The sequence below is a fragment of the Panicum virgatum genome, chromosome 2K (genome assembly GCF_016808335.1).
Source record: "Panicum virgatum strain AP13 chromosome 2K, P.virgatum_v5, whole genome shotgun sequence".
In the NCBI taxonomy this organism is placed as follows: domain Eukaryota; kingdom Viridiplantae; phylum Streptophyta; class Magnoliopsida; order Poales; family Poaceae; genus Panicum; species Panicum virgatum.
The window spans coordinates 59,840,196-59,910,823 of NC_053137.1; the positions used below are offsets into that span (position 1 = coordinate 59,840,196).

Consider the following 70,628-nt stretch of genomic DNA (forward strand, 5'->3'; position numbering starts at 1 on the left):
AGCCCCTGAGCTTCACACCCACCACCTCCAGCCGCGCCGCCACCCCACGCCCCCTCTCCCCAGCCCTGCAGCGCCGCTGCCGCTCACTCACCCCGCCGCCGCCGTCGATCTAGTGGAGCGGCCCCCTCGCTCCTTTCTAGCCCGAGCCAAGGTGGGTAATCCAACCCCCACACCACCCTCTCCCTTTTCCCCCGCCGACACCCGCCTCTGGCCGCCCCTACCGCGCCGCCCACGGCCGCCGCCGACCCACCACGGCCATGGCCACCGCACTCCTCCCCGCAGGCCCTCTCCTCTGAAATTGAGGAGGGGAATCGAACCCCAGCGTCGCACTCACCCTTTTCCCCTATTTCCCGGCCGTCCCCGAGGCCCAGGGCCGCCGGCCGAGCACCGCCGACGCCCTGGGCGGCCTCCCCTGCTTCCCAGCGTGGGGGGAGGAGGAAGAAGGGGCACATTTGCCCCTAGGCCCTCCCCTTCCCTCCTAATTGTTTAAGAACCCTTCCACCTTTAGGGCCTTTTGCACATAAAGCTCTATCCTTTATTATATTTCCAAAACAAACCCCCACCATATGAACTTAATTACAAATAAAACCCTGACCCTTTTAGATTAACCCAAGAAACTTTTAAAATATAAACCAAGCCCTTGCTTACTTAATTTTAATTACAATTAGGTCCCTGAACCCCTGTTTAGGGCCTAAACGCTCCCCTGACCTATCATTTTATGCGCCTAACGACCCCGGCTTAACCTAAAATTTTACCCCGCCTCTCCTAACTCAGTTTTGGCCATACCATTCAGAAACCTTTCAGAAATAACAATCTATGCTCTATATTTCATGTGTTCCCGTTTCGAGCTCGACGACAAATCTTTGTTTTGATTGAATGTTTGTTTGTGTGCGCTGTAGACCACGGAGTGAACGAAGGAGAACCCGTTGACGAGCAGTGCTGTGAGCAGGTGGACGAGGACCCGTTCCGCAACCCCGAGCCCGAAGGACAGGACTTCCCCGAAGGCTTTGAAGACGGCAAGTTCAATCCCATCCTTTGACGCATATTTCTGTCCTAGTTTTATAAACACAACCCAATGGCCTGTTTTATAAATTGCATATGTCTTACTTGCATGAAAACACGGTTGGATAGCCACCCCTTGATTTGTGATGACCATTCCTTGACCACCTAGATTAATGTCTGATTTTGTTTGGACGTTAATCGATATTAGAATGCTTAGGACTTTACTCATAATACTATTGGATTTATAAAGAAAATGTGTGCGTGTGGGAAGGGATAAGATGTGGATTTTCGAAAGATGAGTATGGGCGAGATGGACGGCATTTCTGTGCGATTTGCCGATTGGTGTGCTTATGCCTGTGTGGCAGGGCAAAGAAGGGAGATATCCATCTTGTCGCGTCTAAGGACCGAGTTGGTGTGTCATCTCACCTAACTCCACTATCGTGCAAACCACTCGACCGTTGTATGGGCAACGGCGTAGCATAAACCCCACTAGTTGGTGTGATAGCCGTCAGGAGAGCTGAGAGCAGCGGGTGACTAAGGAGAAGGGATAAGCCCAGATGGACTTATGCCCGGTTATACCTAAGTGAATGGTCGATGACCCCTTGGTGCATCCCGTGATGGCTAGTCAGGCTTAGCTATGGTGGGTAATGGCTATGTTGGGATCTACACCGACACGACGGTGTTCGAGTTGTGGTATCCTACTTGTGGGTAAAGTTGCACACCTCTGCAGAGTTAAGAATCTATTCGAATAGTCCGAGCCCACGGTATTGGGCGAGTTACGGTGTGGTCACATAACTAGTGTTTCTTTGGGATGGGCTGGTGTGAGTTGTTTTGGAATTGTGTCCGGCAGTTGTGCCGTGTGCTACGACGGACGGGGAGTCCGGTAGCAGTTTAAAATTGGAAACTCCGTGTTACTCCTGAAACTGATTTTCATAAAGGTTTTCTTTAAAATAAACCCCTGCATAAAATGTCATTTTTCTGCAAATTAAACCGTAACCTTACCCTTGATTTATCCATGCATGTTAATCTGATTTAGCCCCCCCCCCGTGGGTGTGGTTGGACTTGCTGAGTACGTTTGTACTCACCCCCCTATTACTTTTTACAGAAGAAGACCCAGACTTCGTTCCAGACGACGCCGAGTAGGGTTATCGTTCTACACCCAACCTTGCCTGTGGAACCGGCCCTGTTGAGATGCCTCCGCTGTCGCAGTACTCTGAGCCCGTAGTAGACCCTATGTGGTTCGCGGTCTGGTGTTATGTCGTAGCCTGGTTAATTATTATTATCATCTGTATCGAGTGTCCGCCAAGGTTTGTAAGGTTTTGAACCATCTGATGTAATAAATGTGACATCAGCCTCCTGGGACTGATGTTTTGTACCACATTTAAGTCTTCTCTTATGAGGGGACGCTTCACGGAGACACACACGTTCCACCTCCCGTGTGGGGAGATGACTCCTACGCTACAGGACGTGGCCTACCTCCTCGGCCTCCCTATCGTCGGGGAGGCTGTAGATCTGCGTGTGGTGGCGGTCTCGTGGAAGGATGACCTGGAGGCCTGTTTTGCCTTGGTTGACCGCGTGGAAGAAGCAGGTCCGATCAACCCGCACCCGCGAGCAGCATGTCCTTCGAAGACCTGGTTCCTACAGTTTACAGTACGTATTCATTGCATATTTAAGTTTAATTGGTACAATTCACATGTTGCATTGTCAGTTGAAACCATTAATCTTAATTGTTTATGCAGCCTACCCTGTTGCCTGCGGATGCCGACGAGTACAGTGTGACCAGATCGCTGGAGGCGTACTTGCTTTGGTTGTTTTGTTACATCATGTTCAACAACACTCATGGCAACTCGGTCGATAGGATTCTCCTTTCGTATGCACGGGAGATTGCGGATGGGGACGATGACGTACCGCCCTACAGCTAGGGTGAGGCGGTACTTGCAGCCACTTACCATGGACTCTGCGACGGCTACAGGAAGACACATGGGAACGCTATCCTGGCGGGGTGCCCACTACTGCTGCAACTTTGGTCGTACGAGAGGCTAGCCGTTGGTTGGCCCATCGTCAGCCACGTGCCTTACCATGAGGCCATGTACGGCGACGAGGAGGACGACAGGCCCACTATGGGAACTCTCTGGATCTGGCGTCAGGTACGTTCGCAACAAATCTAATTTTGTTATTCATTGTTACACGATGCATTAGCGCACTTTTAATTTTACTTATTCGGACTGCAGAGGTCCTGGGCGCATGTGCAGGTCAGACGCGCATATCCTGAGTTTGTTTCGGAGCTCGACATGCTGACGCCCGAGGATGTTATCTGGGAGCCTTAGAGACCAGAGGCTGTGGCTACCCGTCCACCAGCAGGTCTGTCTTCGCACTGCTCCGCGAATGCGAGCCTGTGGCTTACTACGGCCGTCCTGGTTTACGATATCGCGGTTGAGGCATATTGCCCCTGGAGAGTCAGGAGACATTTGGGCAGTGTCAAGAGTTTCCGGTGCCTACCGCGTTGGAGCGTGTCAGTCGCGAGGACCACAAGTAATTATGAATGAACTTGGCTCATACATTCGTGTCGAATCTAACGATTCTTCGTGGTCCACTTTTGTAAGTTGTCAAGGAGTGGCTTGCCGTGCTCAGCTGATTGGCTCACCAAGATGCAGCCGTGGGTGGACCAATGGGAACAGGCAGACGAGCACTTGGTCCATCCAACAGGACCACACACAGACAGCTCCTTTAGGGCTTACCTCACCTGGTACTTACCCCGGACTCGGGCTCGTCTGGTATATGTTGACACTCACCCGCAGGCACACCAGGCGAGGCCTCAGGATGGCTATGCCCGGCACCACGTGGAGGCACTAGCTGGCGTGGTGAGTCTCTTGATCATATTTGCATATATATTAATATTCATAAGATAATTCATGTGTTACTAACTGTTCCTTTACTCAATGGATGCAGTTTCGCCTTTGCAACATGATGGAGACGGACTGCTCGACTTACCTGACGAGGGTACATGCCGGATCCCCAATGACCCAGTTTGAGCAGACAGAGGCATGATCGAGGCAGCGTGACCAGTTGCGTTCAGTACTGCACAACTTGGGAAGCCGTGTGCAGTATGAAGACAGCCACGGGTCGTCCCAGGCCTCGTCGTCGTTCCCGTGTCCGGCGACCGTGCACCGGCCGATGTCTCAATACTACACAACTGCAGGTAACGTAGATATCTCTTTAAAATTAGATCAAGTGTTGCTACATATTTACTAATATTACAAACAGGATACGATCCAGCTACTGCGTTCGGCCATACTGGAATGTTTAGAGGGGCACCAGCAGTTGGCGGACCGTATCCAGGGATGGTACCGGGGCCACAGATACCAGCCTACACAGGTTAGTTTATGTTTCTAATTTCGGTTTCTATATGTCATTACGAAAGACACGAGCGTACGCTAACATCTGCTTTTTATGCGTAGGATTCTTCCCCGATGCGGGCGCCGGACCTTCTTCCTCCTTTCGACCTGGTACAAAACACTCTCTCAATACACTCACTAATTTACCACGCAACATATGTTGGTTTACGTTTATATGTTACGCAGGGTTTGTTTCGAGTACGTTCGTTTCAGATAACGAGGGCGTCACCTTCGACGAACTCAACAGCTTGACTCCAGACTCACCTGGCGCGCACGGTGACCCCGATGTCTTGGGGTATTCACAGCTAGGAGGAGCACCACTTGGGATCTCTCAGCAGCATATACCGCAGCCCCTTTTGCGTCCTGAGCGACAGGTGAGGTCTCCGGATCGTCACACCTACTCCGAGGGCCATGTCCGTGCCCAGCAGAGGGCTAAGATGGTCCGACACCCTAGGGGTGGTTAGATATATCCGATGTTTGTATCTCTGATGTTTATTTGTAATGAGATAGCTGTGGACCGCTTATTTGTACACTTCAACGTTCGCCTCTGATCACTCTCGTATTTTCCATTACATACGATAGATGATATGTTTATGCTTCGATGCTTTATTAGGACTAACTACGATTCAAACTTGACATTATGTACATGTATAGTGAATGCAAGTTAGGTACGAGACATACATACAAGCATAATACAACATTAACAATACTAAATGCGAATACATCTTAAACCGATGAACATCATATGTTATAGATCATGGCATGAAATCATCTAGATCGTCATCCCAGTTGACAGATGGTGGTGCTGCAGTTGGTGTAGTATGGCTCGACGAACCTCTTGCATTTCCCTTTCTCTCTTTTCTGGATCTAGGTTCATGTACAGGGGCAGGAACATCACGTGTTGGAGGCCATGGTTTGGGGGGCATAAAGTCATCCATGTCGTCATCCCAGTTAACAGATGGTGGTGCTTGAGGTGCTGCAGCATGACTTAACGAACCTCTTTCCTTTCCCTTTCTCTCTTTTCTGGATCTAGGTTCATGTACAGGGGGAGGAACATCATGTGTTGGAGGCCATGGTTTGGGGGCCATGAAGTCATCCATGTCGACATCCCAGTTAACACAACTTGGTGCTTCAGGTGCTGCAGCATGACTTGACGAACCTCCGGTCATCTGTTCTTGTGGAGGCCAAGTACTATCACCCGAAGATCTTCTCCACCTCCTTCGCCTAGTTTGCGGCATAAGTCCACCGAAAATACATACCAATTTACGGAAATTTTGTATCGATTTGTTAATCAACTCCGTATCCTCGGGGTAATCCTAGTATATAATTCAACAACAATTTTACTATTTTATAAATATAGATTTCAAATGACGGACGAAATTAGAACTGAATGAGAGTTACCTTAATGTGCATCTCATACACCTCTGGCTGCATCCATATCTTACAAGAACTTTGTAAGAATCCAATGACATTAGGATGATTCGCTAGTTCACATACTCTCATGTATATATTCCGACGTTCTAGCAGGTGTCCCTTTACATCTTCCGTTGTAATACCTCGAAATATTGTGAAAATTTTAAATTCTACTATTTTGGACAACACCATCTCTATCGTACCATCCGCTAATGGATCCAACTTCTTACTGATTAAAAGATGTGTCATGATATCAAGTATTATGCTAGATTTTTTTTCGGTCCATGAAAATCCTCTAGAATTAGAGGCAGCCATTGCCTTATGCTGTAATATCAATAAAGTACTGTCATTATAAATTTACAATTCTATATTTCACTATCCAAAAATTAATTCTATCCTCGAACTTGTACTTAAATTGTTCTACTATAGCACTAATTATATTAAATTGCTATACAATATCAATGGATTCAAATATATTTACCTGCTGATCACAAGTGCGTAATCCGGCAGGGCTTCGCTGCTTCCCTTTTCCTCACCCCTCTCTTTTTTTTCAGGATTTTTGGTGGAATTTTTGGGCTCAAATGAGGAGGGAATGAGGGTGGGGGAATTATATAGAGGAGGGGACCCTGTCGCCCAAGGGGGGGCGACCCCCCGCCGCCGAGCCCCGCGCCGCGGCCGTTGGGGGGACCTGTTTGTAAAAAAAATTTACAAAACAGGCCTGTCGCCCGACAGAGGGGTATTTTTAAAATTTCTTGGAACAGTTATATATTTTTGAAATTTTATTTTTTTTTAAATATAAAAATGAAAAAAAGGGCCCCAGCTCGCAGGTCGCAGCCCAGGTGGGGCGACGCAAGCCCATGGTGGAGCAGGCCGGCACGCAAGCCACGGGAGTCCCAGCGTTTTTTTTTATTTTACATAAATATATTTTTGGTTTCAGGTTTTACAGTTCTATACCCCTACCGCCCGGCAGGGAGGCGGTAGGAACCTATATGTAAATAAAAATAAATTTATTTTGCGCAGAGGTCCTTGGAGGGAGCCTGCCGCCCCACCAGTTGGCGGCAGGGGGCCTGCCGCCCGGCAGGGGGGCGGCAGACTCCCTCCTCAAATATAAAACTCCGCCCTTCCCTCTGCGCCCTCATTTTCTGCCCACGAGATCCAGAGAGGGGAGAGGGAGAGAGGAGGGGTGAGGGAGGTAAAAAAACCGGTATTGCAGGATTTTGGATCCGAACCGCAGGTAACCAATATTTCTCAACTATTATAGACTTGTTTCTAAAATAATTATGAATTAGAATAGATTTAGTTTTTGGATAGTGAAATATAGAATAGTAAACTTAGAATGACAGTACCTTATTATTATTGCAGCATAAGGTAATGGCTGCCTCCAATTCTGTTGGATTTTTATGGACCGAATAAAAATCTAGTTGGATTTTTTAGAAACAAGTCTATAATAGTTGAAAAATATTGGTTACCTGCGGTTCGGATCCAAAATCCTGCAGGGCTTCGCCGGTTTTTTTACCTCCCTCACCCCTCCTCTCTCCCTCTCCCATCTCTGGATCTCGTGGGCAGAAAATAAGGGCGCAGAGGGAAGGGGCGGAGTTTTATATTTGAGGAGGGGGCCTGCCGCCCCCCTGCCGGGCGGCAGGCCCCTTGCCGCCAACTGGTGGGGCGGCAGGCTCCCTCCAAGGACCTCTGCGCAAAATAAATTTATTTTTATTTACATATAGGTCCCTACCGCCCCCCTGCCGGGCGGTAGACCCCTGCCGCCCCCCCGCCGGGCGGTAGGGGTACAAAACTGTAAAACCTAAAACCAAAAATATATTTCTGTAATTTGTTTTTTGAAAAATACAAAAATAAAAAAAGACGCGGAGCAGGCCGGCACGCAAGCCACGGGAGCCCGTCAATCCTATACATACTGTACTTGTACTTGAGATTCGTGTAAACAATCACAGACTTTAGATCCACCTCTAACCCTACCTTACCCTCTCCTCTCTCTCCCCAACACTCCCTCCGCCGCCGCCGGCCGCCTGCGCTGCCCCGCCGCTGCGCCGCCTGCTCCGCCGCGCGCCGCCCCTTCCAATTCAGCAGTCCGTAACAAAATCATGCAGGGAGCTGCCAACCTGGTAGCAACAGAGTCAAACAAAAACTGCGGGCAGATTGCATCGGAGCAACAAACAAACCGCCGTGAGACAGATCGAAGCCGCCGCGACCAGCACATCACCATGGCCACAACAGACGGCGGGACGCCGGACCGCATCAGCGGCCTCTCCGACGACCTCCTCCGCAGCATCCTGCTCCGCCTCGGCTCCACCCCCGAAGCCGCGCGCACCAGCGTCCTCGCCCGCCGCTGGCGCCGCGTCTGGGCCACCCTCCCGGAGCTCACCTTCTGCTACGGCAACGAGTCGCCGTGGTCGTCGGAGCCGGTGTGCCGCCGCATCGACAAGGCTCTGGTCGCCTGCTCCGCGCCGGCCATCGACCGCGCGCCTGGACCCACTTCCCCATGGACCGCGTCGCTCGGTGGCTGCGCTTCGCGTCGCGGCGCCTCACGGGCGAGCTCCGCCTCTCGATGCCCCCCCACGACTACCAGGACGGGAGAGCAATGGTGCTTCCGCCGTGCGCGAGGGCCACCTGCATCCGCCTCGACCTCTGCCGCAACACCCTGCGCTTCGGGCCGGCCTCCGGCGGGGCGTTCACGGCGCTGTCCACCCTGAGGATAGAGCGCGGCCACATGGACTGCCGTGAGCTGGAAGACGTGGTGTCCTCTCGCTGCCCAGGCTTGAAGGAGCTCACCCTGGGCTACGTCTCCCTACAAGGAGATCCGGGCGTCTGCATACGGTCCGACTCGCTGGAGTACTTGGAGATCTTCGGTGAGCTGAAAGTCCGTGACCATGGTCGGCTCGAGGTCGCCGCCCCAAAGCTCCGAGCGTTGACCATAAGGGGCAGCTTGCCCGAGGATACTCGCATCTCTGCGCCAATGCTCTCCGAGGTGTGCTGGACCTACGACGACTACGACCCGAGCTGCCACCAATTTGTGGACGTTGGACGCCATCTCCGGCGGCTGGAGATCGAGACAAACTCGGCAGCGGAGCTGATGAACATGTTCGACACCATCGAGGAGCTGAACCTGACTGTCGACATTGCAGAGGTACTACGCACGTCCTTTTATTTTGTTTGGAACTGCTAAACTAGTTGTTGATACCCAAAACCAAAAGTAACTTAATATGGAGAACCTCTGATGACTGGTTATGTTTTGTTTTGCAGGGCGTAAACGAATATCGTAGGTTTCTGAAGGATATAAATAATGTTGCCAAGTGTGAGGTTTTGTCAGTAACATTCACTGGGGAAGAGCATGCCTTTAGGCCAACAATGCTGCATCTTCTCAAGAAATGCACACGCATAAGAAAGCTTGAGGTGTTTTTGGGTTCCAGTGAGGACGAGGTACGAACGTTCACTAATTCTAATTAATGAATTTCTCATTTTGGTTTAGTGTAATTATCATCTAGAATCATTAAAAATGATGCAAACCTATATTGTTCATAAATTAGAGGATTTTCACTGTGCTCGGAGAAAATGACAGCCATGTCCATAAGTACAGATCTAATCTAATGCTTAAAAGTTAAAAGGAAGCTATTACGAGGAACCTAAATTGTAGGCCGGAACTAAAATTTTGTGGACCAGGAACTGGTTGCGAAATTAATTGAATCTAAAGTTTATTTTCATGTATATACTTTCGACTAAAAGTGCATTTTTCTATTTTTCTATTGCAGAGTCCTTGTCCATCGCTTTGCCCTTGTCGCTTGCAAGAGAATTTCATAGTTAATAGCATCAATTTAGGTTCACTTGAAGAGGTAGAGATCCACTTCGACGAAACATATGAGCTACTATACTTAATCGAGCTGCTATCCAAAAAAGCATTGATCCTTAAAAAGATTATCATCAGTTACGAGTCATCCTATGACCCTCTACTTATTAAGGAAGTGCGCGAGATGGTCCGGAGCATCTGTCATCCAGATATCAAACTTGAATTCACTTGAAGGCTTGAAGTACTAGATATATCCACTTCTTCCTAGATCATATATATGAACTACTAGGTACTAGGCTTAATAATGGAGCTGCTACCAAAATGCAGTAATCCTTAAAAAGATTATCATCAGTTAAGATCATCCAGCATATCTCTAATAAGCAAGAGAGTGCAAGAAGGTCCGCTGCATGCGCCAGCCAAAATATCAAAGTCACAATTTCATTGTGCTTTCATGCTGGAGGCGGTTGAGTACTCAAGTAGTTATAAGAGGTTTGTGAATTGGAGTGTGATGGTTTTTTTTAATTACTAGTTTAGTACCCAACTTTTTACTGTATGTATTTTATTTTACTACTTCAGTTGAATAATTCTTTGGAGAGCAATAGCAAGGAGAGCATATTGTGAAATTTTAGGAACACTGAGTGTTTGTTGGTTTGATGAATTATTAATGAAAAGATGGTGGACTAGGGGACTTCACCAAATGATCTTAGGAACTCATTTGTTTCGGTTTGGTAAACAAATAGCAGTTTTGTTTATCCGCAAGCTACACACCTCTATAGATGAGCTAGCTAGGGGACTTCACCAAGTGAGGATGCCTCTGGGGCTCTGTTTAACCCCCTATAGACAAAATGTGGTTGTGGAACAAAGATTGGATGTTTTAGACGTTCCAAGGTTTTATTTAGTTGTTCCAAAACCTGTTTTTAGAGCAACGTGTGTGGTGGTTGTGGAACAAAGATTGGGTGTTTTAGATGTTCCAAGGTTTTATTTAGGTGTTCCACAACCTGTTTTTAGAGGGCGACCGCTAATTCGCAGGCGCTCGCCAGGAGCAAAAGCAACGAGCGATTTCCGACATCCGTACTTTCCCTTTACAGTTACCAATGACATTCCCTTTTCTAGCTTGTTGATTTTTTCTCCACACATGTACGCCTGCGGCTCTGCTAATCGGGGCGCTGACCGGAGGATTACGAGCATATGCTATTTCCTTTTCTAGAAAGTTTAATTTCTTTCTCCATGATTTTATATTTTAGAAAGTTATGACTTATGTACATGTATAATTTGTCAGATTATATTTTTTCAGCATAACTCTTAGATGATAATTTCTCGGTACGCCTTTTACGATATGCATAACTTTTACTCATAACTTTTTCTAATTAAAATTTTATAGGATAATTTTTGAACACAACTTTCACAACGTGTACAACTTTTACTCATAACTTTTTCTCAGCCTCCTTACTAAAGGATACTTTTGAACATAACTTTCATGTAAATGTTATTAGGAAAAATTCTCGTATAACTTTGATGTATAAGTTCGGCATACGTGCGTAAGAATACAACTTCTCGATATAAATGTTTGGCATCCTTTGTACTAAATATTTGTCTGAAGAACATCTCGGAAACACAATATAAAGGAAGGTAAACAAAAAGACTAGAAAAAAAAAACAAAAGAGAATACTGGGTACCACAAAAATGTAAAGGAAAAGGTTTAGAAAAGGAAAAGAAAAAAAGTCGTTTATACACAAGCACATCACATTGGTATGTACTGGTAGAGTTTGCATACATAGAAGTTTGTGGCTGAGGTCCTCACGTAGCATATGTATTCTAATTACACAAACGTATATCCTATATATGCATGACAAGCATACGTACGTACACAGCTGCAGGCTCTTACGAAGCCAATCAACACCCCCACGGTAATTGGATATTAGGGAAGATAATGCTTCACGCGGAAAAGAAAAAAACAGTTGCGGGGCCCACGCATGTGGAAGGGGCAGCAGTGCCGCACGCAGCCGGATCGATCGCCGCGGAGCTCGCTAACGCTCGCTTGCGGGATTGGATTTGCGTTTCTAGAGCAACATGTTCAAACTATAGAAGAGCATCCTTCTATTCATTCTCAAAAAAAAAAGAGCATCCTTCTATCAGATGTCCATGAACTCGGTTCTCTAGAAGACGATAAAGTTGTGTACAATGTACTTCATGTACACAGTACACTACGTAGAGTTTGTTTGGGAGGGCTTATTGTGTGTTTTTTTTGAAGAACCTTATTGTGGCTTCGACTTTACCTGTTTTGCACAAATTAAGGCACTATATCATAGCCGTTTTGTAAGCTCGTGCTAAAATAAACTAGAAACTAGGTGAAGCTATTTTTTTTGTTTTAATTCAGAAAGCACAAGTTTTTTTCTTCACAGCCGTTTTGAAAGAAGTCTTTCCGATACATGGCCTCGTATATACTCATGAACTAACTTGTGCGATTAAAAAACAAATGCAGCACCAATTTGATATGTCGGGGGCGAGCACGTAAGCAAAAGCCATCATCGATCATCCGCCGACCTAGAGAATCATTTTTTTCCTTCATAAAGGTAGAAGTTCAAAATCGAGCGCTCCAAAGCCACATTGAATAGGAAGAAACAAGTACTCCCTCCGTTTCAAATTACAATTTGTTTAATTTTTCTGATCCAAATTTGACCACTCCTTTTATATTTTTTAAAAATTGTGCAAACATAGTCAAATTTAAGTCATTCTTGAGGAACTTTTAATAATAATAAAGCAAGCCATTATGAATCAGTACCATTAAAAGATCCCAAAGTTAGATATATACTATAGTATATATCTAACTTTGGGATCTTTTAATGTGGTACCGATCCAATTTTTCTAATTTTTTTTAATAAGGTGGGTGGTCAAATTTAAGGTAAAAAATATCAAATTAATTATAATTTGGAAAGGGGGAGTATATGGTACCAAAATCAGAGATGAAACGATTAGATCATAGCAATGTTAACCTTACCGGCAAGTTTGGAGGCTGTTAAGGGAGCCTGAATCCTTGTGTGCAAGGGTGCTAAGAGCCCGATACTATCCTGATGGGAAGCTTCTTAATGCGAAGATGAAGAGCAGAAGTTCATGCACATGGCAGAGTATTTTAGCGGGACTTGAATGTTTCAAACTGGGCTACATTTGGCGAGTGGGAGATGGAACACAGATTAACATATGGGATGACAATTGGATCCCAGGAAGTCATGATCTGAAAATACAAACATGGCGTGGGAATAATATTGTCACAACAGTAGATGAATTGATAAATCCGATTGATTTCACTTGGGATGTTGATCTGGTAAATTCTTTATTTTGGAGAGTTGATGTTAACTGAATTTTACAGATCCCGATTACCCCAGGAAGGGAGGATTGTGTGGCCTGGAATTACAATAGGAGTGGCTTGTTCTCTGTTAAGTCAGCATATCACTGTCAATGGAAGAAGAATGGAAGAAGTTCAGACTAAGATTATTACAGCCACGCAATGGTGATTCTAGTAGTTCGTAGTTGTGGAAAAAATTATGGAAGCTCAAAGTTCCGAGTAAGATTAAAATTTTTGGGTGGCGAGCTCTGAGGGGGTTACTGCCTTGCAATGCAATTCTATCAAATAGGCATATTATTCGAGAGGGAGGTTGCCCGATTTGCCGGGGGGGCAGAAGATATAAAGCACATGATCTTTACATGTGCGCGATTTGAGGCAGTGTGGAGATCAATATGCGTTTGGGAAAGGATCAGGAACCTGCTGGGGATCAACCGATCGGGCTCTGTGCTACTGGAGGAAATCATCCGACAGCAGGAACAGTTACATGGTCTTGATATTGGTTTAGCGGAACTGATTTTGACAGGAGGATGGTACCTATGGTGGGAGAGGCGACAGATAACACATGGGGAGAGTGTTCAGCCTCCCCCACGATCGGGCCTTGCTATTGCTGCTTTGGCAAAAAACTATAAGCTGGCGGGAGTCCGGGGTGCAAAGGTGAGAGAGGGCTGGAGAAAACCTCCTGATGGTTGTCTTATGGTGAATGTTGATGCTTCTTTTGATGATGAAAAGGGATGTGCAAACACAGGTGCAATAATTAGAGATGGCTCGGGATCTATGATAGCAGCTTCAATGACTTATATTCCATATGTGGTCGATGCTCCTATGGCAGAAGCTCATGCTTTGAAGGAGGGAGTAATGCTCGCTCAACATATTGGGGGGAATCGATTAATATTTCAATCTGATTGTCAAGAAGTGGTGGACATCATGAGTAATGAAGGTTTTACTGCCAACTCGGGAGCTGCTATATACGATGAGATTATGATTGTGTGGAAGGGATTTGATCAAATATCCATGGAGCATCTACATAGAGAGGCAAATCAAGTGGCACATGAATTAGCTAGGCGAGCTATGAGTTTAGAACAAAATTGTTATTGGGACGATGATCCTCCAGATTTTATTGTCCCTTTTATGTCCAATGATGTAACTATCTTTGATCAATAAAGTTCGCCTACGGGTTTACTCAAAAAAAAAACCGGCAAGAGGGAAAAAACGGAGATCGCCGATAAACGTGATCCAAGCCGCGATCCCCGCGAGTCCAGTTCGAACGTGATTACAATTACCTACACGCACGCGCGAAGCAAATAGATCAAAATCGAATGCTCCGTAGCAAGATTGAATCCGAGGAGGAAACGAGCTGAGTCGGCCGTCAACGCCGCCGCGCCGTCCGCCGCCGAGATCGAAGCCGCCGCTATCCACCGCGCGCAGGCCATCATGGCCGCGGATCAGGCCGGCGACGGGGCGGACCACATCAGCGGCCTCCCTGACGAGCTCCTCAACGGCATCCTTGTCCACCTCCGCTGCACCGCCGAGGCCGCGCGCACCAGCGTTCTCTCCCGCCGCTGGCGCCGCGTCTGGACCACCCTCCCCGAGCTCTACTTCTGCGACGAGCACGAGGCGGCGGAGCCCGTGGTCCGGGCGCAGGACCGCGTCGACGCCGCCCTGGACGCGCTCGCCGCGGCGACTACGGTCAGCCGCCTTGAGCTCAAGATGCCCTACTCGTCCAGCCACGTCGCCCCGGAGCGTGTCTCTTCCTGGCTTCGGTTCGCCTCGCGGCGCCTGGCCGGCGAGCTCCACCTCTTGCTGCCGTGCGGGCACGGGGGCGACGGCGTGAAGGTTGAGCCCGAGCAGCGGCGCGTCGCGGTCCCCGTGTGCGCCGGGGCTACGGCCATCTCGTTCCACCACGTGATGAGCCACACCCTGAGGTTCCCGCCGCCGACGCCTGCCGGCGGCGCGTTCACGGCGCTGGCCACCCTGTGCATACTGCAGGCTCGGGTGGACGGCCCCGAGCTGGAAGGCGTCCTGTCCTCCGCCTGCCCGCGCTTGAAGAAGCTCGCCCTGTTGGGCATCTAGCTCCGGGATGAAGCTCGAGGCCTCTCCGTACGCTCCGAATCGCTGGAGAAGCTCAGCGTCATGAGCGGCAGGATCCGAGGCCGGCTCGAGGTGGCCGCCCAGAGCTGCAGACGCTGTCGCTGGACGTGTACTGGGACGTTCGCATCGCTGCCCCAAAGCTCGCAGAGCTCGATTGGTTCAAGTTTTGCTACGACCCTGCCCGCCGACGGTTTGAGGAGGCGGGACGCCATCTTCGGCGGCTTCGGGTCACGACAGCGTCTTCTGGTGCAGGTGCAGTCAGGAAGCGGTTCAACAAAGTCGACGAGCTGAAACTTTCTGTCCAAATTCCAAACGTGTGTGCCGACACATTAAGCTTGCAATAGTCTTTTTTTAAAGAAAAAACTAGCAATAGCATGTTCTAGCTGCACACGTGCGAAAATCAAATGCCCTTTTTTCTATAAAAAAAAAGAGAGAAAAAGGCTATGCTCTTCACGGTCTGGTTCTCTTGCGCAGACAGTAAAAGACTACGAGAGACATGTATGGGGCATAAGTACATTTTCCATGTGTGAGATTTTGACAGTATATTTCAGAGCCGAAAGCCGTGCCTTTAAGCCAACAATGCTTCATATTCTCAAGAAGTGTCGTGGTATAAGGAAGCTTGTGGTATATTTCAGTATTCCTACGGTATGCACATAATTTATTTATTTATTTATTGAGATAATATGATGTTCTTCAAGTTTATTTTTTATGACAATAATGTTTCTGCAAATAAGTAGCACCACAACAAAAATGGGTACGTACCCATGTCAATTATTAAACACAACCATCACAGCAGAAGTGGCATTGCCTGCTCCATCCCGTCTATATATGCCATACTTCCTAGCCCACCAACATGTACACAAATTGGTGCACATATTATGTCTAGACTCTAAAATATGTGTATCTTATCAACAGTAGATTTGTGTATAATAGCTAGCATAAAAACTATATATATAGGATATACATCAATTTAGCATATTATATCTATTCAATAATATATTATGATTTGTGTATAGCTACCTCGTTTTTCACTTGTTTTTACTTCATAGTTGGGCCTTTGTTCCCAACAAATATAATTAACTACAGGGATGACAACATAGGTTGGAACCTATAGCATTTGAGGGGTGTAAACAAGGTAAAACTATATAATTAATGGCAGGATAATTAATATACTCGCTGGTATGATATACATGTGATTATTCTAGTACCGATGAGAGAACAAACAAAAACAAAAACACTTTTTTATGAGGAAGTAATAAATCAATAATAATATATCTTACGGGAATTGTCTGTCTAGAAAACAATATCAGTAACTAACAATAATGATATAGACTATTATAATTTATCAATTCTATTTTCAGATTCTTGAATAGAAAGGAATTGTGGAATCTGAACTTTTATAATTTATCAATATCAGTAACTAACTTTTATAATGTAATATAAAAGTTGTAGATTCTAAACTTAAACTCACACCGATTGCAAACACGCAGCCCCCATGAACCAACACACACATTGTGGACAATGCAAGCTAGACCTACACGTCTACACCCTATACCTAAGTGGTACCCAAAGCCACCCACACCCACTTCGAATGCGATGAGCATGTCTAACTATTGTGGCGCATCCATGTGTGAGGTTGTAGAAATTATTGCCATTAGATGGCAATAAATCCTTATTTCTCGCCAGAATAAACCTCCGGTTGGGTGTGCTTAACACATGTTGTGTTGGAAGTGGATGCCATAGTAGGATGCAATTAGGGTGGGAATATTGAAAGTGGCAAATAAGATTATATACAGGCTTTGCATCTCCAATACATTGGATAGTTGACTAAGTAACTAATTTCACAAGGAAAATCTTAACGACGTGATAAGTATACTATGTAGAAGCTTCTTTACTTATGTATGTATGCTAATATTTCATTTTTTTCTTATTTTTCCAGAAATATTCATTGCGTGATAACCACTTGCCGGAGCGTTGTGAAGTTCAGGCCATTGCTATTAATGCACTTAAAGAGCTACATAACATATGTAGTCCGAATCTCATAGTCGAATTCAACATGTTTTCTGATAGGAATGAGTGGGAGTGTATAAATGTCTAAAGCTAGCAAAACTGGAATATTATTGCTCACATGATCTTTTGTGTCGTGGGCAGTTAGCTAGGCCGAACTTAGGCTTATTGGCCTCCATTAGGGTTAGAGTTAGAGATATAATTAGATACATTGCTTAATAAGGGTCAAGTAAGCCTCTCTATATAAATAAAGGAGATATGTCAATTAGAGAAATCAAATAAAAATTATCTGGAGAGATTCTCATCTAACTCCAGACCTTGAGATTGGGTGCAGTCGCCGCGGGCTTGCCCGGTCTCAGTGTCTGGTTCAGCATCTGTTTATCCCTCGCAATCCATCAATTCATCATATGAAAGTAGTTTGTCTCCTTGATGTAATCTTTTATCTTGGTCACTTGTGGATACGAAGGTTACCCTATGAAATAGTGTATGAGAACGGACATAGAGTAGCGTTTGACGTCATTATATAAATAGCAAAAAGAATTGTATGCACACTCAGTGCTAGATCCTAGATAATCCTGCCATACACCAGATGCGATACATGAATAAAATTGCCAAGTCCAAGGTTTTGGTGGTGAGGCATGGCTTTAATTAAGCGAATAATAGTATTGTATATTCTCATGAATTATGCTGGCATGAGAAAGCATGTGGTTGTGGTGCAACATAGTTTGCCCTATAGTATGGCAAGTGTGGTCTAATAAATTCGCTTCCTCTGTTCAGGTTACATCTACAGTGATTTAGACCCTGTTTGGATCTCTCATATTTGGATATCAAATAGAAGGATTAAATATAAATGAATTACTGAACTAATTGCACATGTAAGGGCGAATTGATGGTTAGAACCAATTAGTCGTAATTAGCTCTTGATTATCCAATGTTTAGCCCATTTCTATACAGGCTAAACTTTAACTCTCATGTTTATTTTATTTAGCCCATCCAAATGGGGCACAGTCTTTTTATCTAACTAAGGCCTTGTTTAGTTCCCTTCAAAATTTCAAAACTTTACAAGATTCCCCGTCACATCGAATCTTTTAACGCATGCATGAAGTATTAAATGTAGCTAAACAAAATAACTAATTACATAGTTTGTCTTTAATTTGCGAGACGAATCTTTTAAACCTAGTTAACCCATAGCGGGACAATAATTATCAAATACAAATAAACGTGCTACAGTGCTTTACGCCCAAAACTTTATGCATCTAAACAAGGCCTAAGCTACCTTCCATAATCCATAGATTGTTCAAACATGACAAACTTCTAGGGACAATTTAATATCGTGAGCGCTGGGGCTTAGGCTTCATAACATGAAGTATTTTTCTTATATAATATTAAAATTATAGATACCGATCCAGTCAATGTTAAACTTTTTTATTCAGGATAAATCATGGTCTTATATTTGTGGTGGGAGGAAGTTTTTTTTCTGTATATCGATTGTTATAGAATTGAGCAACAAAGAGGCTAGAATGGTTTATTTCTATTTTGTAATGTATATTTGAGAATTTCCATTGATTTACGTGTTGAGCATTGACCTCTCTTCTGAAAAAAAAAGCCTAGATGTATTTACTTTGTGTCACGAAGTCATCGTATTACTGTCTGTACAAGTGCTCAACAAGCTTTGTAATTGTAACCGATGCAACAGTTTTCCTCAAACGGCGGCGCCCGGCCGGGCTTCGAGCTCTCGGGGGGCGAATAGGAGTCGGAGTCACTGTCAACCCGAGTCCGGTTTAGGTGCCGCGTCATCGGCGCCCGCAGATTCCTCCCCCACGACGCGTTCAGAGCAGCAAGGCGCAAAACCTAGTACGTAATACTCGCCGCGGCCGTCAAATCGAAACTGCCCACCACTCCTCACGCCGCTCGCCAGCAGCGCGGCGGGCATGGCCGCCGAAGCGGGAGATGCCGACCTCCGGCGCCCCCCTACCGGGCCCGACCGCATCAGCGCCCTCCCGGACGACCTGATGCAGGCCATCCTCGCCCTGCTCCCGTCCACCGCCGCCGCCGCGCGCACCAGCGCCGTCTCCCGGCGCTGGCGCCACGTCTGGACCGGCGTCCCGGCGCTCTCCTTCCACGTGGAGCGCAAATCGACCGCCGACGCCGTCGACACCGCCCTCGACGCCTACTCCCGCTCCGCCGCGCTGAGCCGCCTCACCATCGACGTGGATAGCCCGTCCCTCGGGTCCCGCGTCGTCCCCTGGCTGCGCTTCGCGTCGCTGCGCCTCGCCGGCGAGCTCCGCCTCACTCTGAAAGGCGGCGCCCCCAAACAGTCGGTCGCGATGGGCCCGCTCGTGCACCGCCTAATCATGCACCAGCTCGAGCTGCCGGTCTGCGAGAGGGCGACGCGCATCGATCTCGCCGGGATCAACGCACTCTGCCTGCCCCCTGCTGGAGCTTTCGCGGCCCTGCGCATCCTACGGATCAGCGCCACCGATCGGGTGCGGGGCGACGTCGGCCACCTCGTGTCCACGCAGTGCCCGCGCCTGCGGGAGCTCGAGCTGTGCGACGTGGCTCTCGAGGCCCCCAACCTCTCCATCAGCTCCGCCTCGCTCGAGAGACTCGTGCTCCGGCGTGTGAGCATCAAGAGCGAAGGGCGGATCGATGTCGCCGCCCCGATGATATACTACCTGGCTTTGGACAGCTGCGGCGGCAGGTCTGTCCCGGTCACCATCGCCACCGCCATGCTCGCCGAGCTGATTTGGAACCATGCCTACGACCCTAGACTCCATAAACTCGAGGGGGCTGATCGCCAAATCTACAGGCTGGAAGCTACCTACTGGTCCAACGCGGCCCTGTTCAGACGGTTTGATGCCGTCGATGAGCTGTGCCTCCGTCTGTCCATGCTATCGGTAAGTTTGCAATTTCCCCCCCTGTGCTCTCTTAATGTTTAGTAAATCTCAGCAGCTAGAGCGTGTTTGTAAAGTTGAATTATAAATTGTGATTCCGATCCTTAGAACTTAGTTATATGTATAGTTTTTTGGAAAAGAGCTTTGCTATTTATGTCTAACGTACGATTTCTAGCTCTTCAATTTGCTTTGATATTTGTGTGTTCAGTGTTCTATTGATCTTTGATGGACTGTGTTCACTACTGGGTTTTAATGTGTCTAGGACCTGGTAGCTGTAAACGAACCTATATATAGGATAGAATGGCATATGTGCTTTTTTGTTGATTTGTCTGTACTTGGCTAGCATTGATGCGTTTTTGTATGAGTGCTCCATCTTGGTGTCCGCTGCTAAGATATCGTATGGACATGAATACATATATGGTTACTTTGTGTTCTACAGTTTATATAAATTAGTTGTAAGTTAGTCTAATTATTATGTTATATAGCAGTTTATATAGTATGTACATACATTTATGTTGTATCATAGTCAAAATTCAATCAGTAAATCTGCATTCTTTAAATAAAATTGTTGTTCTTCTCATAATCATGCGGTAAATTTTTTTTGCATCGATGTATGCAATTTTGTCCATTTAATCAATTTTTTATGCATGAGGTAAATTGCATATTTCAAATTGTAATTGTGCTGCCTTATATTTATAAATTATGAAATTGTTTTGTTGATCCTTTTTTGTTTTGCTTCGTGTCACATATAAAATAGCTTTAAGTTATTTATATTCTCATATGATATGTAACTGTATCATAGTTGGATGGTAAAATCGATATAATATGATTTGGATTTATGTTTGTCTTGTATTGGTTTTGGTTAGTCTGCAGTTTGTCTTAGGGAAAAGTCTATTTTTCAACCCTGAACTATCACGCTAGTCCGATTTTGGCCCTTGAACTACGAAATCGGACATCCTACACCTCCAACTAACGAAACCGTTTGAAAAACAACCCAGGCTCAGCCAAAGGCGGTTTTGCTACAGTAAAATTTCCGAATTTCTGGAATTTCACACCTCTCTCAATTAAATAATAAAGAAAGCATAGTTAATATTGTCTAAAAATCATGATATTTTTTTGGGAGGTAGATCAAAAGACAAGGAATCTATTTTGGCTAGATGTGCTACAATAGACATAAAGGAATTTGAATTATAAAATTTTAAAAATAGGTAGAATTCAAAATTCCTTGAATTTTTAGGTCAGCTAAACCTATGATAAAAATGCATTAAAAATATGATAATTCATAATTTTTTATTTAGTTTAGTTAGGTACTTTTTATTGGCCCAAGTTCTATAGAAAATTCATAAATTAAAATTTGAGGAATCAAATTTGATTCAAATTTGAGCATTGCGAAGGAATTCAAAAACTTTCATAAAATCTTGGGCCAATAAAAAATAGATTATTAAACTAAATAAAAAATTATGAATTATCATATTTTTATTTCATTTTTATCAAAGGTTTAGCTAACCCAAAACTTCAAGAAATTTTGAATTCTACCCATTTTTAAAATTTTATAATTCAAATTTCATTATGCTTAATATGTCACATCTAGCCAAAATAAATTCCTTGTCTTTTTATTTACCTCCCAAAAAAATATCATGATTTTTAGACAATATTAACTATGCTTTCTTTCTTATTTAATTGAGAGAGGTGTGAAATTCCAGAAATTCGAAAATGTTACTATAGCAAAACCGCCCTCAAAACAGCTTGCTACAGTGCTCGAGGGGGTGATTCGGACAGTTTTGCTAGTTCGAGGGCCTAGGTTACCTGGTTTCGTAGTTGGAGGTTGAAAAACATACTTCTTGACTAGTTCGAGGTTGTAAAATAGACTTATCCCTTTGTTTTATTTTGTTTCATTTTGTTCCAAAAGACAACTATGTAATGTTTTGGTTCTACTGAGAAGCTAGTGTGCCTTTTTGTAATTTTTTCTTGGTGCTTTGGGGTGCTTTTACCTGTTCACTCAATTTGCTGACATGTTTTGTGCTGACATATTTGCTTGCAAGTAAAAAAAAAAATCTATCAATTACGACATTTCTCTCTGACAAATTTTGGTGTTAAATTAACATGTCAACTTATAACTAGAGTAGCCCTTTAAAAATTGATAATGAAAACTTTGCTTGGCCTTATCTTGAATCTATCGGAGCACAATGGCTTTAAATGTGTAATCACTATTAACATGTCCCTTGCAGAAGCCACAGGGATACAAGGAATTCGTCCGAGATACGGAGAAGCTTCCCAAAACCAAGGTTTTGGAAGTGGAAGGGCTATCAACAAAACAACATTTCGAACCAATTATATTGCATCTCTTAAGGAAGCATAGCGGGCTAACAAAGATTAAGGTCGACCTTTTCCCAACGAACTCGGTGAGTCCTAATTAATTCTTGCATTGTCTGATGTGACTGTTACCTCTATTCCCCATATAGTATTGAGAAAGCATATAGATTAACAACATAAGGTTGATGCTGATAGGTTTACCATGAATAATATTTTAATAAGACTATGTTCTATAAAGATATATTTATATTGCTACGAAGTATCAGATTTGGAATCATGCCGCTGTCCTAATGGATTTACATTAGGGAGCAAAGGAAGTAAACTTTAGTCATTGAGCATTTGCACACCACCAGCAAGCTCAAGTCGGGCTAGGTCAAAGCTTAGGATATTAGTGGAATGCTGCAATCTGACAGGAAAATGCTCGCAACAATCTTTGGGGCTGTTTGGTTCAGGCCTTCAGTTCGCCACGCCACCCTGGTAGCCACAGCAGACAACAGGCTGTTTGGTTCACGCCCCTATCACACTTTTTTGCATACACTTTTTCGTGGCGAGTGTGGCGGAGCTTTTGCTCGCCACAGTTTGTGGTGTGCACTCCGTGGTGGTGGCAGGCGGTGGCTGTCAACCAAACAACCCCTTTTTTATAGGTTACCATTGTTTGCAAAGCATTTGAGTTTGCCTAGGATGTCGTAGCCAAAGTTTCCCTCAAATTAGTGATAAGCAGAAAACAATTTAATTTGCCCCTCATTCTATCTCATCTTGCTAAGAGCATCTCCAATAGTTCCCAATTTTTTCTCCCCAAATCTTGTTGTTTACCAACTCTCCAAATATGTATGGGGAAGCAAAAAAGAGTCAATCTCCAAGAGTTTCCCATTTTTACTCCCCAAAATAAAAAAGTTGTGGTCCCACAAGGTTTTAATTCCATGAGAAACTTTCATGGCTGGCGGACAGAAGTTTCTTGCAAGTCAAATTGCCGGCGATTCAGAGCACGAGAGGTCTTTTAATTTGGGGAAAAAGAAAGAGAACGACAAGAGAATTTCGTTTTATCTTCTACTTGCATCGGGGATGCATCGTAGCAGTCAGAATCTCGCCGAAAACAACGTTGCGGCGGTGGTGTGTTCCCGCGAGACCATGATGATGGTGATCTGTTTAGTTGGCAAGCTCTTGGAACCAACAGGCATCCATGGGGGCCATGCATGCTGGATGAGGTCCGGCACAGCAAGGAGGGTGCAGTGGCAGGGTAGTAGTCATGGAGAGCACGACAAAGCGGGAAGAAGGGGGCTGGAAAAAAGAGCCGATGAGAAACAACGGAGGGCATGCGTATTTTTACGCACAAAAGAGTCTAGTTTGCCAATTGTTAGGAGATGATGAATTTGAATAGAGAATTATTGGAGATGATTTTTTTCTTTTTTTTCAAAAAAATAAGAATGGAGATGTGTAAGGATCGTGGCCCAAGAAGGGGGGGTTAAATTGGGACTTTTTCAAATTTCTACCCAGTCCTTAACCTAGACTAGTATTGCCCAATCTACAAATTTGAAACCTAGTCACTAGAGCACGCTAGCAAAAAGGTCCTTAGGTAGGTAAACACACTATCATGATCATTTTGTCTAGATGGTTGCACACTAGCAAGATCAAAACCTAAGCAAGAGTTCACACTACCATGCAAGTTGTCCTAGTCAATCTATAAGCAATCAAAAGCAAGAATAACAACAAATGGATTTAATTGCTTGAAATAAAAGTAAGAGACACGAGACAACCGGATTTTTTCCCGTGGTATCGAGGAGTTGACGCTCCCCCCTAATCCACGTTGGAGCATCCACACAAGGGTATAGCTCTCTTGCTTCACCAAGGAGCAAGTGATCACTAAGAATGCTCCTTCTCCATCTCCGGAACGGCGAGCTTCACACCGTGTACAATCTTCTTGTCTTGGGGCTCCCACAAACTCCAAGAGCTCACCAAGAACCTCCCGATCACCAAGACCGGCTAGGTGCCGCTAAACACCAAGAGTAACAAGCTCCTAAGCCTTCACTTGACCTACACTCAGTTGGCCCTAGCTCAAGCACACTTGCTACACTTGCAAAGGTTGAATTTTTCAAGGTTGAAGCACAATCAATGTACTAGATCTTCTCTCTTTTGCTCAAAGCACTTTCTCTTCTTCTCAAGGGTGGCCTCAGGTATTCAAGGTGTCAAAAGCACTTCAAATGAGCCAGGGGGTGCCCTTATATAGAGTGGAGAGGGTTACATAGCTGTTGGAAGTCCACTGCAGAAAAATCGAGACCACCGGAATAACCGACGGGTTAGAAAGTGAATGCGTCGGTTCAACCGGTCTCTCTGTGTCCAGTTAGTAGCCGTTGGGGTTCTGACACAGTATCCAGGCTTGTATTATTGCACCGGTGCATGCTCCGTAGGGGCATCGGTTCAACCGGTGCTGAAGAGGTTCACTGATCAACTCAAACAAGCTCTCTGGAATATAGTACATCCAATGCACTGGTGGTTGATTCTAAAGCGTCGGTTCAACCAGTGCTGAAGACGAGTTGAGGTCCACCAAAACATGCTCTCTAGAATATAGTACATCTAATGCACCGGTGCTTTGCTTGGGACCATCGGTTCAACTGGTGCTATAGAGATTGTTGATTTGATTTCTGCTTGCATCCAGAAAGATAGACCGACAGGGGCGTCGGAACTTCCGCCAAGCGTCGGATGCACCGATGCTAAGGCATCGGTTAAACCGGTGCTGCTGTTTTTCTTCGTTTCCAACTGAATTGACTTGGGTTTGAATGTAACTTCGATTGTTTCTTCTTCCAAGCGTTGTGTTAACTTCTAATGACCATCTTGGGCTGTTTTTCAGCGAGTGTGCAAGATTTCTAAGGCCAACTCAATTTTGGTCAAGCTACTAACTCATGAACCCCTCTTAATAGTACGGTCAAGAACTAAAAACTATAAACCCTAGCTAAATCAAGTGTCCTTCATCTCCTTGTGACACTTGAGACTAGAAAGGTCCTTAATCTTTAAAATTGAGTCCTTGGCACGCATGGTTGTTCCGAATTGAGGGGTCGCCTTTCACATTTCATATGAGACTAGACTAATTACTAATTTTTCCTTCAAAACACACGTTAGTCGCATACGGTTGTCATTAATCACCGAAACTTACCATTAGCATCTATCGACCTAGATGCGCTTCAATCTCCCCCTTTTTGGTGATTAATGACAACACAAAGTAGAGATACACAAGATATGAAATTAAAAGCGATAAACTAGCATGCATTACTCGAAATAAAGCACATGTAGGGACATGTTAACACAGAGCATACACAATATCCAAATAACATGTCCATACATAAAATCCATGAAGATCCAAACACGCCACAAACCACCAGGCTCCCACTATCTCTACTCCCCCTATCTATCTCCCCCTTTGGCAACAAAGCACCAAAAAGAAAGGCGATATAGTCTTGAGCTGGAGAAGGCGGGGTCTTCAGGCTCGGTCCGGTGGAAAACTGAGCGGCGGAGTCGTCGGCGTCGTCGTCCGTCCAGTCTTCGTCGACCGAAGAGGACTTCTGCTCGACCGGAGTCATCGGAGCAGCAGAAGTAGCTGGAGTAGCGGTAGCAACTGGCTCGGTGATGACCGTGGAGTCCGTCAGAGGAGCAGACGTGACGGGAGTCAGGTCTGGCTGAGTAGGGCGAACAACGGACGGACGAAGCACCTCAGGTTGTGAGGGTGACTCGAACGTGAGGGACTGAGCTGAGGGGTGCTGTAGTTGATGTAGAACCTGCTGCTGCCTGAGGAACTCTGCACGCTGCTCGGCAGTCCAGACACTAGGTTGTGGAGTAAGAGCCGGAGCAGTAGTGGAAGTAGGAGCAGGGCTGGCAAACAACCCGGTCTGATGATGCATGCTTTTGTCCTAGTTTTTATAAACACAACCTATTGGCCTGTTTTACAAAATTGCATATGTTTTGCTTGCTGAAAACACGGTTGGATAGTCACCCCTTGATTTGTTATGATCATTCCTTGACCACCTAGATTAATGTCTGAATGTGTTGTTTGGACGTTAATCATTGCTAGAACGCTGCGCTTAGGACCTCATACTCAATACAAATTGTTTTATAAAGAAAATGTGTGTGTGTGGGAAGGGATAAAAGTGGAAATTTTCGAAAGATGAGTCTAGACGGGATGAATGGCATTTCTGTGTGATTTGACATTTGGTGTGCTTGTGCCTGTGTGGCAGAGCAAGGAAAGGAGATATCCATCTTGTCACCACTAAGGACCGAGTTGGTGTGTCATCTCACCTAACTCCACTATCGTGCAAACCACTCGACCGTTGTATGGGCAACGGCTTAGCATAAACCCCACTAGTTAGTCTGATAGCCATCAGGAGAGCTGAGAGCAACGGGTGATCAAGGAGAAGGGATTAACTCTGTGTGACTTATGCCCCGGTTAAAACCTCTGTGTGATAGGTCAATGACCCCTTGGTGCATCCCGTGATGGCTAGTCAGGTCTAGCTAAGGTGGGTAATGGCTTTGTTGGGATCTGCACCGACACTAAGGTGATCGAGTTGCGGTACCCCGCTTGTGGGTAAAGTTGCACACCTCTGCAGAATTAAGAATCTATTCGAATAGCCGTGCCCACGGTACTGGACGAGTTACGGTGTGGTCACATAACTAGTGTTTATTTTGAGATGGGATGGCGTGAGTTGTTTTGGAAATGTGTCCGGCAGTTGTGCCGTGTGCTACGGCGGATGAGGAGTCCGGTAGCAGTTTGAAACTTGGATCCTGTGTGGATCAACCCCTCATGTTACTTGGTACAAGAAAACTGGTTTTGGAAAATGCTTTCTTTCAAATGAACCCCTGCATAAAATAATGCTTTCCGCAAAACAAACCCGAGCCTTATCTTTGAATTACCCTGTGCATTATACTCTGTTTATTTCCCCTCCGTGGGTGTGGTTGGACTTGCTGAGTACGTTTGTACTCGCCCCATTCTTTATTTTTACAGAGGAAGACCCAGACTTTGTACCTGACGATGTTGAGTAGGGGTACCGTCCTGCACCCAGCCTTGCCTGTGGATTAGGGTCACCCGCAGGAGATACCGCATGGCGCAAGACTCTGATGGCTTTCTTTTTGTATTTAATATCGTTGCGTGTGTGTGTGTGGATTGTAATCCTCGCGATAGTGGCGCTTCTCTGCTCACTACCGCGTAGAATTGTACGGTAATGAACCATCTGATGTAATAAATGTGTCATCAGCCTCCTGGGACTGATGTTTGCATCACATTTAAGTCTTCTCTTATGAGGGGACGCTTCATCTGAAGAAGAGGTGACATCGGGAAAGACGCCAAGGGTGTCTGCACAAAACCGCCAACAGGTGGAGCAGGAGCAGTGGGTCGAACTGGAGCTGCTGGGGTGTAGGGAGCTGATGCTCAGGCAGTCCAGTGTGATGGTACAGCTGACCGAAGCATCCCGAGAAGAATGTGAACATCTGCTGCTGAATCTGGGACTGCTGCTGAAGCTGTAACCTCATGGCCTCCTCCTGCTGCCGGATCCCCTCAAGTACTAGTGTCTGGGCCTCCTGCTGGCGAGCCTGCTCTGCTTGCATGCTTAGCTGAGCTGCAGCAAATCGGTCCTGCTGGCTAGAGAGCCTCTGAAGAATAGCAGCGAGTGAATCAGGCTGAGTGACCTGAGCAGTGGTAACTGGAGGAGCAGGGGTGCGGGCTACACCAAATGATCCTGCCTCATCATCATGAGCACCTCGAGGGACGGTAACAGTGGGTATGAAGTCCTCGTCATCCTCCGAGTCCTCTGAGTCTGTGTCCAGGTAGTGTGGGAGCTGGGCCTCTGCTGCTGCGAGTGAAGCGTCCTCAGCTATAGTGGGATCATCCACAACTCTACCCTCAGCCAAAACACGCTCATCTAGAATCCGTTGTGCCCTGCGCTGGCCTTTCGGGCCACGACGACCATCTCGAGGAGTAGTAGGTGAGTAAAAACTGAAGTGCGTCCTCGATTGCTCCAGCTCATCCATATGAGCATTCTGACTGAGCTGCGCAAGTATCCAGCAGATCCAATGAGCAAAAGGATGGCGACGGTGAACTGTCATCCCATCCAGAATCACGTCCTCTAGCTCGCAGATAAAGAAGTCGACGAGGTCAAAGTCTCGTCCTGTCATGATATACAGTAGTAGCCACTGCTGCAGAGCTGTGATCCCCTCGTTGTATCCAATCCGGAACAACAGACTCTTCCTCAAAGCTAGGTGAACGGTGTGAGCCACGAGAGTCAGTCTGTCTGAGGTCCTCGGTGTGCCAGGCAGGAAGGGCTGCTGAAAGAGAACACTGACCTCCTCGTCAGACGGGATGTGAGACTCATGAGGACGACGAGGAGGCACCGTGTTGCCATAAGCCTGATAGTGCAAGAAGTGTGGCTCCTCAGCAATCTGAACTCCTAGCAGGGTAGCCAAACGTGCTCGAGTCAATCTATAATGCCTCTGCTAGAACATGAAGTCAATGAGCTATCGGTCCTCCTCAACAAATAGGGTGGCGTAGAAAATGCGAACCCACTCTCTGATGTACCGAGACCTCTCATTAAGCAGAGCTGGTAGACCCTCATATCTCTCAAACAAAGGGAGTATAGGAATGCCTCCTGCTGCCACGCGCATAGCTACCCAGTGAAGCATTTTGTGCTCACTGATCTTGATGTCCATCTGGCAATAAGCGTGGTAGAAAGATTCCTGGAGCAAAGAGTGAAAGCGACGGTCAACTCCAACGTCCCTCTGCTCGGGAAACCACTGCTTTGGGGTGACATATCTCAATCTCTTGACCCTAAGTCCTGGAATGCCCCGAAGATCAAGCAGCTCAACCTGTGGAGGCTCCTCCTCTGCATCACTGTCCTGACTAGCTGCCTCTCTCTCACTGTCATGGCCTGCTGCCCTGTGAGTACCACCACCTCGAGTCCATGGACGAGAGCGGGACTCAGGTGTGGTCTGAGCTGTCTCTGGCTGACGAGTACATCCTGAGCGACATAACTACTGTTGTGGCTCCCCCTGAGCCTGAGGATCCCTGATCCTGAGCGAACCCTGCTTGTCTGCAGCATCTGCAACTGCCTCAGCTTGCTCTCGCTCGCGGTCCTCACGGGTGCGCTTCTTCTTCTTCTTCTTCTGTACAACCATCTTACCCTTACCCTTCTTGTCACCAGCCATCTGTCATAGAGAATTGATAGAAGATAATAGATTAAGATGGGGAATTGTGCATATACGAGATATCCACTAAAGATAAGAAATGTCCTTAAGCAAAGCATGGATTTGATTGAGCCTAAAGCATGAAATCTAGTGGATAACCTCTGAAAGGACACACTAATATAGATCTCATCAAAACAAGTGTAAGTGTGTGAGAGATAAGATAAGTGACATGTGAGGTGCAAGGGGCATACTAGTGCATATGTACAAAGGATGTGAGATTGAGGGTGCACCATATGCATAGGATGGTCAGAAAAGTACCCTTGTAGATCAGAGACGAAGCTGAGTCAAACAATGACGAAAATTGTCCTTGAGACAATTCGTCAAACACCTTGAGAGCACAAGGAGCACAAGGTAGAGGAGGCAAGATGTGCCCAGTGCTGTACGTGTGGGGGTCGGGAGCGGAGCAGCACTGCGTGGAGGAGGCTTGTCACCGTCGGGGAGCGGCGGCGCAGAGGTGTTGCGCAGGATGTTGACGGCGGCGCGCGGATGCAGGGCTGCGCGTGCGAGGCCGGCGTGGAGCGTGATGTGCGGGCGCGGCGGAGCTGCGCGTGAGCGGCGGCGCAGGATACTGGCAGCGGCGATGGCTTGGAGTGGCGAACACGGGCGCGGCGGCGGTGTACGGGCGGTGGAGCGGGAGCACGAGCGCGACGGTTCGCGTGGAGAAGAGAAGAACGTGAGGCTGACACGTGGGGCCCGTGGGCGGGATAAGTGAGACAGGACGAGCGGGCCCGCCAACCCTAAAGCATCGGAAGGACCGATGGTGTAGAAGATAAAAGCATCGGTGTATCCATCGGTGTAAAATTGACCAGACTGAGAGAGTTTGAACGCAGTCAACTGAGGGCACCGGAAGAACCGCCACTGAGCCATCGGAGCATCCGACGGGCATCGGTGCAACTGCAGGAGGAAGGTACAGAGACGCTGCAAGGGCCAAAACTCCACGCAGTTGCACCGGAAGAACCGATGCTGTGGCGTCGGTTCATCCGCCAACCATCGGATGCACCGGTGGCCGTCGGTGTAACGATCGGAGGTTGTTCCAGAGACGATGCAGAGACTGAGCCACGAAGGCTTAAGCACCGGTTGAACCGATGAATGGTAAACCAGGACGTCAGTTTAACCGGTGGTTAAGAGAATTTTCTGCTGAACTATAAACTCTACTTCTGATCCAAATTTTCAAAACCAAAGCCATAAACGCTCAATTTGGACCATTTCTGAGAGAAAACCTTACCCCTCAAACACTCATACTTAGCGCTCGCAAGCTTTTACATAAACATAGGCAAATTAAGATCCAAGCGAGGCTTTAAACACAAAACCAAATGTATGAGCCACTTTGCCTATGAACTTAGAGATTGAAACTTTAAGTTCGATAGGACGTGGCTCAATAGGCATGAAAGCGCAATATTGATCTTATCACTCTTGTAGAGATGATATATCATATTTAGCATGAATATCTTTCTCGAAGTGTGATTTGCTCCCTTGTGATGCTACTAACGTGATGCAATGCCAATGCAAAGCTATAAATTAAACATGGATGCATTCTATATGACAAACACATGCATTGCAAAAAAAATCTATCTTGTCAAGTTTAAACCCTTGGCAAGCTTCTTCATGATGAACCATTTTTCATGCCATGAGCGAAACCAAGACCACCGGCTCATGCAAAACCCATGTTCATCACTATCTTGACAAGTTTAGACAAGCCCGTAGTATTTGTACATATGAAATGCATCTATATAACCAGGCAATTACATGACGTTAGAAGCATCTAGAACGTTAAGCTCACTTTACAACCTACAAAAAGTGCTCTCATCTAGAGGTTTGGTGAAGATATCCGCCAATTGATCTTCAAAACGAACACCACAAAGTAGTATATCATTCCTTGCCACATGATCTCTTAGAAAGTGATGGCGAACATCTATGTGCTTGGTGCGAGAGTGTTGAACCGGGTTATTAGCAATTTTAACGGCACTCTCGTTATCACAAAGGAGCGGAATCCTATCTAATACTACACCATAGTCCAAGAGACTTTGCTTCATGTAGAGGATTTGAGCACAACAAGCCCCGGCGGCAATATATTCCACCTCCGCGGTTGACAAGGCCACGGAATTTTGTTTCTTAGATGACCAAGAGACTAAGGAACGCCCTAGCAAGTGGCACCCACCCGATGTACTCTTGTGATCTACACGACATTCGGCAAAGTCCGAATCCGAGTATCCCAAGAGGGTAAAACTAGCGCCTTTGGGGTACCACAAGCCTATGCTAGGCGTATGCTTGAGATATCTAAGGATCCTCTTAATGGAACTAATGTGTGATTCCTTAGGATTAGCTTGAAAGCGGGCACACATGCATACGCTAAATATGATATCGGGCCTAGATGCGGTTAGGTAAAGATGCGACCCAATCATGGAACGATAGAGAGTTTGGTCAACCGATTTACCTCCCTCATCCAAGTCAAGATGTCCATTAGTTGGCATTGGAGTCTTGATCGGCTTGCAATCATCCATCTTGAATTTCTTGAGAATATCCTTTGTATATTTTTCTTGATGGATGAAAGTCCCTTCCTTCAATTGCTTGATTTGAAACCCAAGGAAGAAATTGAGCTCACCGATCATGGACATCTCGAATTCCCTAGCCATCATTTCTCCAAATTATTTGCAAAGAGTGGGGTTAGTTGAACCAAAATGATATCATCAACATAAATTTGACATACAAATAGCTCTTCATTGATGATTCTTGTGAATAGAGTGGTATCCACCCTCCCGATCTTGAAGCCTTTGTTGAGAAGGAAGTCACGAAGGCGTTCATACCAAGCCCTTGGCGCTTGCTTGAGCCCGTAGAGCACCTTGTGCAACCTATAAACATGATTAGGATATCTAGGGTCCTTAAACCCGGGAGGTTGTTCAACAAACACCAGCTCATCAATAAAGCCATTTAAGAACGCACTCTTCACATCCATTTGAAAGAGTTTCATGTTGTGATGTGAAGCGTACGCTAAAAGGATACGGATGGCTTCAAGTCTTGCAACGGGGGCAAAAGTTTCTCCAAAATCCAACCCTTCAACTTGTGCAAAGCCCTTTGCCACAAGTCTTGCCTTGTTGCGAACCACTACACCATGCTCATCTTGTTTGTTGCGAAAGACCCACTTAGTACCAATGATATTCTTGTCTTGAGGATGTTCTTCAAGAACCCAAACTTCATTGCGGGTGAAGTTGTTGAGCTCTTCTTGCATGGCAATCACCCAATCCGGATCCTAAAGAGCTTTATCTATATTTGTGGGTTCCAAGTAAGAAACAAACGAGTAATGTTCATAAAAAGAGGCATATTGACGTCTATAAGTTTTTACTCCACCGGAGGGGTCACCCATGACCAAGTCAATGGGATGATTTCTTGAAGTTCTTGTAAGCCTCTCTTGGGCTTGAGACGTTGATTCTTCTAGTGGTAAGCCATCTTGATCTTGAGCTTGGGCTTGTTCACTTGTGATGTGCGTGTCATCAAATGAAAGTTGTTCTTCAACCACTTGTTCACCTTGGGCATCATAGAAAGGAGGTGAGGCATCATCTTCTTCATCGGATGACTCATCATGGTGATGTGGTGGTGTAGACTTGTCTTCATCTTTTGAGTCATTCTTGGAAGTGACTTCAACTTGAGTGGATGAGACTTGTAGCTCTTCTACCTCCTTCTTTGGTTTGACTTGCCCAATAGTAATGTTCTTCATGACTTCTCGAAGTGGTTCATCACCTACATCATCACAAGAGAAAACTTCCCCTTGGGAGCCATTAGTCTCATCAAACTCCACATCACAAGTTTCTTCAATCTTGCTAGTAGCACTATTGAATACTCGATATGCTTTGGAGTTTGATGAATAACCAATAAGAAAACCAACATCACATCTACTTTCAAACTTGCCTAGGTGCTTCTTTTTTTTGAATATGTAGCATTTGCAACCAAACACCCGAAAGTAGGAGATGTTGGACTTCCTCCCAATGAGAAGCTCATAGGGTGTCTTTCCCAAGAAGCGGTGGAGATAAACTCGGTTGGATGCATGGCATGCGGTGTTGATGGCTTCCGCCCAAAATCTTTGCGAGATGCCAGTCATCCAACATTGCTCTTGCAAGAGTGATTAATGTCTTGTTCTTCCTCTCCACCACTCCATTTTGTTGGGGTGTGTATGTTGATGAAAACGCATGCTTGATCCCCATGTTGTTGCAAAGCTCTTCTACTTGAGTGTTCCTAAACTCCGTGCCATTGTCACTCCGGACCTTCACAACACTTGACTCAAATTCATTTTGAGCTTGCTTGACAAAAATCTTGAAGATCCCCATAGTCTTGCTCTTGTCCTCTAAAAAGAAAGTCCAAGTATATCTAGAGTAATCATCAACAATTACAAGACAATAGAGATTACCGCCAAGACTTTTGTAGGTGGTTGGCCCAAAGAGATCCATGTGTAGTAGCTCCAAACTTCTTGATGTTGACAAATAAGCCTTCATGGGATGTGATGATGCAAATTGCTTCCCGGCTTGACAAGCACTACACAATTTATTTTTGTCAAAAGTAACATCTTTGACACCAACCACCATACCTCGTTTGAAGGCATTCTTGAGTTGGCTCATGCCAATATGAGCAATGCGGCGATGCCAAAGCCAACCCATGGAGTTCTTGGAGAAGAGACATGTCGCCAAGCTTGCATCATTAGATGAGAAATCAACAAGGTAAATGTTATCATGTCGAAATCTTTTGAATATTAAGCTCTTGTCCTCCTTGTCACTACAACCTCACTATCACTAAATGTGCATATTAGTCCTAAATCACAAAGTTGAGCAATAGATAACAAATTAAAACTAACCGACTCAACAAGCAACACATTAGAGATAGAAAGATCCTTGGTAATGGATAACTTACCCAAACTTACCACTTTTCCTTATGAGTTATCACCAAAGGTGACATGTTCATAATCGCCCACATCTTCATCTAGCGAGGTGAACATCTTTACATAGCCGGTCATGTGTTGTGTACATCCGCTATCAAGCACACAATGCTTGCCACCGGCTTTATAGTTCACCTACACACAAATGAATCACTTTTGAGGTTTGGGAACCCAAGCAAGTTTGGGTCCTTTGACATGAGTTACTAAAGCTTTAGGAATCCATAGTTGGTGTGGTAGCTTTCCCTTCATGTGAGTGCCAATGAATTTTGCCTCAACCTTGCCACTTTTAAGCTTGCTTAACAAGAAATGATATTCATTGAATTGAGACTTGTAATTAGGAGGCAAGGTAGGAGGTGGACGAGTAGGAATTGGACACTCCCTTGTGTGATGCCCGGTGATTTGACAATGTTGACAATATGAGCCAACTTTCTTGTTGAAGCATGCCTTGAGCTCCGGCGACTTGGGATAATTTTCCGGAGGCTTGGGAAATGATCCAAGTCCATTTGTCCCAAAGTGTCTTGCATTGTGAAAGATGATTTTCTTGTGCAAGTATTCTTCCCTTGTCACATTGAACATGCATTTGGTCATGCTTTCAAGTTCCTCCTCAAATTGTTTCTCTCTGTCATGGTTAGTCTTTGAACAAGAAGGAGAAGTATGATGACAAGTAGTAGGGTGAGACAGCTCCACAAGATCATCACTAGAAGTAGCTATATTGACTTTGATGACTTTCTTTTGAGTTTTTTTAGTTCTTCATCCAAGGTATCAAAGGCAAGGTCAAATTCTTGATACATCATACTTAAGTTAGCATAATCAAGATTAAGCTTCTTGTTGCATGAAGTAAGTGACTTGTTAAGCACAACTACTCCCTCATATTTAACATTCAATTCATCATGCTTAACAGGTAGCTTGTCATGCTCCTCTCTAAGTTGCTTGCTAGGAACAATGCTTGTATCATGAGTTTCTATTGCCTCATTGTGCCTAACAATCAACTCATCATTTGAGGCCTTAAGCTTGGCATATTCAATTTCAAGAACTTTACATTTTGATTTGTACTTCTTGATCACTTGTTGGTACTCATCTAGGATGTTTTGCACTTCATTAGGAGACAAGAAATGTTCACTTTCATCACTAGAGGAGTCGTCATCATCACTCACCTTGGAGTTACCTCTTGCCATGAAGCACAAGGGTGGTGGAGGTAGAGGTGCCTCATCACCATCATCTTCATCATCATTAATGGCAATCCCCACAATCTTTTTCTTGGATTCTTCATCACTTGAGTCATCACTTGAGGATTCACCATCTGTGATCCATTCTCCAAAAAAAGCCTTGACCTTCTCTTTTCTTGTGAAAGACTCTTTCTTCTTGTGGTCCTTCTTCTCATGACTTTTCTTTGATGTCTTGTGTTGATTGTCATCATCTTCTTGTTTCTTGTTGAGCTTTGAAGGCTCCGGACAATCATATGAGAGGTGGTCATATTTGCCACAATTGTAACAAATTTTCTTGACATTGTCCTTGCTTTTCCGGGTACGAAACTTGTTTTTCTTGGGGTCATAGTTGTACCCTCTCTTGTTCAACCTTGACATCATCTTGGAGGTCTTCCTCATGAGAAGTGCTAGCTCAACATCACCATCTTCATCAATTGAATCTTCGTTAGCTTCATCTTCGCTTGAGCTTGGTGATGGAACTTTACACTTGTTCTTTTTTCTTGGACTTATGATCACTCTTAGCTTTGAGTGCAAGATCTCTCTTGTCTTGCGGTGGATCAACTTCTCCCAAGAGGAACATCTCATGAGACCGAATCTTCCCAATAACATCACTCACTTCAAGTGTTTCAAGATCCTTCTCATAGAGCAATGAGGTGGCGATGTTATACTTGGGCTTGTGTAGACAATGAAGAATGTTCCGGATGATGTCACTAGTAGACAAAGGAGAAATTTCAAGAGCGTTAATGTCCTCAATAAGCACATTCAATCGAGCATATATTTGTTCAACCAACTCATTTGGAAGCATTTTGAATTCATTAAATTTTTCCTTAAGCACTTGATATTTTTCTTCACGAAGCTTTTTAGAACCAACATAGATAGCTTCAAGTGCTTCCCAAATTTCATGAGAGGTCTTTTTGCTGTGAACACGAGCAAAAATATCCTCACTAAGAGTATCAAACAAAGCATTCTTCGCTCTAGCACCATATTTGACTTGATCTTCATTCCAAGGACCAACAATAGGTTTTTCCGTGACCGCCCAAGCAATGGGATTAATAGCCTCAAGATAATCCGCCATGCGAGCTTTCCAATAAGCATAGTTTCTTCCATCGAGCTTGGATGGACCACCACTCCCCCGGCCATTCTCTAGGATTTTAAGCCTAAAAAGAGAGCACTTGCTCTGATACCAATTGTAAGGATCGTGGCTCAAGAAGAGGGGGCTGAATTAGGACTTTTTCAAATTTCTACCTAGTCCTTAGCCTAGACTAGTATTGCCCAATCTACAAATTTGAAACCTACTCATTAGAGCACGCTAGCAAAAAGGTCCTTAGGTAGGTAAACACACTATCATGATCATTTTGTCTAGATGGTTGCACACTAGTAAGATCAAAACCTAAGCAAGAGTTCACACTACTATGCAAGTTGTTCTAGTCGATTTAATTGCTTGAAATAAAAGTAAGAGACACGAGACAACCAGATTTTTTTCCCGTGGTATCGAGGAGTTGACGCTCCGCCCTAATCAACGTTGGAGCACCCACACAAGGGTATAGCTCCCTTGCTTCACCAAGGAGCAAGTGATCACTAAGAATGCTCCTTCTCCATCTCCGGAACGGCGAGCTTCACACCGTGTACAATCTTCTTGTCTTGGGGCTCCCACAAACTCCAAGAGCTCACCAAGAACCTCCCGATCACCAAGACCGGCTAGGTGCCGCCAAACACCAAGAGTAACAAGCTCCTAAGCCTTCACTTGACCTACACTCAGTTGGTCCTAGCTCAAGCACACTTGCTACACTTGCAAAGGTTGAATTCTTCAAGGTTAAAGCATAATCAATGTACTAGATCTTCTCTCTTTTGTTCAAAGCACTTTCTCTTCTTCTCAAGGGTGGCCTCAGGTATTCAAGGTGTCAAAGGCACTTCAAATGAGCTAGGGGGTGCCCTTATATAGAGTGGAGAGGGTTACATAGCCGTTGGAAGTCCACTGCAGAAAAATCGAGACCACCGTAATAACCGACGGGTTAGAAAGTGAATGCGTCGGTTCAACCGGTCTCTCTGTGTCCAATTAGTAGCCGTTGGGGTTCTGACACAGTATCCAGGCTTGCGTTATTGCACCGGTGCATGCTCCGTAGGGACATCGGTTCAACCGGTGCTGAAGAGGTTCACTGACCAACTCAAACAAGCTCTCTGGAACATAGTACATCTAATGCACCGGTGGTTGATTCTGAAGCGTCGGTTCAACCGGTGCTGAAGACGAGTTGAGGTCCACCAAAACATGCTCTCTGGAACATAGTACATCTAATGCACCGGTGCTTTGCTTGGGACCATCGGTTCAACCGGTGCTATAGAGATTGTTGATTTGATTTCTGCTTGCATCCAGAGAGATAGACCGACAGGGGCGTCGGAACTTCCGCCAAGCGTCGGATGCACCGATGCTAAGGCATCGGTTAAACCGGTGTTGCTGTTTTTCTTCGTTTACAACTGAACTGACTTGGGTTTGAATGTAACTTCGATTGTTTCTTCTTCCAAGCGTTGTGTTAACTTCTATTGACCATCTTGGGCTGTTTTTGAGCGAGTGTGCAAGATTTCTAAGGCCAACTCAATTTTGGTCAAGCTACTAACTCATGAACCCCTATTAATAGTACGGTTAAGAACTAAAAACTATAAATCCTAGCTAAATCAAGTGCCATTCATCTCCTTATGACACTTAAGACTAGAAAGATCATTAATTTTTAAAATTGAGTCCTTAGCACGCATGGTTGTTCCGAATTGAGGGGTCTCCTTTCACATTTCATATGAGACTAGACTAATCACTAATTTTTCCTTTGAAACACACGTTAGTCGCATACGGTTGTCATTAATCACCGAAACTTACCATTACCATCTATCGGCCTAGATGCGTTTCAAGATGGAAGATTGGAAACTCTTGGAGATGCTCTAATTCTCACATGTCATTTACCGACTTTCAAATAGAAAAAAAAGAGACGAGGACTACCAATAACTAAAAGCTTCAAATGTAATGGATACTGTGTCACAATATGAAGAAAAAAAAAGTTACGTACAAATCAGGACTAGTGAGAACTGTATACAAAACAGCTAAGCTGACACCTTTTTGCTTTCTTGTCAGAAGGAAATAAATTACTGCCTACGACATGGCTGTAGCTGTGTTCCACCAGTGAGCTGGACTACCGACGACGTCGTGCTGGATTCACTCGAGGAGGTGGAGATCAGTAGCTTCACAGGAGCAGTGGAGGATGTTGAGCTCCTTAAGCTGCTATTCTTGTGCAAGATCAAGATCAGGAGGCTGGCCATCCACACAGTGTCGGGCGTTTCCTTGAGCCGGGAGATGCAGAAGCGTATCTGGGGACTGGCGCGCCCGCACTGCATCTTCCTGGAGTTTGAAACGACGCAGTTCAGCAGATAGGCCAAAGGGGAGAGCAAAGAAAAGGACGACAATAATAATGCTTGCCGTTTATTCTGCGAATTCGGCGCTTCATGACTTTAGGGAGTGTATATGCTGTATGCTCTTATCGACTCAATAATGGAGCTTAAACTTTGTTTCCCCCCAAATGGGGTCAGAACTATTCTGATACTTTTTGTTGTCTTAGACCATCACCATGTCCATCTGATCATGTTGCTGTCCTACAAAATTTCATGGAACAAAATTTTCGCTCGATTTCTCAAATTATTTCAATTTCAATCGATCAGATCCGATAATCAAACACTGTTGTCTTCGACCAAGAAACCGCAACACAGCCCATGCCACCCAGCCCAACACTAGCTACCAGGCTTACGAGAGGCCGGCCCAATGGCATGTTCTCCTTGCACATTCACACAAACCGCAAGTTTCGCAAGGCACGAACGAAATCCTCCAACTGCTCGGCTCAAAGGCTAACGCCACGTGGCGTCACCGGCCTTCGACGATAGTGACGGTGACGTCGTTGACGGTGCAGGTGGACGACCACTCGCCGTCGGTGGACGTGGACCCCCGGTCGCTGCAGAACCCCGGGTGCCTCGGCTGCGGGAGCACGGCAGCTGGGTTGCCCAGCGCCAGGAACACCTCCGCCATGTGCGGCCGGTCGTCGGGCCGCTCCTGCACGCACAGCAGCGCCACCTGCACGCACCGCCGCACCTCCGATCCCCTGTACGCGACGGCGCCGGCCACCGCCTCGTCCAGCAGCGCCACCGCGTTTCCCTCCCTCCACAGCCTCCACGCCTGGCTGAGGAGGCTCGCCTGCTCGCCGCTGCCGTACACGCCCCGGTTCTTCCGGCCGCTGACGACCTCCAGCACCAGCACGCCGAAGCTGAACACGTCGGACTTCACCGAGAAGACGCCGTCCATGGCGTACTCCGGGGACATGTACCCGTATGTCCCGACGACTTTCCTGGTGCGCGCGTCGGTGTCGTCGCCGAAGATCCTGGCCACGCCGAAGTCGGAGATCTTGGGGTTCATGTCCTTGTCCAGGAGGATGTTGCCGGCCTTGAGGTCCCGGTGGATCACCTTGTACCGGGAGTCCTGGTGCAGGTACAGGAGCCCCCGTGCGATGCCCAGGATGATGTCGAACCGCTTCGACCAGTTCAGCTGCGCTGATCGACCCTTGTCTGATGAAGCGCACGTATCACGCTTTGTTAAATCAATGCTGAAATGGCATTGTTAAATGTGGAAGATTAACAGAGTTAATTTTGGTACCAAAGATAAAGTTGTCGAGGCTCTTGTTCTCCATGTACTCGTACACCAGCATCCTCTCCTCTCCATGGATGCAGCAGCCCAGGAGCCTGACGAGGTTCACATGCTGCAGCTTGGCGATGAGCATGACCTCGTTCTTGAACTCGTCCAAGCCCTGCGTCGAGTACTTGGACAGCCGCTTCACCGCCACCATCTGCCCTCCTTCCAGTTTCCCCTGAATTCATTTTCACATTTGGCGAATTCCACTTGAAAATCAAACTACTTGTATGTGAAACGTATAATGCCCTTTGCACGTTTGAAACGATTAATTTGTCTTACCTTGTAGACGGAGCCAAAGCCACCTTCTCCAAGCTTGTTCCATGTCGCGAAATTGTTCGTGGAGAAAGCTATGGTTGCCATGTCAAACAGCGTGACGTTAAGGTCTTTGTTCTGACCGGATTCATCATCCAGCTTCCTGTCCTGGACCGGAGTAAGTGGGATACTGGAGTCAAACGAGTTGAACCTCTGAGCACTCTGAAACCTCCCTGGATTGCACAAGGAAAATTTTCATTATTTCATACGCCGGGGTTAGCACGTGGATTTGCAGAAACAACTGCCTATATTTCTCCTGACAGAAATGGGAGACTTGGGGCTCACACCTCTGTTTCTGAAAAACTTGTTCCAGATGAAGAATCCGACGAACCCGAAGAGGACAAGGACCGATAAGCTTACGAAAACTACGACTACGATGTTCTTCCTGGAACCGTCTCCATTAGAAGCTGTCGCATCATCGTGGAAAAGGTTAGTAAAGGCATATTGAATTGAGTGTGCTGTGCGAACTTTGTGCACCAGCTACTACTACTAAAATGATTGACTATATGTTGTTGCTTTGAAGAAAGAAACATATAAACTCAATATAACTTCTTTGGATCATTAATGGTTGTAAGTATGCAAAATGATATTTTTCTTCTGTTTGGTTTGAATTGCATGTTTTTTTTTGAAAGGAGTTTGAATTGCATGTGATTCAGGAGATCAAACTTGTGCAGTTGGTACTAAGAACAAGAAAACAACCCTGGTGTTGATCTATGTATTTTTAATTATACTGCAAATGTTTTAAACCTTCGGTATTTTGGAGTAAACAAATGAATTTGATTATCGAACATAATGGAAACTCGGTCCCTTCCTAATTCCTATCTAGGTTGGTCCAGGCTACAGTGCTACAAAATAGTATCTTGCTGAGCACTAAAATGTCTGTTCAAGTTCAACAAAACATTATGGTCAGTAACATAAACAAAATAATGAAAAGGATAATCTACGTGAAAGATCAATTTTGAAATTGAAAGGGACTAGCGCTAGCCCTCGTTAACCTTAGGTACTTGTTCCTGAAAGCAACATATGCCAACAAAAAAGGTCCGGCCAATCTTGATTTTGGTTGGGGAATGGTCAATTCAGGCTTAAAGATGCGCTTATCTGAATTTTCATGAACTCGTGCCTCATCATGGTACAAAAGCAATAGAATATATAGCAGACAGAAAGCTTATGGGCCACGGTTAATCCAAGAATATATCTAATTCTTTTCTAGAAGAACCAAACCATCTTGCTCCTAGTTCCTAAGAATCTCTACTATGACTGAAAAGTCGAAATGGTTCTGTTCTCAAGCAGATATCATATGCTTTACACTACTTCCTTTCTGTCTAGATTACTGAGTTTTAGCAGGAAAGAAATTCCATCTTGATCACCTCAGCCAACACAATTATTTCAAAAATCAATTCTTTATCCTTGAAAAACTATGATGTCAGAATATGGAATGAGATGTGTAAGGAGATTCATACGCAGATCGGAAGCCGCAAGACGGACGTACAGATCCTCGCCACCGTAAGCGAAATGCCTGATGTCTATCAGCAGCGAGCTCCAGATGATGCAGCCGCTGTCGCCACCCTTGATGCTGGAGGCAGAGTAGGCCAGGCAGGAGCAGTTGGCCACGCACCTCTGCCTGCACTGGTCGATGCTGATGGCCGTGTCCTCCGTCGCGTTCGTGGTGTCCGGCAGCTTCACCCCGCGCAGCGGCAGGAACCCGTCGCCGGTGCAGTTGAGCGGCGTCATGCGCCGGCAGCCGGCGGAGCCGTCCCTGAGCGCCCAGTCCTGCGGCGACGCCGGCGCGAACCCGCGCACGCAGCCGCACGCCGGCGAGCCGCTACTGGTGTCGCAGACACCGAAGGCGCCGCACTGCGCGTAGCGGTCGCACTGGTCCCGCGGCAGCGACCAGTAGAGGCTCCACGCCTGGGCGCCCGGCGGCCACACGTAGCGCTGGACGCTGGACTGGTTGAGCACGAACCGCGACACGACGGCGCCGCCGCCGCCGGCGTCCACCAGGAACGTGTAGTACACGTCGGTGGCGTTGGCGACGAACTCGAAGCGGAAGTTGCTGTTGTTGGGCTCCATCTCCGGTTCGCCGCTGAACTGCAGCCCGTTCCACGGCCCGTTCCGGTACACCGGCGGCGCGCCGCCGGCGCCGCCGTACCGTATGAACCCCTCGGGCACGCCGCGGATGTCGATCCCGAACGTGTAGTCGCCCGGCGACGGGTCGCCGGGGCTCCGCCACGTCGTGAGGTGCCGGTCGAGCCCGGTGGTGAGGTCCCACCCGAGGTTCATGCCCGGGAGCAGGGTGTCGGACGGGTGGTCGAAGCTCTGCCACAGGACGGCGGCGCCATCGCCGCCGCCGTCCCGGAGCACGACGTTGCCGCTGTCCAGCAGCTGGGCCACCGGCGCGCCGGTGGCGCTCGCGTTCGACGGCGCCGACGACCAGAACACACGACCTGATGAGCGATCGGCGATCACCAGAGTGCCGGTGGCGTCGATGGCCAGGCTCGCCGTGGTACCATTGATCGGCGCGTCCCGGTTGGCGACCCAGACAACGGTTTGGGGAGCGATCCCCATGTACCAGATGCCCAAGAACCTCGCCGTCGAGCTCGCCGCGGTGAAGAAGCCCAGCTCGAAGACCCCACCCGCCGAAACCAGCGTCTCGCCGTCGGCGAGGGAGGAGTTGGCGGCGATGGTGTCATCAGCCGCGGAGGCCCGGGAGGAGAAGAGAGTAACGAGCAGGGGAAGGGAAAGTAGCAGAGCTAATGGCGCCCGCACGCCCGCAGCCATGGCTCTGTTCGGCGCAAACCGGAACGCGTCCCGACGCGCTAACTGCTCAGTGCTCAATCCCCACCGGAACAGCTATGACGGGCTGCAATTTTTACTCGCCGGCACTGTTTGCCCCCGTGCCTCCGTTCGTGCATTCGCTTTTGCATGTCGAGGTGCAAGGCGAGGATTCTCAAGTCAGAAGCCAAGCTTGACCGCGGCGGCGGTTGGTTTAACAGGGGAGGGGAGTTCCACTGATACGGTGGGTGGCGACGGTGATGTTCTGAGACATTCTTACACGGGAGTAGAAATGCGCTCATTCTTCTCCGGTAAATATGCAAGTGGGGCGGCTGCGGACAGCCCACCCCACGTCCGCAAGACCCGCAACATCTTTGTGGGCTAAGCACGGCAGCCCGAGCACGGCGGCCGCGGACAGCCCACCCCATGCCCGCATGCCCTACAGGCTAATATGAATACCGGCCGCACGGCACAAGCAGGAGAGGCAGCCTGTATTGATTCTCTCTTTTACAATCACAATTCCATGTCATAATATGAATACAGGCTATCACAAAAAAAAACTACTCCTTTTAGAATAAAAAATTCTGAGAAGACCAAGAAATTTACGCTAATATCATACCATCACAAGAACTAGCTTGTCCTGATAAAAAAGGAGACTAGCATAAGGCTCCATAATAGGTTATGAATACATGCTGTCAAGGTTCCATCCAGGGCAACCTTCTGCATCAGCTTATTACAGAAAGTGCAAACAGCTATCTCTAATATGCTCATTCTTGCAACGCATTGAAGCTCTCTCAAATAAGTGTCCAGCAGTACGTGATTTACAAATTACTACATCAAAGCCACTGCTTCCAACAGCATGCACCAGAACAGAGCAGAACATCACTGGGTTTGAACAGAGCAAAAGATTCCATAGCTTGTTCCTTTAGAACACTGCATGTAATTAAAAAAAGCATCAACATCTCACTCTTTGCAAAGATTCAGAGCACACAAGTATTAGATCATTAGTGGGATCAACTACAAGTCTACAATACTCAAAGGGAAACTTCAGCAGTGGATGCTTTTAACTTCAGAAGTGGATGCTTTTCAGATCGACTAATAGCATTTCAGCAGTAGCAACAGGTTCAAGAACTTTAATATTGATCAGTCACCAATGCTTCTAGATAAGAAACTAGCCCAGCGAATCATATAATTCTGTTCGGCATCAATTAAATAAGAGCACAGCTATAATTGGGACATCTCTGAATCTGATCCATTTTATGGAGACAAGCTTGACATTGCAGAGTTAAATAAGAGCACAGCTATAATTAGCTGGATCCCTTGGCAAATTTCCTTATATACTGAAAGAACCACTAAATTAGCTATCCAAGTTTCCAAAAAACTAAATCAAAAGCAATCAGAATATTGGCCCATATGCAAAGAACTTTTAAAGAATAGAACTGCAAGAATCTCAGTTAGTAATACTTACAGCAATATGCATAAGATGCAATCAAGCTCATCTCCAGCTATGTTTCCGGCTATATGATCATGTGTACTATCTTCTGATCTCAACCAGTTTTGAAAGCAAATAAGAGCTTCTATTGTTTCACTTTTCAACCTACTTCTATAGTCACTCACAGTTCTTTCTGCAGAAGAAAATGCAGATTCTGAGGCCACTGTTGATGCAGGCACTGCTAGAATATCGCGTGCCATTCGTGCAAGTGTTGGATAAGTGCCTGAGTGCATCTTCCAATACTGCAAGATATCAAGCTCAACTCCTACTGACATTGTTTCTTCTTCTAAGTACTTGTCTAACTCATTTGTTTTACTCATTTGCTGTGCACTTTGATGCTGCCCCCAATCTGCCCATGGATTGTTCTCATCAACTTTCTCATCAATCATATGGGCCTTCTCAAGAAATGGGTCACTGATTTCTGCGGAATATTCAGCAAATAGCTTTCGAAATGTCTTCTCCACTTTAGAACTATATCTGAATGCTTCTTCCTCAAACCATTGGTTCAAGCGAAACTCAAGAAAGCGCATCTTAAATCGAGGATCGAGAATAACTGGAATGCAGATTTTCAAATAGGACAGATCCCAATATGTGTTCATTTTTTCTCTCATCCCATGCACCATAGTTGTAATCACATGGTCACCAATTGAAGACTGTTTGTCCAGCTCTCTCTTCACTTCCCACAACATATGAAAGTAACGACTTGAAGTAGGATATTTTGATCCCGAGACTATCTTGGTTGCTTCATAGAAAGGCTGTAACATGTTACACAGCTTCTTTGCCACCTTCCAGTCCTTGGTTGAAGGCTCATGTAAGTATTGCGGGTCCCCCTGCTTTAAAGCTTCATATACCTTCCTGTACTTCAGAGCTGTCTCGAGCATTAGGAATGTTGAATTCCATCGAGTTACAACATCAAGAGGAGGTCGTTTCCCAGGAGAAATACCAACTTGCTCTACGATTTCTTCAAACCTTTGCTTCCGGGCTTGTGAGCTCTTAACATACTTTACACTGTCTCTAATGTTCTTGATAGCACTACTGATTGACTTGAAACCCTCTTGAACAATCAGATTTAAGACATGTGCAGCACAGCGACAATGAAACAATTTTCCTTTGCGAGGTAATTGACCCTTATCAACAAGGTTCTCTTGCAAAGTTTTTGAAAAGTTATCGTTTGCAAATGCATTGTCCAATGTAATTGCAAATACATTGCTTTCAATGTTCCAATCCTGAAGTGTTCTCAACAAGACATTGAACATAGTTCTACCATCATGGGGTGACTCAACAAGAGTGAACTTTATGATCCGTTTATAAAATTCCCACTCATCATCAATATAGTGAGTAGTCACACACAAGTAGCCTAGAGTCTGGTTTGAGGTCCCCATGTCTGCAGTGAGGGAAATTCTAGATTTCGACTTGTTCAGCAACTTTCTTAAGTTTGCTCTTGCTTCCTCATAGGAGTCAATGCAATAAGACCTTATGGTGGTTCTGGACACATGCTTGAACCATGGGTTTATGGTATCCACAAATGATCTGAATTTTGGATATTCAACTAGGCTAAATGGTAATTCATGCATGGCAATAAATTTAACTAGCTCTAGGTAGGCTGCTTCTTGATTAAACCTCCAATCTTTCAAAGACACATCAGCCTTGGACATACCAGAACTCATTTGGGAGACCATTTCATCCAATCTAGCTTTTCCCTTGCAAGTCTTCAAGTGTCTGCCACAAGCACTTGTACCAATGTCTCTGGTTGTTTTGAATAATTGATTGCAATGCATACATTGAGCCTCTACTAGAATCCCATTATCATATATTGGATCAAATTCTTTCCATATATGTGAAGTAAGTCTGCGTCGTTTATTCCTATGTGAAGATCCTAGTGGTTGGCATGGAAAGTATATTTTCAGACAAGACTATAGTACAGAACAATTTAAAATCACTAATTGGAGCATAAATCCAAGGCATTAACATGATAGCAGGTAATTAAATCTAATGCATTAACTATCAGTTCATAGCTCTGAATGGTTTGAACTTACCGTGACCAGGGTTTCCATTCCCGACCGGACCGGCCTAACCGCCGGGCTCCGGTACCGGTTTACCGGTCCGGTTAGGCCGGATACCGGTCGGAACCGGACAAAAGGAAGTTTGAATTTGTTTGAATTCAAATCTCGGCGTTCAAACGGTACGGACCGGTATACCGGCCGGACGGTCCGGTTAACCGGCCGGTTTGGCCGGTATACCGGTGATGTGGGAGGGGCAGCCCGAACCGGTAAACCGGTCGGTTATACCGGTAAACCGGTCGGTAATACCGGTATACCGGCCGGTTGGACCGGTATACCGGTTAGTTTTCCGCCGCTTCAAAAATAGATCCCGGTGTAAAATAAAAGGAAATTTCGGCATGAGCTATGCACATTTTAATGTAAATGACCATACCAAAGCAACAAGTTATAATCATACATACAAATACAATAGTAATAAGCGTGCATACAAATACAGAGTCATACACCTAGACACATGAAACGAAAGTTCAACGTAGAAATGGGAAGACCCCCATTTGGGACGCGGTTTGGTATTCGGCGTTGGACATCAAAGCGATACCTCGCACTCTAAGCAGCTCAGCCTTGTAGTGTTGCCAAGTTTGGCCCGTCCACGCCGATGTTGTCTGCCATTCCTGAACTAACATAGTGTAAAAATGGGGGTCTTCCCATTCGTACACCCATCTCGTCGGTGGCTGCATGCTGATGTCAGGAATGGGATAGTGAAAAGAGTGCCTCGAATCGCTGTAGGAGGAAGAAGAGTGCTGTGGACTATCATAGTCCGTTGGTCCACCTGTTCTCCTCTGCGACTGCGGTGCTCCATGGTCGGTGTCCTGAGTAGCATGTGTGAACTGAGTCTCCCCTGCAATCAACCATATTTCATAATTAGTAGTCAATAGTCAGAAATATGTGTCTATTTGTATGTGCAATGTATACCTGTGAAACGAACACTACGAGCACGACCACTACCACCAGCAGCAGCATCAGCACCACTACCACCACCAGCATCAGGCCCAGCACCGTCACCATCATCACCATCATCACCATCATCGGCCGAGCTGCTATCCTCGGACTCCTGATATGGAGGACTACGCTGACCTTTGCCATCATCAGTCTCGGTGTCGCTGCTCACTGGTTTTGCTGTTCCTTTGCCTTTTCGACGCTTCGGGTCACCCTTCTTAGGTCCCTTCTGCAACTTTCTCTTCCCTAGGTGAGTGTCACCTATATTTGTACGTGCCCAATCGCTGATGGAATCATTCCCCGTAGCCTCACATAGATCTGACTCGTTTATTTGATCTCTGACAATATGGGACGGGAGAGGGATGTCGCCGTCATCATCATCCTCGTCCAGAACTGGAGCCCGGTTAGATCTACCATATTCCATCCATTCCCGCACCGGATTTTTCTCATCATAGAAAGAAAGATGGGCTAGCTGGTCAATGAAATCACCTTCTTCACGCATCAGTGGCCCGGAGACCTCCTCAAGTCGGAGACGAAGATTGTAGTTGACATAAACAAGCTTATTAAGTTTCTTGTGCGACAACCGATTGCGAACCTTTGTATGCAGCAAGGCAAAAGTACTCCAGTTCCGCTCGCATCCACTGGACGAACAACATTGTGAAACAAGCCTCATGGCAAGGAACTTGTATATTGGTTGAACCGTGTCGATGATATATTTCAATGCATCCCACCACTCCATACTTGAAAAACTTGCATGAGTAAATCTACCATCTTCGGTATTCGCCCATTTGCTGTGTTGGAACTCAGTAGATGCCATCCACTGCATGAAACGATCACGTTTCCGATAGATGCTCTCTAGGAACATGTAGTTGGTTCCAAATCGAGTGGCATTCCACTTGACCAACTCACCACCGATTGCGTTCCTCATCATTGTATTCAACTGACCATGATTGTGTAACCAATTTGAAATTCGCTTGCACTGCTTGATGATAACACCATGTTCAGGCCTTCGAGCTATATCCTTCAACATCAAATTGACGGTGTGTGCTAGACACGGTGTCCAAACTATGTGGTCATACACGTCACTTAGTAGTTCGTTGCATGCTTTTTTGTAATTCGAGCCGTTGTCGGTGACTACGTGCACGACATTCTCCGGTCCAATCTCTTCCACCACCTTTTGAATCTCCTGCAATGGAAGACAGATTGTTTAGTAACATGTCAAAACATACACCATGCGAATGAAACATGTTTAGGGACTCCCTGACCGCGCTGATAAAGTATGGACTGTCAGCCTGTCTTCCAGGTACTCCTGCAATATGGAAAAACTTTGACCAAGCTTTACCAATATTCTTACTCCTACATCGCCATCCGGGATAAAGATTTTCACCGTGTTCCCATACAACATCTCTGCTTGCCATTGTCTATCTGCATACATGCACAACAAAAATATATCATCTAATATTCTTACTCCTACCTAAGTTATAGTGTCAAAAATCATCTAATACACCTAAATTAAATCTAGCTAAAACCTACTACATAGTGCAAAAAATCATGTAATATAAATAAATCTTCCCTAAATTCTAAATATACCTATGTCATACACCTAAATCCTAAAACAAAACATCTAAATACACCTAAATCCTAGGAAAAAAAAATAACTAACCTGACCGCGGCTTACCGATGCTAATCGGCGGTTTACCTCCTCCCCATACCGGTAAACCGGCCTCCCCGGGCGGAAAACCGGACGGGACCGGTAGATCGGCTACCGGTCCGGCTTACCGGTGAGGAAGACCGGTTAGCCGGGATCTGAGGGCGGCTAGCCGGTCTCCAGTGGCGGGCGGCGACTTCTGGCGGCGGACAGGAGTCTGTGAGGGGGGAGCGGATGAGGGAGGCGCTGGTGAGGCTTCGGCTGAGGGACACGCGACGTTAAATGACCTCTGCCGCGCGATGGGCCTTAATGGGCCGCGGTTTTTTTCTTTTTCTTTTTTTATTTAACTTATAAATTCCGAAAACCATACTAAATGAACGAATTTTGGAGAAAATTTGACACCATTAGATTCATTGCACCTTGAAGTATTTTTAGGAATTTTTTGGGAATTTTTCATTTTTTTGAATTCAAATTTAAATTTTGAATTTGGACCGGTTTCATACCGGACCGAACCGGTACCGGGCCGGACCGGTTTGACCGGTAACTGGTCAAACCGGACCGGTTACCGACGGTTCGGTTAACCTTGCTGTCAGCCTGTCTTCCAGGTACTCCTGCAATATGGAAAAACTTTGACCAAGCTTTACCAATATTCTTACTCCTACATCGCCATCCGGGATAAAGATTTTCACCGTGTTCCCATACAACATCTCTGCTTGCCATTGTCTATCTGCATACATGCACAACAAAAATATATCATCTAATATTCTTACTCCTACCTAAGTTATAGTGTCAAAAATCATCTAATACACCTAAATTAAATCTAGCTAAAACCTACTACATAGTGCAAAAAATCATGTAATATAAATAAATCTTCCCTAAATTCTAAATATACCTATGTCATACACCTAAATCCTAAAACAAAACATCTAAATACACCTAAATCCTAGGAAAAAAAAATAACTAACCTGACCGCGGCTTACCGATGCTAATCGGCGGTTTACCTCCTCCCCATACCGGTAAACCGGCCTCCCCGGGCGGAAAACCGGACGGGACCGGTAGATCGGCTACCGGTCCGGCTTACCGGTGAGGAAGACCGGTTAGCCGGGATCTGAGGGCGGCTAGCCGGTCTCCAGTGGCGGGCGGCGACTTCTGGCGGCGGACAGGAGTCTGTGAGGGGGGAGCGGATGAGGGAGGCGCTGGTGAGGCTTCGGCTGAGGGACACGTGACGTTAAATGACCTCTGCCACGCGATGGGCCTTAATGGGCCGCGGTTTTTTTCTTTTTCTTTTTTTATTTAACTTATAAATTCCGAAAACCATACTAAATGAATGAATTTTGGAGAAAATTTGACACCATTAGATTCATTGCACCTTGAAGTATTTTTAGGAATTTTTTGGGAATTTTTCATTTTTTTGAATTCAAATTTAAATTTTGAATTTGGACCGGTTTCATACCGGACCGAACCGGTACCGGGCCGGACCGGTTTGACCGGTAACCGGTCAAACCGGACCGGTTACCGACGGTTCGGTTAACCTTGACCGTGACCAAGCATACTTCTTTTTTTGATAAAAGGAGATATTGGCGATTCTTGTGAAGACCTAGCCAATGTTGTAGACGGGGAAATGACCCTCGGGGATAGCATCATCCTGACTCCAGTTGACTTCGATGCTAGTGGTGACTTGAACCGCTTTGCAGGTGCTGCCCTTGGTCTGGGGACCTTATGCTTCACTGATGATGAAATCCCTTCTCCCTCGTTAGCCTGCATAGATAATATGTGTCTCTGATTCCAACTATAAATAACTGCTTGCCTAATTAAGTAGCTAAAATGGTGTCCATATATGCCTACTCTCATCTTCATGTTATATACCCCGTTCTCACTATACAAATTCTCTTGCTACTATGCGGGTCTGAGAATGTGCCGTGACACGCCATACATATATATATAATAAGAAAACTTGGAAGTGGGGGTATATTCCCGTATGTGTACTTGTGTAGCACAGCCCCTCCCTCGTTAATTACAGAACCAGCAACTGTATGCCGAGACACAGTATATTAGTTCACCATGCTCTATATATAGGCTATTACTATGGAGGAGTGGGGCTCTTGCTCCACCAAAATGACTAGATAGTTCTTCTCTGAAAACAGAATTTCTTTGGGAAAATGGCAAATGTTCATACCACCTCTGCACATTTTACTTATTAGTTATATGTATCAGAATTAAAAGATCATCCAATAATTAGTTATCGACTGCAAAGCTAAGGATGAGCTGCAAGCTTATACCCTTAGGCTTTTATATAGCACTATCAGATGACAGTAAGTCCTTCAGTTAATTATATTGGATGGCTAGAATCATCTATTACTTTTCTAGCTGGCCCGGCCCTGAGGGTGGTCAAGCTGTGCGGCCTAAGCAGTGGGCCCTCCAAGCTATGAGGCCAACCCATGTATGTCTACTATATGCATAGATGGAACATTAGCGTGGTCCAATAGAAGGAGGTAATAAGAAGCCTAAAACCTGGGTGAGAAGCAGGTAACACATGTACCAACAGCAAACAAAATCCATGGGGAATTCTTGACAAGAATCCTTACAGTTGAGCTCTTGTCCATAAGTCCTTTCCCTGCACCTACCTCCTCCTCTCCCCTTCCCTGAACACAAATCGATATATAGCTAATTGCCTCTCCACCTCGATGGCAGCAAATCAAATCGATGGGGGATTTTTGGCAAGAAATCAAACCTGTGCTTGCTTTCTCTTTTCTCCTACCCTAATTGCCTCCCGATGCGCAGTTGCCATGTCGACCGCAGCTTTTACTGAAGATGAACTCCTCTCCATGAGCCCAGATCTCAGCGGTGGGGGACAACCGGCCGGCGATGGTGGCGGCGATGTCCTCGTCGCGGGCGCAGGCACGGGCACGAGGACACACTCCGGCGCACGCGACGAACCAGTCCTTTTTTATGCAGATCGAGGTGCTGCACAAGAGGGAGGGTCAGGAGGCAGCGCCGGCGGGGCAGGGGGCGTGGCTGAGCTACGGTTGTCCATGGAAGCGGCAGCGGCGCGGTGCAGCTGCGGGACAGCGAAGACTCGAGGGAAGCTGTAGATGCGGGTGTATATGTGGGCTATGTGGGCTATGTGGGTTCACCCGCATGAGCCCGCTTATGTTATGTGGGTGATTTGAGGGTTCGTGGGAGCCTGCGGCGCAGTTGGCCCAGCGGGCTGGCGGCGTGGCCTGCGCCGCTTGCATCTCCGGTTCTTCCCCGGCGAAGCAGAGTCTCTTCTCCTCTGTTGACGCAAGGGAGACTTCATCAGAGGAAAAAGAAAGTCTTTTTTTTCATTTCCTGGTACTAGTGCTAGTAGAAGGCATCACGCCATCCTGGCGCAGAAGTTTTTCATTTCAGATTTCAGCCAGCGGTAAAAGCGAACCGCTAGATCAGCGGCATGTGTTTGGTTCGATAGATGTTCGGGCGGCGGTCGCTGAGATGTTGATGATAACTCGGTTGTTGCTGGGCCAGGTCGGGGTGTAGCTGGGCTCAATCGGGCCGAGACGGAGGAGAACGAAAACAAACAACTAGGCCGCCGAGGTTGCATGGACTGAAAGGCAGTAGTGGTGGACTATTAGAGCATCTCCAACAAGCAAGGTAAAATATTATCTAAATTTTTTAGAGAAAAAGTTTCCCCACTTTATTCCAAGAGAACAAAGCATTCAAGGTGTTCAACATTTTACAAGTTCAAGAGGTTTAAGCGTATTTTAAGCGCGCCCACTACACAATCAGACACAAGAATTTGCGACTAGAAATGAGAATGATTCAGCCATGATGCTGGAGGCAGCTCCCGACGCTCCCAATTCTGATAATGTTGGATCCGATGTTGATGGAGAAAATGTCCCGCTCTCCAAGTTTCCTGTTGTCAGCATCAAAGGCTTCAAGCTCCTCTCCACCATCATATTGATCACCCAGTTGTACTTGTCTTCGCTTCCCAACTTGCAGGCTTGCACAGCGGTCTCCAGTTCTTCAGTGCTTGTACTATCTTGTTCAAAACTACTTGCTCGTCTTTCCATCTCTTCCCCTGAAAACAAATTTCATTCCTTAGTTTCCATACGCTCCACAATAAAGCAGCACCAATAGTGTTTAAGACACTATTTCTATTATTGCTCACCCACCAATGGGCTACTGATTCAAAATTGGAGCCAATTTGTATTTCAAAATTATCATATACATGTTTCCATAAGACACCAGCGATACAACAGTCAAAAAACAGATGATGTGTTGTTTCAGGGTCAGAGCAGAAAAGGCAAGAGAGATCCTCAAGAGTTCTTCTCTTGGCTAGGTTGGCTCTCGTTAGAATTTTATCATTAGAGATCAGCAGAGGAAAATGTGTACCCTAGGAGGCACATATAAGTTCCAAATTACTGGTGTGTAGAGAGGTTGGATTCTCCTAAATGTTACTGACTATACATGGATTGAACCGAGAATTTACTGTTATTGTCAAAGCACCAAATAATAGCATCACAGTCATCTGAGTAAGTGATGGATTCAGCAATTGCAACCAAAGCTAACCAGTCTTGCATGAGAGTTTCATTAACTCCCCTCCTAAAGGAGATTTTTAGATCTACCCCATCCCAAATATCAGCCATACAACAGTTCTTTTGATTACTGATGACATAAAGACCCCAGAACTGGGTGGCCAGACTACAGTTACCAAACCACCAATCTTCCCAGAATCTCACTGATTTGTCATTTCCTACTTTCCATCTCACCCCCATCTTAGCCGCTTTGCAAAACCACAGCACCCCTTTCCAAAAGGGGGAGGGCCCAATTTTAGGGCAGCAAAAGATGTTTGGGTTACTGTTGTATTTATAATCAACAATATTTTTCCAAATCACATTATCACTCAAGTGATATCTATTAATCCAAGAGGCTAGTAAACATAGATTCATATTACTAATATCAGGAATGCCCCAACCTCCATGATCTGTTTTTTGGGGCCAGACTTTGCCAATTTGACAGATGGTACTTGTGTTTACCTTCAGCATCATGCCATAGAAAGTCGGCCATTTGTGAGTTGATACACTCAACAGCCCATTTAGGGAACTTAACCACTGAAAGTAAGTATATAGGTATGCTAGCTAAGCAGATTTTAAGCAGGGTCAGTTTTCCTGCACTAGAGAGTAATCTCCCTTTCCAACCAGCAATTCTCTTAATTAACTTATCCACCACTGGTTGTATGTGTTCTCTTTTGAGTTTAGTGTAGTGCAGGGGAACACCTAGGTATTTGATAGGGAAAGAACCAATGTTACAACAAAAGAGTTTGGCTAAAGTGTTTTGTTCATCCTCATCCAGATTTAAAGTCATGAGGTCACTTTTATGGTAATTAATTTTCATGCCTGACAGATGCTCAAAGCAAGCAAGCAAGAATTTAAAGTGTCTAGCTTGCTGCATGTCATTTTTGAGAAATAGGAGAGTATCATCAGCATACTGTAAACTGATGATCCCTCCATTCACAACCTCTGGGAGCAAACCTTCAATTAGGTTGTGCCTAGCTGCTTTCATAAGCATTCTTGTGAAAACATCTACCACTAAGTTAAAAAGGAGAGGTGACAAAGGATCTCCTTGTCTGAGACCTTTACCTACTCCAAAATAGCTTCTTTTAGTGTGTAACGAACATGGCACCATTTATGCCTTTTCGAGTGATTTATCGAATGACAACGCAATCAATGGGACTAATGGTCTTGTTGAGTGAACATTACTAGATCCAAGGGATGAAGTAAAAAGGCCATACAAAGCAATACATGAAGAAAGAACTCAAAGAACACGCTAAAATTAGACGAGTTCTGCAGAAAACAGAGGCACCGGTTTAACCGATGCATGAAGCATCGATGCATCCGATGGTAGTTGGAAGATCCGATGCCCTAGCAAGGTGCAAGTCTGAGCGCCAAATGAAATGGCTACGAGAAGATCCTGTACCACCGGAAGAACCGACGCCCAAGCATCGGTATAACCGATGGTCCCAAAAAGTTGCTGCAGCCGTGTCAGAGGAGCTAACGCCTAGAATCATTCTGTGAGAGACCGGAAGAACCGATGCTCTAGCACCGAAAGTTCCGATGCCTACGCAGAAAACTGGCCAACGGCTCTAAACAGCTAGTTCAAGTTGGTGGCATATATATACGCCTCACCTCGGTCATTTTGAGTTTGCTGGAGACTAGAGAGACCTCATACACATTGAAGAACACCTCCAAGCCAACCCAAGTGCATATTGATCATATCCTTAGGTTTTAGCACTAGCTTTGTAAGTGTGAGTGCTAGATTAGCTCTTGAGAGAGTGAACAAGCAAGGTTGAGATCCTTGTGGCTGGTTCTAGAGTGAACCAAACTTGTATCTCGGTGTGCCGGCCTCCTTGGAGCATTGGTGGCTCGCTGGCACGTCAACGACCCTCCGGCTTGGTGTGGAGCGGCGTCGACAACTTTGTGCGGGGGACGGAGACCCCTTCTTTTTGGGCAATCTCCCTTAGTGAAGATTGAGATCAAGGTGACCGTGATTGTGTTCACGGAAGAGACTTGATTGCCGGGAAGTGATACTCTTCGTGAGTGCTTCAACAACATGAATGTAGGGGGTGCCTTTGTGGCAATCCGAACCACAGGATAAATCCTCATGTCGAGAGTTTGCTTCCTCTCATCCCTCCTCTTTAAACTTCCGCATTTCATATTGCAACTTGTGTGCCTTTACTTTCTTAGTGTAGTATCTTGCTAAGATTGGCTATAGGTTGCAAAACTCTTTTTGGGATGAGGTTTTCACACTAGAAGAACCATAGTTGCACATCTAGATAGCTTGATTTAGTTTAAGTTTTGTGCAAACTAATTGGAGCCATAAATTAAGATTTTAAGAGTGCCTAATTCAACCCCTCCCCCTCTTAGGCTAGAGCACCCGATCACTATCATAGTGTCATTTATCCTGACACAGACAGAGCCGTCTCTGGTTGATCCAAGTCACCCACTTCTTTGAGAAATTTCTAGACCTTAGAACTTCCTCAAGGAAGCTCCAGTTCACTCTATCGTAAGCCTTTTCATAGTCTATCTTTAAAATAATTCCTGACTTTTTTTTCTGAGCAATCTCATGAATAATTTCATGTGCAGCCACAATACTTTCCAAGATATATCTGTCTTTAATGAAGACAGATTGATTGTGGGTAATCAGTATATCACATATTTTGATTAGTCTATTATTCAAAGCTTTGCTTAAAATTTTAAAACTACAATTAATAAGGGTATAGGCCTGAATTTCCTTAGGTTTGTGGCATCAGCCTCTTTGGGAATAAGAGTGAGCATAACATAGTTAAGTCTATTTATGTCCAGCTAGTTTCTCTCAAAAGTCCTCACCAAATCCATGAAGTCTGGTTTGATGAGGTCCTAGAATTTCTGATAAAAGAGAAAAGGAAAGCCATCGTATTATCTCTCTTGACTACCCCATATTCACAACCTCTCACATCCGTTGCTTTTTTTTTACCGAAACGCCGAGCTTTGGGTAGGAAATGCGGAAGGGAATCCCCCCGCAGACTAGTACAAATCAACACGCAGATCACCTCTTGGCCTGTCACCAAACTACCAAAGGCTCCAAACCAATCCCGCGATCCAGATCAGAGAGCAAGGGCGGTGAAGCGAGCGAGAAGCAACTCAGCGTGGTCGTCGTCGTAGCACCGTAACAAGCAGCAGGCAGCAGAGCGATGGCATCGGCGGGTTCCGGCGATGAGACGGTGCCCACGGCTACAGCAACGGCCACGATCACGCTCATCAGCTCGGACGGCGAGCACTTCGCGGTGCCGGAGACGGCGGCGAACCTGTCGGAGACCATCCACCACATGATCGAGGACGGCTGCACCGACGGCGGCGTCCCGCTCCCCAAAATCGCCGGCGGGGTCCTCGCCAAGGTCCTCGAGTACTGCAACAAGCATACCGCCGCGTCGGACAAGGAGGAGGTGGAGAGGTTCGACAAGGCATTCATCGAGGCGGTCGACCAGGGCATGCTGTTAGACATGGTGCTGGCCGCCAACTACCTCAACGTCAAGGGGTTGCTGGACCTCACCTGCCAGACGATTGCTGACATGATCCAGAACAAGTCGGTGGAGGAGATCAGGCGGATGTTCAACATCAAGAATGAGGAACGAGAGTACTCTATCCTGCCTGTGATGAGTGAATTGTCAACCGTGCGGTGTGATCGTGCGCTTGGTCTTTGGATTGCAGGTACACGGGCATGAAGTGTCGCCGGTGAGTTACCGTGGAGGAGCTCGGGCCGGCCGGCAGTTGTGGCGTCCACTACTAGATCAAGGGCGCAAGCGACGACGGAAGGCGGGTTTCTTGGTTTGCGCCACAAAACCAAGGAGGCGGACGGCGGTTGAAGACACCAAGTCGTGGAGGCACTGGCGTCGGTCTCGGGACTGACGGAGGCGACGGACATCGACGGCGTCTAGGGCCTCACTGCGGGCGAGGAGGTGACGGGCGTCGGGCGGCGTCTAGGACCGTCAGGAGGCCGAGGCAGGAACGGCGTCTAGGGCCACGGCGTGGAGGCGGGAATCTTCCCGCGCGTGATGTTTTGGCGGTTTTCTCAAAACCGGCCACCTACCCGGTTTTCACGGACCCTCCAAAACCGTGGACTGGTACTTCGTCGACGTGGCGGCATCGCAGCAAAGACTTCGAGTCGAAGAAAGAAACTCCGCCGTCGATTGAGTCTGTACAGCGGGCTACTGCAGACCCGACCGATCTGACCGGTCCCATGGACCGGTTTGACCGGTCTGGCCGCAGCAGCTGGGTATAAATACCCCCACCAGCCCGTGGCTGGTTGAGTCTCTTGAGTCTTTTTGTATTCTCTTCGTTTTTCTTTTTCCCTGCCCCTGCTCCAGGTTAGGGCCAAGGACTCCAACGCAAAGAGGGTTGGGGTTTAGCTAATCTCTCAATTTTAGTGGGTAGGATGATGGGCGGATGGCTCTAGCTTTGTATAGGTGAATTCCTCTGAAATTTATGAATGAAATCTTGTTGAGATCATCTATGTGTGCTGAGTATTCGTCTTCCCCTTCCTCTCTTGCGTTTCGGGTTTGATTTCTCCTCTTTTGGGATGTTTCGTGTTTAGAGAAATCGAGCCATTGGATTCGTGTTTCGCCGAACTCTTTGTGACGATTCCTATGCATCTAGCCTAGTGCCAAACCCCCTGGAATCGTGAGTTCTCACGAATTGGAATTTTTGTGTTCTTGAGAAAACCCCAATCCACTTTGATCTTCCCCCAAATTCTCAAGATTCTTTTATCTTTTGGGAGAGATCTCTTGGGGATATGTTCACGGGATAGGTGTGAAGGTATCCTCCAAGTTTCGTTGGATTTAGACTTTGTTTGCTCGAGATTTGCCATTTGGAGCTTTGGTTGCGGGCTGTCTGGGAGCGACCGGTCTGACCGGTCTGTGTAACCGGTCTGACCGGTCTGGAAATTCAAATTCCAGCCTGACTGGTCTGTGCTAGCGGTCAGACCGGTCTGACTCAGTATAGCTGCTGTTTGGGGAGTTTTTCTGCATTGCTTCCGTTTCTCAACCTAGGGGTTTTTGCTTAGAGATAGCTAGTTCATAGCTACTCTCTCACCCTAGGTTTGAGGGCTTGTGGTGATTTTCGGGATATAGGCCGACAGATCGATTTCGAGAGAAATTTTGATCGGCTCCCATTCACACCTCCCTCTGGTCGCCAGTTTCGGTCCCTCAAAGAACGACTTGACACCGGAGGAGGAGGCGGAGATCCGCAGGGAGAATCAGTGGGCCTTCGACGATTAAATTTAGAGGCCGCATGATCTGGATGCGCGCGCGACCTTTTGCTATCTACTATGCTAAATTCATTGAGACCTCAAGTTCATTCCGTTTAGTCTATCAGATTGCTTCTCTAAAATAGTTATTATAATTGCTTGCTTCTTAATGTATAAGATCTAGTGAGGGATTAATATTAGTCGTAATTCAGTTACCCTGCTTTGTTCTCCTGTCTGTTGTTGTGTTCTCCGATCTGTTGCACTCAGCCCAATTCAACTTCTGCATCCCATGACAGCCTTTTTCCTCCTCTCGCGCTGCGCCTTCTTCCTCCTCTGTTCATCTTCCTCCGCTCGCCGCTGGGACTGGGTTAGAGGCGAAGGTGGCCGGCGGCGCGGGGGGAGAAGGTGGCATCCTCGCTCATGGGGCGCTCCGCTAGTGAGCCAGTTCGTGCGCTTCAGCCATCCGAAGTGATAGGTAACCGCGGCCGTAGAAATGCATTCATTCTTCTCCGTTTCTTCCCCGGTGACCTCCTGTGGTGACGCAGGGGTGACTTCATCAGAGGAAAATGAATTTTTTTTCTTTTCAGCTAGCGGTAAAACTGAATCGCTACATCAGTGTCGTCTCCAACGCCAACCATACGGACTCTGCAATTCTGGGTTTCTCCATGAAGTTGGGCCAAGGGCACCGTGTTTGGGCTGTTAAATGTTCGGGCTGCGGCAAACTGAGATGATGATGATAGCTCAGTTGTTGCTGGACCATGTCGGGGTGTGGCTGGGCTGGATCGGGCCGAGACGGGGCGGCACGAAAACCGATGCGAACTTGAACTAGAGTTCTAATTCAATTCCCACACAACAAACAGCACACGATAATTCCTTAAAAAACAGCACACGATAATTTGAAAATGGTCTAAATTCTAAAAGCAGTGACATTAATTTTGTTACAATTCACACTTAGGAAACGCATCTGATCTCCGCCTGTTGACTTGCGGAAGGAAGAAGGCAACTCCCGGGCACGATTATGTGTCGCTGAAGGTGACAGTTCGGTAAACTGTCACCTGAAGCGGATGATTTTATTGGGCCGGCCCATTTAATTGTTTGATTGTTGCGGTACTATCTAAATAGGAGAGAGATTGTTTGTTTGCACGCAGAAAAAGAAAACAAAGGACCGGCCCATTTAATTGTTTGAGTGTTGCGGTGTCATCTAAATTAGAAAAGAGATTGTTTGCATGCATGCAGAAAAAGACAACAAAGAATTCAAAATTAAAAATAATATAAGTATTCAATCAGTATCCAAATTAAACCAAATTAAATTTAAGTCGCGCCATTATTTTTCTTATAACAAGATCTTCAAAATAATGCTTGGATGATATTTTCAAAAATCATTTCCTATAATAATAAATAATTAATTTCGGATACTGGGAATAAATAATTTAACAACACGAACAAATAATTATTTCTATGAACAAAAAATTAAACATAACGAACAAATAATAATGTACAACGAATAAAATATTACACACAGCGAACATTTGATTGTATAAGATAAATAATGAAAATCATATCACGAACAAATGAGTCAATGTTACGGAACAATTTAATTTACAAAATGAACAAATAATTTGACATTGCGAACAAATTATTTAGACGCATATTACATAGAGATAAATATATCTACACTGTAAAGAATTATTTTTTAAGCATCACGAGCTAAACAAAGTAGCATATGCAAAGCTAAATCACTTCAAACACCAATTTATGAATCTACAAGACAAATAAATTAGTATAAACTGAGTATGACTGGCTTTTAAATGTAAACAAATAGTTTTATACTATAATTTATCATTCTTCACAATCTGTATAAAGAAACAGAGAAAATAAAAATAGAATAGAGGAAGATAAATTTATAACTAGAACCGTGCATATATGATCTAAGAAGAAGTAAGTATAACGGCTAGGAAAAAAGGAAAATAGAAAAAAAAACTATCGTAACACAGGGAAGGAAAGAATGTACACAAGAAAAAAAAATCATGTCAACAAAGAGAAGAAGAAAAAAACAAAGGATGGAAAGGTAAAAAGAAGAGAAGCTCCTTACGGGGAAGAAGAAATAAAAATAGAAAAATATAAATATATGTGAGACAATATAGCTATAGCCTAGCTAGTGGCTACATACGTAATAGGGCATATTCTACAACTGACAGCAATAGTAAAAATATATTCACTTACACCTTCACATGTGACACGTCTCTCCATGCAGCTACCTTAGACAACCTCACATGCAATAGATACGGTCTATTAATTCCCAACTGACCTGTTGGGCTAATTTACTGCTACGGCCCATATAAGCTTGTCTTCAGGCGATGGGGTGAGGGAGTAAAAATATTTTTTACAGAAATATATTTTGGGTTTCACAATTTATAGTTTTATACCCCTACCGCCCGGCAGGGGGCCTACCACCCGTCTGCGGGGCGGCCGACCCCTGCCGCCCACCTGCCGGGCGATAGGGACCTATATATAATTAAAATTTAAGTTTTATCGCATGGAGACCCCTACCGCCCGGTGGAGGGGCGGCAGGCAGGCCGACCGCCTAGCAAGGGGGCGGCAGGCTCCACCCCCAATATAAAAGATGACGTCCCCCCCCCCCCCCAACACCTGCATTTGCAGCAAACAACATCCATAGAGGGACAAAATGAGAGACGTGGGGGTGAGGGAGGGAGTTGCAACAGCGAAGCCCTGCCGGATTTTAGATCCGAACCGCAGGTAACCAATATTTCTCAACTTTGTCATTCTAAATTTTTTGTATTTTAAATTCTGTGATTAGTGTTTTTTATAATTGTAACCGGTTAGGGTTCGGATTAGTGGTTATAATTGAAGGAGTACCATGGTTTTAGAAACTGGTTTAATTAAAATTAAGTCTTTGAATGGCCAGATATGTCGAGCAAGGTGGCGTTTCAAGTTCATTACGGTGATTTCTATAGAATTACTCGTGATTCCTATGGAGTAAATCTATCAGCATTGGAACGAAGACAGTGCAGTCTAGATAAACCCCTAGAGAGGAGTTTTGGTTCCATACGCAAATGGCTTTATGGTAAGTTCAATGTGAATCCAAATACTCATTTGCTTACGGTTCATACTGTGACTTCCTGGGAAACAAATGGGGGATTTCTGGGAGTTGACGCTTATAAGTAGTACGGAAGAATGGAAACATTACATGCACGTAGCTCTTCAAAGAGGGTGGTCTCTTGCAATGGTAATTCAGATTCACCAGAAGGTCGGTGATTTAGGTGAAGGATCAACACACACAACATATGACTGGAATGAAGAGTTGGAAGAGGATAAAGAAGAAGAGAACGTACAAGCTCCAGAACCAGAACAAGAACCACAAGGTTTAGTAGATAAAGGCGAGCGGATACCTAGAATTGTGGAGGACATGGAGAAAGAAGACCAGGATGCACAAATAATGGAGCAATGTGGGGACTCATCGGACGATGAGGACGATGAGCGCTTCCCAGTGCTAGGTGAATGGCATGAAGAGGGCTTTGGGAATCCAGTGGTACAAGATATTAGATGTCCGGAGTTTGAATATAGAGTGAATGAGGTCATACAAGGGGTAAAGTATCGTACCATTGAAGATGTGAAGGATGCTGTGAAGGTCTGGGCTATATCTCTGAGGAAGAAATTCAGAGTGTTGAAGTCTAGCAGCAAAGAATACGAGGTGAGGTGTGCAGATAGAGACTGTACATGGCGAGTGAATGCCTACAAGGGGAAGTTCAAAACACATTGGGAATATTCAATTGTTACACCACATACTTGTAGATTGACAGGTGTTGTGGGACATCACCGTAATATCACATATACTTTCGTGGCCAAGAATATGTATGGGGTGATTCTTGACAAAATGGATTACGAGCCTACATTGATAATTAGGGACATTGAACAGAATTTCCAGTATGTGATCAGCTATGCAAAGGCTTAGCGGGCTAAACAAAAAGTGTTTGAGATGCGGTTTGTCACTTATGAGGCTTCATATGACAACCTACCTCGTATGCTTGAAGCAATTGTGCACAGAAATCCTGGAAGTGCTTTTGATACATAGAGTGTACCGAGCTTGTCAGGGGGGCCAAGCATTTTGCTGCGAGCTTTCTTCTGCATTGGTGCATGTGTGAGGGCCTTCATTTACTCCCTTCTTGTTCTGTGTATTGACGGCACTTTTCTGACAGGAAAATATAAGAGAACAATATTGACGGCGATCGGAATTGATTGTAACAAGCAGATAGTTCCTATCGCCTTTGCCTTTGTTGAGAATGAGAGCACAGAAAGCTGGTACTGGTTTCTTGAACGTGTGAAGAATCACGTTATTGCTGGAAGGCCTAATGTTTGCCTTATCAGAGATAGGCATGCAGGTCTCCTTGCAGCTATAAGGCAGCTCCAAGAAGGTAGTCCATTTTCACCTCCTATATGGCCAGATGTTGTCAGTAGGTGGTGTGTGAGGCATATGGCTGCTAATTTTTATGAGCGGTTCAAGAATAAGGATCTGATGAATTTGTTCAAGCGATTGTGCACTCAGAATCAGCAGAGGAAGTTCAATGCTTTGTGGGGTATAATTGATGACATGAGCGCCGAATTGCTTAAGAGCCAGACCTCATCATCCAGCAGGAGACGTTCTACAGATTCATTAGTTCGAGCTGCTAAACCATTTACACAGTGGATTGATGGTGCACCTAAAGAGAAGTGGTCACTTCTGTATGACACAGATGTGAGGCGTTACGGGATCGAGACGACCAACCATGCTGAGTGTTACAATATGGTAATGCGTCGTGTTCATGGATTTCCTCTTGTTGGCATTGTTGAGTTCATCATGTATGGATGTGTAAGGTATTTTGGGGAGCGGTACGCATCAGCCGCTTCCTTACTTCATGATCCAGGAGTGCGTTTTTGTGGAAGGGTCAATGAGTACATGGAAAAAAAGATGGAAAAGGCTCAATTTCACTCAGTTATATCGATAGGCACAAAAGAGCAAAGATTTGTGGTATCATGCAGGGACATGACCGGACAGGGTGTCCGCAGACAAAGGGTAGTTCAATAAGTTTTGATAACCATTGACGGGAGGGTGTTCTGCAGATGCCAGAAGCCAAAGGTGCATCACTCACCATGCTCCCATGTCATCGCGGCTTGTTCTGTATCTGGGTTAGATGCTGCGTCATATGTTTATCACTATTTCACAAAGGAAGCCGCTGCACAGACTTGGTGTCATGAGATATACGGCATCGGTATTCTAGGACCATTCACTCAACAAAATTCCTATCCAATGCTCATCCCAGATCCAGCAATGAAGAGGGGCATAGGCCGACGGCAGACGCGTCGTATCCAGAACGGAATGGACGAGTCCGAGGATGGAAAGAAGAAAAAACGTTGCAACTTGTGTGAAGCAGACGGTCACACTTACAAGAAGTGCCCACAGCTTTCAGTACCCGCTGCTGCTGCCGAGGCTGGACCTTCCGGGAATCCGACGGATGGATCGGCTCCACCTACAAGAATTCGTTGCATCTAGTTGTGCACGCAACAGCTTGCAATGTATTTGTGTGTACGAAACTAAGTATATTATGTATATACTATGTCTAGATGTTTTGTCTAATTAGTTGGCAGTGCGTATTTCTCTCGAATTTGGTTGTAACGAATGAAACATTCAATGTAATATGTTATGTGATATTTTATTTAATGTTCTATTTATATTTTGTTCATTGTATCTTATGTGGTATTGTATCATAGAGCCACATGAGGTTCAAGATTCACAAATAAATATAATCATTACAATCAAACATAGCAAACATATAAGTATTGCAATTAAAGGTACATGAGGTCTGCCGTCCCGTCACAATTTACATCACAATCTAAAACTGATGAGCATCATATGTTATAGATCATGTCATGAAATCATCTAGGTCGTCATCCCAGTTGACAGATGGTGGTGCTGCAGGTGGTGTAGCGTGACTTGACGAACCTCTCGATTTTCCCTTTCTCTTTTTTCTGGTTCTAGGTTCATGTACAGGGGGACAAACATCATGTGTTGGAGGCCATGGTTTTGGGGGCATGAAGTCATCCATATCGTCATCCCAGTTAACACAAGTTGGTGCTTGAGGTGGTGCAGCATTACTTGACGAACCTCTTGCATTTCCCTTTCTATCTTTTCTGGTTCTAGGTTCGTGTACAGGGGGAGGAATATCATGTGTTGTAGGCCATGGTTTGGGGGGCATGAAGTCATCCATATCGTCATCCCAGTTAACACAAATTGGTGCTTGAGGTGGTGCAGCATGACTTGACGAACCTCCGGTCATCTGTTCTAGCGGAGGCCAAGAACTATCACCTGAAGATCTTCTCCACCTCCTTCGTCTAGTTTGCGGCATAAGTCTACCAAAGATACATACTAATTTACGGAAATTTGATATCGATTTGTTAATCAACTCCGTGTCCTCGGGATAATCTTAGCATATAATTACATAATAATTTTACTATTTCGTAAATATGGATTACAAATGACGGACGGGATTAGAACTGAATAAGAGTTATCTTAATGTGCATCTCATACACCTCTGACCGCATCCATATCTTACAAGTATTTTGTAAGAATCCAATAACATTAGGATGATTCGCTAGTTCACATACCCTCATGTATATCTTCCGACGTTCTAGCAGGTGTTCCTTTACATCTTGCGTTGTAATACCTCGAAATAATGTGAAATCTTTAAACTCAACTAATTTTGACAACATCATCTCTATCGTACCATCCTCTAATACGTCCAACTTCTTACTGATTACAAGATGTGTCATGATCTCAAGTATTATACTAGATTTTTTTCGGTCCATGAAAATCCTCCAAAATTGGAGGCAGCCATTGTCTTATACTGCAATATTTAGAAATAAGTTTAATACTATATTTCACTATCCAAAACTTAATTCTATTTTAATTTATAATTAATTTAGAAATAAGTCTGTAATAAACTGAAATTTTACTACTCAAAAGAAATTTTAATACTATAGTATTAATTAAATTAAATTGTTTTACAATATTAATGGATTCATACGTAATTTACCTGCAGATCACAAGTGCGGAATCCGGCAGGACTTCGCTATTGCAACTCCCTCCCTCACACCACGTCTCTCCTTTTTCCCTCTATGGATGTTGTTTGCTGCAAATGCAGGTGGAGGGGGGACCTCAGCTTTTATATTGGGGGAGGAGCCTGCCGCCCCCCTTTCGGGCGGTCGGCCTGTCTGTCGGGCCTCCACCGGGCGGTAGGGGCCTCCATGCGATAGAACTCAAATTTTAATTACATATAGATCCCTACCGTCCGGTAGGGGGCAGCAGGAGGCCGGCCGCCCCGGCGGTAGGGGTATAGAACTGTAAATTGTGAAACCAAAAATATATTTCTGTAAAAAATATTTTAAAAAAAATATAAAAATAGAAAAAAGATGGACCAAGCGGCTATCGCGCGAGCGATATATAGCCTTGGCGGCAACTCCCATCCACGGGCGGGGCTGAACTTTCCTGGTGCTGGAGTGGGCCGTGTGTGGCCCAGATGAACTGAACAGGGCCCGCAACCAGGCCGAGAGACCGTCACGGGCTCGATCTCCTGGGCAATTCCGGCCTTCGGGACTTCCTTCTAATTTCGACGTCGCCGCGGATAGAAACTCTCCGCCGCCGCAATCCTACACCGAATCGACTCGTTGATCCTCCCGACTCCCGCAGACTATAAAATCAACGCGCGGATCTCCTCTTCGCCTATCACCAAACGCTCCAAACCAATCTCCCGATCGAGAGAGAGCAACTCGGCGTGGTCGTCGTACATAGCACCGTAGCAAGCAGCGCGATGGCATCGGCGGGTTCCGGCGACGAGACGGCGGCCGCGGCCACGGCCACGGCCACGATCACGCTCATCAGCTCGGACGGCGTGCACTTCACGGTGCTGGAGGCGGCGGCGAACCTGTCCGAGACCATCCAACACATGATCGAGGACGGCTGCACCGACGGCGGCATCCCGCTCCCCAACGTCACCGGCAGCATCCTCGCCAAGGTCCTCGAGTACTGCAACAAGCACGCCGCCGCGAGCGCCGGCGGCGAAGGCTCGTCCTCGTCGTCGGACAAGGAGGAGCTGGACAAGTTCGACAAGGCGTTCGTGGAGGTCGACCAGGCCACGCTGTTCGACCTCATCCTGGCCGCCAACTACCTCAACGTCAAGGGGATGCTGGACCTCACCTGCCAGACGGTCGCCGACATGATGAAGGGAAAGTCGGTGGAGGAGATCAGGCAGACGTTCAACATCAAGAACGACTTCACGCCGGAGGAGGAGGCGGAGATCCGCAAGGAGAATCAGTGGGCCTTCGACGATTAGATTTAGATTTAGAGGCCGCACGCTCAAGTTCATTATGTTTTATTAGCCCGTCAGGTTGCTTCTTTAAAATAGTTATTATAATTGTTTGCTTCTTAATGTACTAGGTATAATAACGGATTAATATCAGTCATAATTCTTCTACCCTCAATCTTGCTTTGTTCTCCGATCTGTTGTTTGTGGTGTGGTTTGCGCTGACGACGACATGTTGAGCTTTTTGGATGAGAGGTTGAGCTTTTTGGATGAGAGATGATTAGATTAGACAATGCGGCCCTCAAAACGTACAGCCCATGTAGCCTGCTACCAATTGGGGCGCAGCCCATTTGACTATTTGAGTCTCTACCTCCCGTGCAGCATGCTGACGGTGAGGTCGCAGGCGGAGTAGGACTCGTCGGCCTTGTCCCGGAATAGCCCGTCCCGGTCCGACGACGAGCACTGCAGCGTGAAGGTCGGCGGCCTGGGCATGGGCAGCACGGAGCTGTCGCTCCCCAGCGCCATCACCACGTAGGGGATGTCGGGCCGGTCGCACGCGTGGTCCTGCACGCACAGCAGCGCCATGTGCACGCACCGCAGCGCCGCCGCCGCCGCGCCGCCCTCCGCCGCCTCCAGGACCGACGGGTCGACCAGCTGCTCCCCCTTGCCGGCGCTCCACAGCTGCCACGCGTAGCCGGCGATGTTGAGGGAGCCCTCCATGTGGTGGAAGCTGCTGTTCTTCCGCCCCGACACGATCTCCAGGATGAGGATGCCGAAGCTGTACACGTCCGACCGCACCGAGAAGAGGCCCTCCATGGCGTACTCGGGCGACATGTACCCCAGCGTGCCCACCACGCGGTTGGTGTTCACCTGGTTGTGGTCGCCCTCGCCGCCGAAGATGCGCGCCATGCCGAAGTCGGAGATCTTGGGGTTCATGTCGCCGTCCAGCAGGATGTTGCTGGCCTTGAGGTCACGGTGCACCACGCGCAGCCGCGAGTCCCGGTGCAGGTACAGGAGGCCCCGGGCGATGCCCTCGATGATGTGGAACCGCGTCTTCCAGTCCAGCAGGCCTCGCCTCGCCGGATCGAAGAGGAAGGCGTCGAGGCTCTTGTTGGCCATGTACTCGTACACCAGGATCTTCTCCTCCCCCTGGATGCAGCACCCCAGCAGCTTCACAAGGTTGCGGTGCTGCAGCTTGGCGATCAGGATCACCTCGTTCTTGAACTCCTCCATCCCCTGCCCGGAGCTCCGGGACAGCCTCTTCACCGCGACCTCTTCGCCGCCGGGGAGTCTGCCCTTGTAGACGTGGCCGAAGCCTCCCTCCCCGAGCTTGTTGGCGTTGCTGAAGTCGTCGGTGGCCGCCGCCACCACCTCCAAGGGGAACAGCGGCAGCTCGCACTTCTTGCCGCTATCTGCCTCCTCTTGATGATCAGGCTGCTTCGGCCCGGAGAAATCATGCCGGGCTTCCCTCAAAGGAAGCAACGATGGGAGCCTTGTCTCCTCCCTACTACCAACAATGCCAAGTTTCTCTGCACAAGATGAACACGCTCGGCATGAACATTGACCTCAAAGTGAAATTGACTCTCTGACTTAAAACTGTCTCAGATATGAAGTTTTGCCTCACCTTTGATTCTTCTCCTGCATTTCCACAGCAGAAGGACGCATCCTGCCAAAACAACCACAACGACGATAACCACAACGACCGCTGTCGTCCATCGCCTCGTCTTGGAGCCCGTATCTGTGCAGACAGAAGCATCACGAAGTGTTGTCAGCAACGTGCAAGTTTCTTTTACAGTAAGAGTAAGTAATTTTTCTACAGTTAAACGAAGCAATTCAGGATGCCACAGCACGAGAAAGCAGTTCAAGAACTGGTCAAGAAGCTGTCGACGATTTGTTTCTGAACATGCATTCAGACGTGGTGATATAAAAACATCACAGTAATGGTCAGACATCCTGACCCAAGAAGGTCAAACACTTTTACACATGTCATGTTTCTAAAGTTTTGATGTTTCACATGTTCCCTGTGTGCCGAACTGCTGATTGGATATAATATAGGTGAACCTAAATATCGACCTCGGCTTCATCCAAAAGCTCAATAAACTAGGTCCTTGTCATGGAGCAGCCGGACGGCTTTGTCTTTTCCCTAATCTCGAATATTCTAGTTGATGGAAACCTTTAAGACGCGTCGTTGTCAAATCAAATCTTTAAAACCAACAGAAGGTTAACAATATAGTTTTCGGTTTAGACAAGTCAAGGTCTGAAACAAATGGTACTAGATTTACTGATTTATTAATCAGCCTTCACGCATCGTCGAAAAGTGACAGGTAATAAATCACTAGAATATAATGGTGTGACACCAGCATCTGAAAAGCATATATGTCCCTCAGACAGATGATTCTGGCCATGCAATTTCTTCAGAAAATAAACAGGATAAGCACTGATTTTTCTAAAGGTGAAGCGTTCGTCAGGGTTTTCACCTTTCAGAATCGCTGTTCACCAGTCCAAGTTTGCAACCATCTTGTATACGCCTACTACTTGGGTTGGGTGAAGGTGAATTTTACCCCGTGGACTAGAGAACCGATGAGACTGAGGTTAATTCCCAACAAGTTCACAAGGATTTATATTGTTCACTGCTACTTTTCCTAGCTATGGCATTTCTCTACACGGCTAGAATCGCATTCCTGAAGAGACCTTAGCTGCCATTATTCTTTCTCAAATTAAATCCAGTGGTCTGAAATTTAGCTCAGCCAATTTGCCAGTTCTTGCAATAACCAACGAACAAAGATTAATTCAACAATGTTTTCGCAGCAAAAAGAGAAATTCCTTTGCAGGAATTTTGAATAATCATAACCATGCATGAAGTGAACGGATTAAGCAATAAAAGGACATGATTTTCTTACTTAATATGGATTTAGGGACCTTCACGTGCAGCTCGTAGCCTTCTTCTCCATTGGGGAACTGGTAGATGTCCACCAGGTCC

At 46.0% G+C, this 70,628-nt stretch overlaps 6 protein-coding genes across 6 annotated transcripts in view; 4 read left to right on the forward strand and 2 right to left on the reverse strand.

Moving 5' to 3' along the window:
• Window positions 1-7,747: 7,747 nt before the first annotated feature.
• On the forward strand, window positions 7,748-10,323 carry LOC120690857. The gene is made up of 3 exons (XM_039973717.1): window positions 7,748-8,952; window positions 9,069-9,245; window positions 9,575-10,323. The coding sequence occupies exons 1-3, from the start codon at window positions 8,308-8,310 to the stop codon at window positions 9,839-9,841; spliced, it is 1,089 nt and encodes a 362-aa protein (XP_039829651.1). The 5' UTR covers window positions 7,748-8,307; the 3' UTR covers window positions 9,842-10,323.
• Window positions 10,324-14,383: 4,060 nt separating this feature from the next.
• On the forward strand, window positions 14,384-15,022 carry LOC120695538 (putative F-box/LRR-repeat protein At4g13960). Its single transcript, XM_039978758.1, has one exon. It carries the CDS (start codon window positions 14,384-14,386, stop codon window positions 15,020-15,022), a length of 639 nt encoding a protein of 212 aa, XP_039834692.1.
• A 24,252-nt stretch (window positions 15,023-39,274) lies between these two features.
• Window positions 39,275-43,663, reverse strand: LOC120690900 (receptor-like serine/threonine-protein kinase SD1-8). The gene is made up of 5 exons (XM_039973790.1): window positions 42,088-43,663; window positions 40,915-41,034; window positions 40,595-40,800; window positions 40,280-40,490; window positions 39,275-40,191 (listed from the first exon to the last, which is right to left on the reverse strand). The coding sequence occupies exons 1-5, from the start codon at window positions 43,403-43,405 to the stop codon at window positions 39,497-39,499; spliced, it is 2,550 nt and encodes an 849-aa protein (XP_039829724.1). The 5' UTR covers window positions 43,406-43,663; the 3' UTR covers window positions 39,275-39,496.
• Window positions 43,664-57,303: 13,640 nt separating this feature from the next.
• LOC120690938 (SKP1-like protein 1B) lies at window positions 57,304-59,325 on the forward strand. The gene is made up of 2 exons (XM_039973858.1): window positions 57,304-57,659; window positions 59,244-59,325. Exons 1-2 carry the CDS (start codon window positions 57,379-57,381, stop codon window positions 59,323-59,325), a joined length of 363 nt encoding a protein of 120 aa, XP_039829792.1. The 5' UTR covers window positions 57,304-57,378.
• Window positions 59,326-66,988: 7,663 nt separating this feature from the next.
• On the forward strand, window positions 66,989-67,823 carry LOC120690927 (SKP1-like protein 1A). Its single transcript, XM_039973848.1, has one exon. The coding sequence runs from the start codon at window positions 67,157-67,159 to the stop codon at window positions 67,676-67,678; it is 522 nt and encodes a 173-aa protein (XP_039829782.1). The 5' UTR covers window positions 66,989-67,156; the 3' UTR covers window positions 67,679-67,823.
• LOC120690864 (G-type lectin S-receptor-like serine/threonine-protein kinase B120) overlaps window positions 67,812-70,628 on the reverse strand; it is a 4,235-nt gene continuing 1,418 nt past the window's right edge. Inside the window, exons 1-3 of the mRNA XM_039973727.1 lie at window positions 70,549-70,628; window positions 69,273-69,386; window positions 67,812-69,177 (exon numbers count right to left, since the gene is read on the reverse strand). The exon at window positions 70,549-70,628 is cut by the window's right edge and continues 1,418 nt beyond it. Coding sequence (XP_039829661.1) covers window positions 68,015-69,177; window positions 69,273-69,386; window positions 70,549-70,628 — 1,357 coding nt within the window. The 3' untranslated portion in view covers window positions 67,812-68,014. The remainder of the gene's footprint in view (window positions 69,178-69,272; window positions 69,387-70,548) is intronic.

What these genes read in the sequence shown, in the direction of transcription:
- LOC120690857 (XM_039973717.1), top strand. Translation starts at nt 8,308, where the DNA reads ATGGACCGCGTCGCTCGGTGGCTGCGCTTCGCGTCGCGGCGCCTCACG. An exon ending in TGACTGTCGACATTGCAGAG is followed by an intron (nt 8,953 to 9,068) that starts GTACTACGCACG and finishes TTTGTTTTGCAG; the next exon opens with GGCGTAAACGAATATCGTAG. An exon ending in TGGGTTCCAGTGAGGACGAG is followed by an intron (nt 9,246 to 9,574) that starts GTACGAACGTTC and finishes TTTCTATTGCAG; the next exon opens with AGTCCTTGTCCATCGCTTTG.
- LOC120690927 (XM_039973848.1), top strand. Translation starts at nt 67,157, where the DNA reads ATGGCATCGGCGGGTTCCGGCGACGAGACGGCGGCCGCGGCCACGGCC.
- LOC120695538 (XM_039978758.1), top strand. Translation starts at nt 14,384, where the DNA reads ATGGCCGCGGATCAGGCCGGCGACGGGGCGGACCACATCAGCGGCCTC.
- LOC120690900 (XM_039973790.1), bottom strand. Translation starts at nt 43,405, where the DNA reads ATGGCTGCGGGCGTGCGGGCGCCATTAGCTCTGCTACTTTCCCTTCCC. An exon ending in TCTTGCGGCTTCCGATCTGC is followed by an intron (nt 41,035 to 42,087) that starts GTATGAATCTCC and finishes ATGATGCGACAG; the next exon opens with CTTCTAATGGAGACGGTTCC. An exon ending in CCTCGACAACTTTATCTTTG is followed by an intron (nt 40,192 to 40,279) that starts GTACCAAAATTA and finishes GCGCTTCATCAG; the next exon opens with ACAAGGGTCGATCAGCGCAG.
- LOC120690938 (XM_039973858.1), top strand. Translation starts at nt 57,379, where the DNA reads ATGATCGAGGACGGCTGCACCGACGGCGGCGTCCCGCTCCCCAAAATC. An exon ending in GTGGAGGAGATCAGGCGGAT is followed by an intron (nt 57,660 to 59,243) that starts GTTCAACATCAA and finishes TCTGGTCGCCAG; the next exon opens with TTTCGGTCCCTCAAAGAACG.